Source organism: Salvelinus namaycush, chromosome 8 (assembly GCF_016432855.1).
Source record: "Salvelinus namaycush isolate Seneca chromosome 8, SaNama_1.0, whole genome shotgun sequence".
Lineage (NCBI taxonomy): Eukaryota > Metazoa > Chordata > Actinopteri > Salmoniformes > Salmonidae > Salvelinus > Salvelinus namaycush.
Genome location: NC_052314.1, coordinates 56,099,289 through 56,165,586, shown reverse-complemented (window position 1 = coordinate 56,165,586; position 66,298 = coordinate 56,099,289). Strand labels below are relative to the sequence as shown.

General features: G+C 41.8%; 1 protein-coding gene across 1 annotated transcript; it reads left to right on the top strand.

The window, feature by feature from the left end:
* The first annotated feature begins 6,554 nt into the window (after positions 1 to 6,554).
* mtnr1aa (melatonin receptor 1A a) lies at positions 6,555 to 62,734 on the top strand. The gene is made up of 3 exons (XM_038998848.1): positions 6,555 to 6,607; positions 6,704 to 6,858; positions 61,866 to 62,734. The coding sequence occupies exons 1-3, from the start codon at positions 6,555 to 6,557 to the stop codon at positions 62,732 to 62,734; spliced, it is 1,077 nt and encodes a 358-aa protein (XP_038854776.1).
* The last annotated feature ends 3,564 nt before the right edge of the window (positions 62,735 to 66,298 follow it).

Here is a 66,298-nt window from a genome sequence, read left to right as displayed (position 1 = left end):
ATTGTCCCTAGAATTTCTAAGCAAACAGCTGGAGGCAGGGCTTTCTCCTATAGATCTCCATTTTTATGGAATGGTCTGCCTACCCATGTGAGAGACGCAGACTCGGTCTCAACCTTTAAGTCTTTACTGAAGACTTATCTCTTCAGTAGGTCATATGATTGAGTGTAGTCTGGCCCAGGAGTGTGAAGGTGAACGGAAAGGCTCTGGAGCAACGAACCGCCCTTGCTGTCTCTGCCTGGCCGGTTCCCCTCCACTGGGATTCTCTACCTCTAACCCTATTACAGGGGCTGAGTCACTGGCTTACTGGTGCTCTTTCATGCCGTCCCTAGGAGGGGTGCGTCACTTGAGTGGGTTGAGTTACTGACGTGATCTTCCTGTCTGGGTTGGCGCCCTCCCTTGGTTTGTGCTGTGGTGGAGATCTTTGTGGGCTATACTCGGCCTTGTCTCAGGATTGTAAGTTGGTGGCTGAAGATATCCCTCTAGTGGTGCAGGGGCTGTGCTTTGGCAAAGTGGGTGGGGTTATATCCTTCCTGTTTGGCCCTGTCCGGGGGTATCATCGGATGGGGCCACAGTGTCTCCTGACCCCTCCTGTCTCAGCCTCCAGTATTTATGCTGCAGTAGTTTGTGTCGGGGGGCTAGGGCCAGTTGGTTATATCTGGAGTACTTCTCCTGTCTTATCCAGTGTCCTGTGTGAATTTAAGTATGCTCTCTCTAATTCTCTCCTTCTCTCTTTCTTTCTCTCTCTCGGAGGACCTGAGCCCTAGGACCATACGTCAGGACTACTGGGCATGATGACTCCTTGCTGTCCCCAGTCCACCTGGCCTTGCTGCTGTCCCAGTTTCAACTGTTCTGCCTGCAGTTATGGAACCCCTACCTGTCCCAGACCTGCTGTTTTCAACTCTTAATGATCGGCTATGAAAAGCCAACTGACATTTATTCCTGATTATTATTTGACCATGCTTGTCATTTATGAACATTTTGAACATCTTGGCTCTCTCTAATTCTCTCCTTCTCTCTTTCTTTCTCTCTCTCGGAGGAACTGAGCCCTAGGACCATACGTCAGGACTACCGGGAATGATGACTCCTTGCTGTCCCCAGTCCACCTGGCCTTGCTGCTGTCCCAGTTTCAACTGTTCTGCCTGCGGTTATGGAACCCCTACCTGTCCCAGACCTGCTGTTTTCAACTCTTAATTATCGGCTATGAAAAGCCAACTGACATTTATTCCTGATTATTATTTGACCATGCTTGTCATTTATGAACATTTTGAACATCTTGGCCATGTTCTGTTATAATCTCCACCCGGCACAGCCAGAAGAGGACTGGCCACCCCTCATAGCCTGGTTCCTCTCCAGGTTTCTTCCTAGGTTTTGGCCTTTCTAGGGAGTTTTTCCTAGCCACCGTGCTTCTACACCTGCATTGCTTGCTGTTTGGGGTTTTAGGCTGGGTTTCTGTACAGCACTTCGAGATATTAGCTGATGTACGAAGGGCTATATAAAATAAACTTGATTGATTGATTGATTGTCTGAAATAGTTTGGGGGTGTTTGGGTTTGGTTGGCCAGTATCAGACCCAAAGTGGATGATAGAAATCTCAACAGATCACAGCACTGTGTCAAAGGGTCTCGGAGCTCAGAATCTCTCTCTCTCTCCCCTCCCTACATCTCTCTCTCTCCCCTCCCTACATCTCTCACTCCCTCCCTACATCTCTCACTCCCTCCCTCCCTACATCTCTCACTCCCTCTCTCCCTACATCTCTCACTCCCTCTCTCCCTACATCTCTCACTCCCTCTCTCCCTCCCTCTCTCCCTCCCCTCCATACATCTCTCTCTCTCTCTCCCCTCCATACATCTCTCTCTCTCTCTCCCCTCCATACATCTCTCTCTCTCTCTCTCTCCCCTCCCTACATCTCTCTCTCACTCTCTCTCTCCCCTCCCTACATCTCTCTCTCCCCTCCCTACATCTCTCACTCTCTCTCTCTCTCCCCTCCATACATCTCTCTCTCTCTCCCCTCCATACATCTCTCTCTCTCTCTCCCCTCCATACATCTCTCTCTCTCTCTCTCTCTCCCCTCCCTACATCTCTCTCTCCCCTCCCTACATATCTCTCTCTCTCTCTCTCTCTCTCTCTCTCTCTCTCCCCTCCCTACATATCTCTCTCTCTCCCCTCCCTACATCTCTCTCTCTCTCTCTCCCCTCCCTACACCTCTCTCTCCCCCCTCCCTACATGTCTCTCTCTCTCTTCTCTCTCTCTCCTCCCTACATCTCTCTCTTCTCTCTCTCTCTCTCCCCTCCCTACATCTCTCTCTCTCGCTCTCTCCCCTCCCTACATCTCTCTCTCTCTCTCTCTCTCCCCTCCCTACATCTCTCTCTCTCTCTCCCCCCTCCCTACATCTCTCTCTCTTCTCTCTCCTCCCTACATTTCTCTCTCTCTTCTCTCCCTCTCTCCCCTCCCTACATCTCTCTCTCTCTCCCCTTCCTACATCTCTCTCTCTCCTCTCTCTCTCTCTCTCTCTCTCCCCTCCCTACATCTCTCTCTCTCTCTCTCTCCCCCCTCTCTACATCTCTCTCTCTCTCTCTCTAATCCAAGGGGCTTTATTGGCATGGGAAACACTTTTACATTGCCAAAGCAAGTGAAATGGATAAACAAAAGTTGAATAAACAAACAGTCAACAGTAAATCTCCCTCTCTGTCTCTCTCTTCCTCTCTCTCTCTCTTGTTCTCTCTGTCTGTAGTGTATCATGAGATTAAGCAGTGAAAAATAGAGGTAGGGTTGTAGAGAATCAAAGGACCGTGAATGTAATAAGAAACCTTAGGTGCTGGCTTAAGGCCGGTAGTAACCACTACAGGATGTCTGGTCAGAACAAGGATGAGGCGGATGACCAGGTTAGGGGGAGTTTAATGGAAGAAGATGTCCACATGCACACATCTGAGAACTGACATGAACTATGTGGTGGTTTGGATGCACGCACAATTAAACATCAGACATAGAGGGATTCAGTCTAGAGGAGGAAAAGTTCAGCAGGAGGGAAATGTTTTTGAAGTGCTCATTATGATGGGGAAAGCATGTTTCGGGCCACACAGCGTGCTGGGGTCATAGACTAATTGAAATCGAAGTCCTGGGAATCAAAGCCACTGATAGGCCGAAGGAGATGTGGTGATAAGTGTTTGGCATGACCTTGACCAATAAGATTCTAACAAAAGTGGGGGTCCTCTGAATAGGAGACGAAGCTGCCCGACTAGAACTAACCAGAAGGAATGGCTAGAATCAGCTGACTGAAGCTGGCCGTTTTCACAAGCAGTCGAACCTCTGTCCGCCTTAATGAGTGTGTGACGAAGCCACATCGGAGACATTCAATGAATTACATTGGTCGCATGAGACGTGTGTGTGTGTGCGGGTTTGTGTCTGTATGTATATGTCTGTACGTGTGCATGTGAACGTGCGTGGCTGTGTGTATGTGTGTGCGTTTATCATGCAGGTATAAGACCTCCTCTTTGACTAAAGCCCCAACAGGATGAGAACCCACCCCAAAGTAATCATGATGTTATGTTTGGAGTAACCTTTGACCTCTCTTCAACTTAACTCAAGTCTATTCCTGGTTCACTAACAATTTAGTTTGGATACTATTTTTACTACCACTAATGGACACATTCCAACCTTATGACAGATAGTAATGGGTCTAAGAGTACTTCATATTGGCTTTCAGGGCAATATGTTAACATTTTATGACAAGCTAAAAGCATGGTGGACATACAAAGTAGCCTCATATAGTAGCCTTGCTGGGTCAGACACCGTGTTAGCGTCGCAAAACAGCACGCTATTCCCTTTTGTGCACTTTAGGGCTCTGGTCAAAATTAGTGCACTATATAGGGAATAGGGTGCCATTTGGAAGACAGCCTGTCCCGTCCAACTGAATTACTTGAGTAGTAGCCAATCAATCAATCAAATTGTATCTATATAGCCCTTTGAACAAGGTGTCGAGATGAAGCTGCTGCTATTGTGAACAGGTGGTTTTTGCTAAATAGATGTTATCTCAATTAGACGAACCTGTAACCTCGTACAACCACCCAGAAGTCTTATGAGTTTACTTACTGTTTTGCTACATGAATGACATCTGGCTGGGAGTGGAGGATGTGAGCTTGGTGCCCTCACCGGTTTGGTCGGACCGATCAGCGTCCTTTGATGAACTATGGGGGTGGTTTAGCTGATGACGAACGCGAAGCGCCACTGTTGACAGGCACTATATGGCTTGTGTTCAGTCGGCATTTCTTTGCTCAAGCCAAGGCAGTAAGCAGATAGCTATGTTAGCTAAAATACTTTTACAGCCAGGTCACCGTGATACAAGTCAGTATTCAATGTCCATCCATGTCCAAGGACATCGGAAGATGACGTGGAAACCGGGCCACTAGGGGCAACAGTGAGTGCTGTTAACTTAAATTAGGTTTTGGTTTTGCTAGGGCGTTTTGCTAAGCATCTGCCTCTGATTCCAAAGGTTGCAAGTTCGAATCCGGCGGTAGAAAGTTGTTTTTGAGATTTTGGTTCAAGCCTATCCCAAACCTTAACCCTTACCTTAACCATTCAGAGTTAATGCCTGACTTTAAGATTTTGGGGTTAATGCCTAAACTTAACCCCTAACCTCAAAAATTCTAAGTTAATGCCTGAACTTAACCTTAAACACTTCCAACATTTGACTTCAAAAGTTGTTTGAGAAACATGGATGGAACGTGTAGTTGTCAGACCTAGTTGGTTTATGTCCTGGTACTCAATGTGCCTTTCTCTGCAAAGACAGCAAGTGCTTGTTTTACTTCTGCAAAATGCGGCGCTGTGGCTTCTGTTTTCTGACTGGTTGAAGATGTTCCAATCGCTTTAAAATGGGTTCTTCTGCAACTCCACTCGGGCAAAAAGGCTTCAATGGTATATTTTCCAGCGGTAATCACACTATTTTAAGTAAGTGGTCTGGCTCACAGCAACTGGACTCACTCACTGACACACACACACACACACACACACACACACACACACACACACACACACACACACACACACACACACACACACACACACACACACACACACACACACACACACACACACACACACACACACAGAAGGATAATGTGGAGAGGGAGAGCTGAAGAGGGAAAGAGAGTGAATGAAAGAAGGGGAGAAGGGGAGAGAGAATTAAAGAGAGAGAGAGAACATAGCCCACACAGACCTTTTTAATGCACTGCCTTCATCACAGCAGACCTATTAGTGGGATGTCTCCACATTAAAGTTGCATTCACATGGCAGAGGAGGTTTGGGTGACAACCCCTTAACAGCGCGTGCGTGTGTGTGTGTGTATGGGTTGGTGGGAGTGTAAAGTACCTGCCACACGCTGATATTTGTGTGTGTCTCTGTGTGTGAGTGCTTGCACGTGCGTGTGTGTGGGAATTTGTGCAGAAGGAAGCGATTATAATTGTACTTATAAGTCGCAGGGGCGCAGTTTCCTTTGGGAAAATAAATTCAATTTACCATGTGTTGGTTTTTCAAGTCAGGTCCACTAAATTTCCTCAGCTCAGCTAACAAGCGGTCTCCTCAACCTGTCTCTATAAGTCTGCATATTCCCATATAGTGCACTACTTTTGACCAGATCCCAATGAGCCCTGACCCTGACTAGTGAATAGGGTGCCATTTGAGACACAATGAATGTTTCTATGTTAGAGTTTGTAGTTTATTTTGATATTCTGTAGATACTAATCATGTGGATTACTCTTTACAACACCTGCTGTTGGGACACAGAGAGAGAGCGAGAGAGAGAGAGAGAGAGAGAGAGAGAGAGAGAGAGAGAGAGAGAGAGAGAGAGAGAGAGAGAGAGAGAGCGAGAGCGAGAGAGAGAGAGAGAGAGAGAGAGAGAGAGAGAGAGAGAGAGAGAGATTTACATGACATCTGTACATCTGTCTAAATCTTTCTGTCTCTCCATAATATTAGTAAATAATGTTATATGTTATTTGAATGAATTGTATTTTCTCTATCATAGTAATTGGAATAATTCCAATAATAGATATTAAGCATAATCTTCATGATAATCTTAATAATATCATAGTCTAGTCAACATCCTTATATTGATCTGTTATTAAAAAAGGTGCATGTTATCTGTTTCTTTATTTGTGACTGAATCAACGTGGGAAAGGATTTTAAAAAATATGAACGATTCCTCAAAAAAAGTATCAATGAACGCTTGAATAAATGAACGACGAGTCGCTGGAAGCAAAGCAATAAATGCGAGAGCTTCAAAATACACTTTGAAACGAGTGCCGCCGCGTGCAGTCCGCTGCTTTTCCCTCTTTCGGCCGCTGAGAGGCATCACTAGGCTACCACTTACCCGTCATCCAACCACGACGGGCCCACTGTAATCACACCATGTTAACATGGGAAGGTCTGAAGTTGCCTCTGAATGTCACATACCAACAATGTGATGGGGACACATATAGCCATATAAGTGTAGACGCGGACACACGAGCATTGTGACTAGAAGGAAAAACAGAAGGTTGTCTACGGGATCTTATAACGGGCAATATGGAGAGGAGGAAACCCACGGGAGAATACCACTGCATCCCCGTGTCCAAAATGTAGACGGCATATTATGGGACGGGCGGCACGTTTATTTCGCTAATTGGGAAAGTTACAAAATATACAATGATTATAAATGGGTCTTATCTGAACAGGTCGTCGCTGGACCCGTACGAGGAAGTGTTGAACCGCCCACGGTGGGTTACTACAACTTTGGGGTGCTTCCTGATATTCACTATCGTGGTTGATATTTTGGGCAACCTTTTGGTGATATTCTCTGTCTACCGGAACAAGAAGCTAAGGAATGCAGGTGAGTAATGTATACTATTGTGCATGAGGTCGGAGTAGCCAAAGTATTGTGTTGTGTTTATAAACAAGTTTCAAAGTGTTGTATTTGACACGACATTGTTGTTTTGATACAGTTGAGTCCGAAATATGACATCAATAAAGGACAGGCGTTTGGGTAAAGCTGTATACGCTGTTCGCGCGCAAATGTAGAAATTAACTAAACAAGTAGACTTATTTGTGCAGAATTTGTGATAGGCCTACTACCTACATCGATGAAAATCAATAAAATGCACTGGTCTATCCCAATGAATTTAGTTTGAGCTTAAAGCTAAGGTGAAAGAAATGGTCCGGTGGCATTTGGAGGTAGCTACCCGCGCGTTATAGAGGATGCCGTGCCAATGTTGGTAGCCTGATCGTATACCCTATGATACTATACCCCAGGCAATAACAATAGCTAGAGAGGGTCAATGAAAAATAGACACGCGGAGATAGATTGACACGCGCCGACCGGAGCTACTCAAGAGAAACTATAGGATGGACAGCAGTGTATTTCAGCAGACATGTGCGCCACAGGCTCCACATGCTTAGTTTGGGTTTGCATTTCACATCCTATCAATCATGAAACTAAACTGGGATGTCCGAATGAGAACATCTTCAACTCTCCGTTTTATTTTTCAATGGAAAAATTGGATTAAGTGACGGAACATGCGTCACGTGCGCACTTGGGTTGTATAAATTGGAATCCGAGTGGGGCTGTTGTGTCCAGTCTATTATCACCAGATGGCAGATCGGATATAGAATGTGTTTTATATTATAATGTAGGATAATGTTATATGTTGTACAGTATGGATATTTTAAATGTATTATAGTATTGTACTGTGGCGTGGTTGTTTAATTTATGTTTGGATATTTCATGTCTAAATGATTCTATTCCAAAGTACAGTACTGCTGTAACCCTGTGATAAGAACCTACGACATTCTTGTGTGAGAACGCAATAATATACATATCATAAAAAAATAAAATCTCTTCAGTAATAACATTGTGATTTGATAGGCTACAGATAACATCTGCGCCAGATAGAAGTTAAGCTGTTGAGAAAATACATATTTAGTCCTACATTATTACTGACTGGTGAGTTCTCCAAATACCAAATGGACATGCTTTGTGATCCGGTGCCGCTCTGGCCATTCATAGACAGATTTGAATTTTAGACGAATCCACATTGTACACAGATTTGAGGGTTTATAGTTTACTGGACTGTGTATCTAGATAAATGACACTTTTTTTACCCCCCAAATTACTTTTTTTTCTTTGACGTTTCATGATATTAGTTGCGTTTGATTGACACTGCCTAGACCTAATGTCAAACGCAGAGCATCTTTTAAGTGATTTAAGAAAAATAGATTTGTGCCAGTCATATTAAGTCCTTCCCACTAATGTGAAGAATATGATTATTATTAAGACTTCCTGTAATTCCTCGTCCCACCCCCCTCTCCATCCTGATTTATCATTATAATCACTTCCGTTTGATATAAACATACACAGAATTGCACAATCGCTTTGTCCTGGATTTGAGTCTTTTAATAGTTTACACAGTAAATAGAATTGAACATTCCATCAGGTGCAGAAAAAAATCACATATTTTTTATTTGATATTACAGGTTTGATCACATTTTATGGTGCCCAGTCTGTGACAAAAACTATTCTTATTTAGGGAGCACATCTTTGAGGAGGGGAGGGACGATAAATTTAAGTGCACAGAGTTCAATTGATTTAGCAAGTGCAGTCTCTCTGGGTGCATCTCAATAGTCTGACGTGGCTCCCTCTCCTTCTTCTGCGTCAATAATGGCTGCATCTCAACAGTCTAAAGTGGCGCCCACTCCTTGTCTCATGTCCTTCATTTGCACTGATCTGAAAGTCCTAATGGTAGTCCCGAATTATTAAACTGCTTCACCTGTCCAGTCCAGTCCTTTCACATCAGTGCAGATGAAGGAAAGGAGACAAGTTGAGGAAGCTACTTTAGACTGTTGAGATGAAGCCGTTATTGTCAACTTCACAGTAGTTGGTGTCCTATTTGTCCTTGTACATACTCACCCTAAAATTATTGTTTGATTTGTCAGTTATCTCCTTGCGTTGTCATTATAGTTGCAAATCCTTGCTGCTCTTAAAACAAACTATAAGTTAAGTATCTAAGATGTGCCAAACCAAATGTCTCCAGCTCAGGGCTGGCGCAGCAGTCTAAGGCACTGCATCTCAGTGCAAGAGACATCACTACAGACCCTGGTTCAAATCCAGGCTGAATCCCATCTGGCTATGATTGGGACTCCCCTAGGGAGCGGTGCACAATTGGCCCAGGTTTGGCCGGGGTAGGCTGTCATTGCAAACAAGAGTTTGTTCTTAATAGTTAAATAAAATAAAAATGTGGTTTGTGAGCTAAGTGGCTAACTTGCTAGATCAAGCTTATTGGTTACAGCAGAGACAATTAATCCCCTGCTGCCTAAATGCTTTTTTATTTATTTTATTGTTATGCTTGGAAAGAAATAGGGCCCCTTGTCTGCGCTGCTGGCAATACCGTATACCCCGGTATGGCACAGGAACAGTATGAAGGTATGAAATACCGCCCAACCCTAGTTAGAATATCTGCTTTGAATGAAACCATTTACATTGACATGAATATCCATTCAGTCTTTTGTCAGCTTTCTACACAACAATAATTGGCCCTGTATGATGTCATTAATAATGGACCTATGTGACAGGCTTCAATTGAGCCACGTGAAAAAATGATGTATCTCTCTAACACTGTTTCCACAACAGCGTTTGGCGAATACTAACATCCCTTAAGCAGGCCAGCCACCCAGTTTCCCTGTATCCTTAGTTTTATGCCTTTCGGGAGCGTTTGCAATTTCCCAGCCCTGTTCCCAAAGATGGTGCATGTCCAGCTCAAAGCCCTCACAATTTTCATTCTATTCAAGCCTCCCAAAAAAGGAAAAAACCCTCCATTGGCAAATCGTATGCCTCATGGCGACCATATTGATTGACACTTTTCCTTATTATTTTCTAGGTCTATTGGCATGGAGTTGTCTCACTAGGCTACATAATGTTTGACATGGTTGTTATTTATGGGATGGAATGGAATGCAAGTGCCGGTTCGTTTTGTCAATGTAAATACGGATTATGACTTGACTCCTCGAGCAGTCCGCGAGCTATGGATAAACCGCACACAACCAAAGTCTGTTTGTTGATGCTGACCAAAATGGGGTTTTGTGGTATGGGAAAACTCAGGCATGGGAATAAACAAAAATAACAGAAAGGGTTTGAATTCCATGCAAGTTTCCATTAAATGCATCCCAAATGGCACCCTCTCTATGCAGTGCACTACTTTTGACCAGGGCCCATAAGGAGAATAGCTAGCCATTTGGGACACTGCTCATGCCTATTTTCTCCTCAGCGGATATTTAAGTATTTTGTCAAGTTCAGACAAAGTGCAAAGTCCCATAGCGTTGCTTTGGGACAGACACTCCCGGTTAGGGAGGGACCCAGTGGACTGGCCTGGCGTCAAATGGGCATAAAACAGATTGGTCCAATCGTGGAGTAAGGCTCATTTTCGGCATCCGGGGAACGTGGTAGCCACCACCACCTCTGCCCATGTGGCCTGCCCCTCTGCCAGCGAACGGAATGGCTGTTCCGCAGGAGAGTGTGTGTGTGTGTGTGATTGACTGCACATTGAACTTTAATCTGAAGCACTCTCTCAACCCAGCGATGTTGCATTGTTTTCCAGCCTTTCAGAAGCAGAATGTTGTTTGTGTGCCAAAGTTTTGTACACACGCTACATGCACGCGTGTGTGTCTGTGTGTTTGTAGTACACCAGGCACAACAACAGTGTTTACTTGTCGTGTTGTGTCTGATTGAGGGCAGGTCATTCAATTCAATTCATCATTCAAGTTGTGCCAGACAATACATCTTGGCAACAGAGAACTTGAAGACATGACATGCATGTACAGTGCATTGGGAAAGTATTTAGACCCCTTCACTTTATCCACATTTTCTTACATTACAGCCTTATTCTAAAATGGATGAAAAAAAACGTTTTCCTCATCAATCTACACACAATTACCCATAATGACAATGCGAAAATAGGTTTTTAGAATTTTTGGCAAATGTATTAATAAATAAATAACAGAACTACCTTATTTACAGAAGTATTCAGATACTTTACACAGTTCCATTCTGTTTCAATTGATCATTCTTGAGATAAAAAAACAAACATTATTTAACTAGGCATGTCAGTTAAGAACAAATTCATATTTACAATACCAGCCTTGGAACCGTGGGTTAACTACCTTGTTCAGGGGTAGAACGACAGCTGTTTACCTTATCAGGGACGCGAACTAGCAACCTTTCAGTTACGGACCCAACACTCTAACCACTAGGCTACCTGCCGCCCCATGTGTCTACCTCTAGTAAATTCAAGTGATTGGACATGATTTGGAAAGGCAGACACCTGTCTATATAAGGTCCCAGAGTTGACAGTGCATCTCAGAGCAAAATCCAAGCCATGAGTTTGAAGGAATTGTCCCTAGAGCTCAGAGACAGGATTGTTTTGAGGCATAGATCTGGGGAAGGGCACCAAAACATTTCTGCAGAATTTCAGGTCCCAAATAACACAGGTGCCTCCATCATTCTTAAATGGAAGGTTTGGAACCACCAACACTCTTCCTAGAGCTTGGCAAATTGAGCAATCGGGGGAGAAGGGCCTTGGTCAGGGAGGTGACCAAGAACCCGATGGTCACTCTGACAGAGCTCCAGACTTCCTCTGTGAGATGGGGGAACCTTCCAGAAGGACAACCATCTCTGCAGCACTCCACCAATCAGGCCTTTATGGTAGAGTGGCCAGACGGAAGCCACTCCTCAGTAAAAGGCAAATGACAGCCCTCTACGAATTTGCCAAAATCTCTTGAAGACTCTCGGACCGTGAGAAACAACATTTTCTGGTCTGATGAAACCAAGATTGAACTCTTTTGCCTGAATGCCAAGCGTCACGTCTGGAGAAAACCTGGCACCATCCCTACGCTGAAGCATGGTAGTAGCAGCATCATGCTGTGGGGATGTTTTTCAGGGACTGGCAGACTAGTCAGGATTGAGGGAAAGACGAACAGAGCAAAGTACAGAGAGATCCTTGATGAAAGCATGCTCCAGAGCGCTCAAGACCTCAGACTGGGGTGAATGTTCACTTTCCAACAGGACAATGACCCTAAGCACACAGCCAAGACAATGCAGGAGTGGCTTCGGGACCAGTCTCTGAAAGTCCTTGAGTGGCCCAGCCAGAGCCCGGACTTCAACCAAATCGAACATCTCTGGAGAGACCTGAAAATAAGTGTGGAGCGATGCTCCCCATCCAACCTGACAGAGCTTAAGAGGATCTGCAGAGAAGAATTAGAGAAACTTCCCAAATACAGTTGTGCCAAACTTGTAGCGTCATACCCAAGAAGACTTATGGATGTAATCTCTGCCAAAGGTGCTTCAACAAAGTAATGAGTAAAGGGTCTGAATACTTATGTAAATGTAATATTTCTGTTTTTTTTTAAGAAATTCGGTAAAATGTCCAAAACCTGTTTTGCTTTGTCATTGTGGGGTGTTAAAGTACCAGTCAAAAGTTTGGACACACCTACTCATTCCTTGGTTTTTCTTAATTTTTTACTATTTTCTACATTGTAGAATAATAGTGAAGACATCAGAACTATGAAATAACACACATGGAATCATGTAGTAACCAAAAAAGTGTTAAACAAATCAAAATATATTTTATATTTGACATTCTTCAAAGTAGCCACGCTTTGCCTTGATGACAGCTTTAAACACTCTTGGCATTCTCTCAACCAGATTCATGAGGTAGTCACCTGGAATGCAGGTGTTCCTTGTTAAAAGTTAATTTGTGGAATTTCTTTCCTTCTTAATGCATTTGAGCCAATCAGTTGTGTTGTGACAAGGTAGGGGTGGTGTACAGAAGATAGCCCTATTTGGTAAAAAACCAAGTCCATAATATGGCAGCTCAAATAAGCAAATAGAAACGACAGTCCATCATTACTTTAAGACATGAAGGTCAGTCAATGAGGAAAATTTCAAGAACTTTCAAAGTTTCTTCAAGTGCAGTCGCAAAAACCATCAAGCGCTATGATGAAACTGGCTCTCATGAGGACCGCCACAGGAAAGGAAGACCCAGAGTTAGTTCTGCTGCAGAAGATAAGTTCATTAGAGTTACTAGCCTCAGAAATTGCAGCCCAAATAAATGCCTCACAGAGTTCAAGTAACAGACATGTCTCAACATCAACTGTTCAGAGGAGACCGTGTGAATCTGGCCTTCATGGCCGAATTGCTGCAAACAATCCACTACAAAAGGACACTAATAAGAAGAAGAGACTTGCTTCGGCCAAGAAACACGAGCAATGGACATTAGACCGGTGGAAATCTGTCCTTTGGTCTGGTGAGTCCAAATTTGAGATTTTTTATTCCAACCGCCATGTCTTTGTGAGATGCAGAGTAGTTGAAAGGATAATCTCCGCATGTGTGGTTCCTACCGTGAAGCATGGAAGAGGAGGTGTGATGGTGTGGGGGTGCTTTGCTGGTGACAGTGTCTGTCATTTATTTAGAATTCAAGGCACACTTAGCCAGCATGGCTACCACAGCATTCTGCGGAGATACGCCATCCCATCTGGTTTGAGCTTAGTGGGACTATCATTCGTTTTTCAACAGGACAATGACCGAACACACCTCCAGGGTGTGTAAGGGCTATTTGACAAAGAAGGAGAGTGATGGAGTTCTGGGTCAGATTACCTGGCCTCCACAATCATCCAACCTCAACCCAATTGAGATGGTTTTGGATGAGTTGTACCGCAGAGTGAAGGAAAAGCAGCCAACAAGTGCTCAGCATATGTGGGAACTCCTTCAAGACTGTTGGAAAAGCATTCTAGGTGAAGCTGTTTGATAGAATGCAAAGAGTGTGCAAAGATGTCATCAAGGCAATGGGTGGCTATTTTGAAGAATCTCAAATATAAAATATGATATGTTTAACACTTTTTTGGTTACTACAGTTCCATATCTGTTATTTCATAGTTTTGATGTGTTCACTATTATTCTACAATGTAGAAAATAGTAAAAATGAAGAAAAACCCTTGAATGAGTCCAAACCTTTGACTGGTACTGTATGTGTAGACTGATGAGGAAGAAAAAACTATTTCATCCATTTTATAATAAGGCTGCAACGAAACAACATTTGGATGAAGCCAAAGGGTCTGAACACTTCCCGAATGCACTGCATGTCTATGCTACAGAGTCTGATTATAGAGTCTGGTGTAAAAGCTATATATGGTCTACAAGCCATTCGTATACTATCAAATTCATGTCTTTTCATGTATACACATTACAAGTTTCAATGATTTTTGGGTAACTTCAGATTCAAACTTCCAAGTTCCAAAGTTTGTTTTCGTTTCATTAATGTTATTTTGGATCATCATAGAATCCAAACCCCTCTGCCACTCCAGAGTCTGTTATTGTAGCTCCAAGCAGAATACATGATTTCTAAGCATATAATACGGCATTAAGTGCTTTGCGTATGTCTCCATTTATGACAAGCGTTTACGGCCCCTAAATATCCCACTGGCTTTGTTGCTAAACCTCTTTAACGGAAATTGGTACACAGCACACAGTGACGTCAAATTAGAGAGCTCGGCGAAAAACAAAAGACACATCTTCTTTTTGGAGGGAAATTTATATTTTTAATTGCAATGATTTCCCCCAGCATCCTGTTTGAATTTCATCTAGAGGGAAGCCATTTTAAATCCCAATTAAACTCTGGATCAAACTAGATTGAGGTTTGTATTTTTGGGACTATTCTGTTGTACTAGACACACCGAACCAACATCAACTCTAAAGTATAAAAAAGTGTTTAAAATATTTAGATTAGATTAGATTGTACTTTATTGTGTGTTTACACAGAAATGTGTATTAGGTACAGAATTTGCACTGCGTTCAAAGAGATTCCACAACAAAAGAGAGACATGATACAGTCACAACATCAGACATACAAATTCATGAATTTATTCATGTTTGACACGTCTAGTATTCACTAATCATCTCGATGGTCAATGGACAGCCTAGAATGTTTGAGTGACAGGAAAATACATGGGGTGTTGTGAACATAGCTTGTTGTCCACCTCTCTGACAATCTGCTGCCCAATATCTGTCATTGGAGCGCACCAGACAGAAGAAGAGTCCCATTTTAGACCTGTCTCGTAAAGTCCAAGGTTCCTTTTGCTGGATGCAACGTGGCAAACAAAGTATTACCAGAATGTAGTGCATCGTATTGTATTTACATCACAAGGATTGGAAGGAGTACATGTTGGCACCAGTTCGATTTGTTAGATCTAGTTGCAGCAGTCAACTTCTGTTAGCGTAGTCAAAACAATATCAAAGTTCACGTTCAATAGGCTTGGGCAGTAGAGGGTATACCGGGGTATTTTGAAGTACCAACTGTATGATTTTCAATACCGTAAAAAGAAAATGGGATGCGCCAAATAAATGATCTCCAGCTCATGGCTCCAGCTGTGCATTTGGTTTGCTAACTTGCTAGATAAGTGGCTAGCTTGCAAGGTCAAGTCTCTTGGTTACAGCAGAGACAATCAATCCCCTCCTGAATCAACATCCCTGCTTCCTAAATTAGCTTTGTTCGCCCACCCCACAAAAAAATGTTTACTCCGGTATGTTACAGGAAATGTATGAAGGTATGAAAATCTGGACACTGCCCGACCATAGCACTCAATACCCATCTTTTTTTATTTTTTTTAATTGAACTAGGCAAGTCAGTTAACAAATTCTTATTTTCAATGACGGCCTAGGAACAGTGGGTTAACTGCCTTGTTCAGGGGCAGAACGACAGATTTTTACCTTGTCAGCTCAGTGATTCCAACTAGCAACCTTTCGGTTACCAGCCCATCGCCCTAACCACTAGGCCCATTAAAGGCCCATGCTGTGTAGACTCCCTGCTTGGACAACAAATGGTGCAAAAATGTTTTTGATGTTGGCTGTTGCATCTAATGCAAATCCTAAAGGTGCTCAAACATAGCAGCAACAGTTCCACTCTTTGAAACAATGTAAAGTTTGCATCCGTGAAGTGGGATGAGATCCCCATCCAGGCAGCATCATATCCGACCGTGATTGGGAGTCCCATAGGGTGGCGGACAATTGGCCCAGCGTCGTCCGGGTTTGGCCGGGGTAGGCCGTCATTGTAAATAAGAATTTGTTCTTAACTGTCTTGCCTAGTTATATAAAGGTTCAATTATAAAAATCCAGTGGCCTTGTAGTATCACTAGTTTCCAGAGTTTTCACCTCAGAAAAGTGCGACTGGCGCTTCTTTGAGACCTGCCGGGACCCCATTTTGACTTGGCCCGGTATGCTTCTTCTGTTAGATCAGTGCAGCTATAGGTGATTTGAATGTGGGTAGAGTGCCACACACCAGGTGTCCACTGCCACCGTGTGTGAATTTGAACAGCGGCTGGCTGATATGTTTATTAAGTATTTGAAATCCGCCACCACTGTGAACGCCGCTGCATTTGACATATTGTTACTCAAACACTGTGCTGGCTCGCTTTCTCCTCCGGGTGTAGCGGAGAAGCTATCATTAACTACCTCCTTGAAAACCCTGTTCACATTTCTACAGAGACATTGTAGACACGGTGGTAATATCGACTGTATTGTGTACATGAGGAATCTGTCATGCCCTGACCTTAGAGAGACTTTTTATTTCTCTATTTGGTTAGGTCAGGGTGTGATTTGGGTGGGCATTCTATGTTTTCTGTTTCTTTGTTTTTGGCCGAGTGTGGTTCCCAATCAGAGGCAGCTGTCTATCGTTGTCTCTGATTGTGGATCATACTTAGGCAGACCTTTTCCCACCATTAGGTTGTGGGATCTTGTTTTCTGTTGCATGTCTGTACCTTTCGTTTTCACTTTGGTTATTTTGTTTGAGTGTTTTTTGAAAATAAAAATCATGAACACTTTCCACGCTGCGCTTTGGTCCACTCCTTTCGACGAGAGCCGTAACAGCATCACTCAATGAATACCAGTAATCTGCTTTCTCATTCTCTCTGTAGACATAGTCCCTGTCTTCTTTAGTTGCATAGCTGTCTAATTTGGATATGTGTAACCTTGGTTGATATGCTCAAACGTTTCATGATGTCTGTCAGTTGGAATTTCTACAAAACCATCCGCCAAGAACCAGTCTGTTACCACAGAGTTTGCCTCGCTACACTACACAAAGCACAGCTTGCCTAACAAGGATATTGGTACCGTTCCCTCAGCATAAGAACATGTTTAAAACAGCACCTCAATGCATAAAAACGATAACCAGGAAGTCACATTGCGATCAACATCTTTGTCAATTCTTACCAGTGCTCCTGTTGATATCTGTTGCCGCGGCGACTGACAACACAAGGAGTCAAGCAGTGGCGGGGGGATAGGGCATGTTGTCAGGAGCAAGGAGGATGGTGGGTAAACTCAGGTGACCCAGGTGAGGGCCGCGGGGGTGCATGACCTGGGGGTGCCTTCGCTGTGTGTATGTGTGTTGGTGGCTTCCCTGTGTGTGTGTGTGTGTGTGTGTGTGTGTGTGTGTGTGTGTGTGTGTGTGTGTGTGTGTGTGTGTGTGTGTGTGTGTGTGTGTGTGTGTGTGTGTGTGTGTGTGTGTGTGTGTGTGTTGGCAGCTTCCTATTGTATGCATGTGTGTCTGTGTTGGTGGCTTCGCTAATGTGTGTGTGTTGGTGGCTTCGCTGTGTATGTATGTGTATGTTGGTGGCTTTGCTGTGTGTGTGTGTGTGTCCGAGCTGCATAAATGAATAATTTGTTAGGAAGAAGTGGATTAGAGAGCGAGGCCTGGCTAAGCAACGTTCTCCTTAGTTCTCATCATAACCCACTTAACATCGGCCGTAAATCAGTATCAACATCACCTCCAGTCAACTAGGGCAATAAAAAAGTGAAAGTCGTCAACACTTCTTCAAGTAGGCTTGCCAGTGTGTGTGTGTGTGTGTGTGTGTGTGTGTGTGTGTGTGTGTGTGTGTGTGTGTGTATTTTGTATTTTATTAGGATCCCCATTAGCTGTTGCGAAAGCAGCAGCTACTCTTCCTGGGGTCCACATGAAACATGACATAATAAAGAACATTAATAGACAAGTATTTATAGACAAGAACAGCTATGCATGTGTGTCTATCAAGCCACCTTGGAGCAGTGAGCAAACCTAATGAAAGGTCTGGATTGTGTTGAGGTTGTGTGGTTCATTTATAAGTCTGCTGTTTATCCTCTGTTGTGCTAACTCCCTTTGGGGATGGACGGAGGGGGAGAGAGAGAGAGGTAGAGAGAGACTTTTTGAAAGGGAGGGATACAGAGACATTTCATCTGTTGAATTTGTTCATTGTAGATGAAAATAGAGCACTTTTCTGGGCCCCTATTATTTTGCTGATTCCGTTCCCACTGGGCACAGACGTCAATTCAACGTCTATTCCTTGTTTGTTCAACATAATTTCATTGAAATGACGTGGCAACAACGTTGATTCAACCAGTGTGTGCCCAGTGTGTTGCTATGTATATGGCTCCCGAGTGGCGCAGCTGTCTAAGGCACTGCATCTCAGTGCTAGAGGCGTCACTACAGACCTGGTTTGATTCCAGGCTGTATCACAACCGGCCGTGATTGGGAGTCCCTAGGGCGGCGCACAATTGGTCCAGTGTCAGGGCTTGGCCGGGGTAGGCCGTCATTGTAAATAAGAATTTGTTCTTAACTGACTTGCCTAGTTAAATAAATGAAATATATACAGTTGAAGTCGGAAGTTTGCATACACCTTAGCCAAATACATTTATACTCAGTTTTTTTATTTTTTTATTTTACAATTCCTGACATTTAATCAGAGTAAAAAATCCCTGTTTTAGGGAAATGTCAGAATAATAGTAGAGAGAATGATTTGTTTCAGCTTTTATTTCTTTCATCACATTCCCAGTGGGTCAGAAGTTTACATACACTCAATTAGTATTTGGTAGCATTGCCTTTAAATTGTTTAACTTGGGTCAAACGTTCTGGGTAGCCTTCCACAAGCTTCCCACAAAATAAGTTGGGTTTTAATTTTGGCCCATTCCTCCTGACAGAGCTGGTGTAAATGAGTCAGGTTTGTAGGCCTCCTTGCTGGCACACACTTTTTCAGTTCTGCACACACATGTTCTATAGGATTGAGGTCAGGACTTTGTGATGGCCACTCCAATACCTTGACTTTGTTGTCTTTAAGCCATTTTGCCACAACTTTGGAAGTATGCTTGAAATCATTGTCCATTTGGAAGACCCATTTGTGACCAAGCTTTAACTTCCTGACTGATGTCTTGAGATGTTGCTTCAATATATCCACATAATTATCCTTCCTAATGATGCCATCTATTTTGTGAAGTGCACCAGTCCCTCCTGCAGCAAAGCACCCCCACAACATGATGCTGCCACCCCCGTGCTTCACGGTTGGGATGGTGTTCCTCTGCTTGCAAGCCTCCCCTTTTTTCCCTCCAAACATAACAATGGTCATAATGGCCTAACAGTTCTATTTTTGTTTCTTCAGACCAGAGGACATTTCTCCAAAAAGTACAATCTTTGTCCCCATGTGCAGTTGCAAACCGTAGTCTGGCTTTTTTATGGCGGTTTTGGAGCAGTGGCTTCTTCCTTGCTGAGCAGCCTTTCAGGTTATGTCGATATAGGACTCGTTTCACTGTGGATATAGATACCTTTGTACCTGTTTACTCCAGCATCTTCATAAGGTCCTTTGCTGTTGTTCTGGGATTGATTTGCACTTTTTGCACCAAAGTACGTTCATCTCTAGGAGACAGAATGCGTTTCCTTCCTGAGCGTATGACGGCTGCGTGGTCCCCTGGTGTTTATACTTGCGTACTATTGTTTGTACAGATGAACGCGGTTCCTTCAGGCGTTTGGAAATTGCTCCCAAGGATGAACCAGACTTGTGGAGGTCTACAGTCTTGGCTGATTTCTTTCGATTTCCCCACGATTTCAAGCAAAGAGGCACTGAGTTTGAAGGTAGGCCTTGAAATACATCCACAGGTACACCTCCAATTGACTCAAATGATGTAAATTAGCCTAACAGAAGCTTCTCAAGCCATGACATAGTTTTCTGGAATTTTCCAAACTGTTTAAAGGCTCAGTCAACTTAATGTATGTAAACTTCTGACCCACTGGAATTGTGATACAGTGAATTATAAGTGAAATAATCTGTCTGTAAACAATTGTTGGAAAAATTACTTGTGTCATGCACAAGTAGATGTCCTAACCGACTTTCCAAAACTATAGTTTGTTTACAAGAAATTTGTGGAGTTGTTGAAAAACGAGTTTTAATTACTCCAAACTAAGTGTATGTGAACTTCCAACGTCAACTTTATATACTGTATATATATATATATATATATATATATATATATATATATATATAATGTCTTCAATACTCTCACAAGTACCCTAAAGCTCCTGAGCCCATCCTCTTCTTTATCCCTAACCTTTTCATTTTCTTTATCCCCCACCACTTCCTTCCTCTTCATTATCCCTCACCTCTTCCTTCCTCTTCTTTATCCCCCACCACTTCCTTCCTCTTCATTATCCCTCACCTCTTCCTTCCTCTTCTTTATCCCCCACCACTTCCTTCCTCTTCATTATCCCTCACCTCTTCCTTCCTCTTCTTTATCCCCCACCACTTCCTTCCTCTTCATTATCCCTCACCTCTTCCTTCCTCTTCTTTATCCCCCACCACTTCCTTCCTCTTCATTATCCCTCACCTCTTCCTTCCTCTTCTTTATCCCCCACCACTTCCTTCCTCTTCATTATCCCTCACCTCTTCCTTCCTCTTCTTTATCCCCCACCACTTCCTTCCTCTTCATTATCCCTCACCTCTTCCTTCCTCTTCTTTATCCCCCACCACTTCCTTCCTCTTCATTATCCCTCACCTCTTCCTTCCTCTTCTTTATCCCCCACCACTTCCTTCCTCTTCATTATCCCTCACCTCTTCCTTCCTCTTCTTTATCACCCACCTCTTACTTCCTTCCTCTTCTTTCTCCTGCTTTTCCTCCCTCTTTCCAGGGCTGTATTTAATCATATACAATATTATACAGTGCAAACCTCTTTCTGCTTGAAGTGCACTGGGGATGACGCTATTTGGCGGGCTCAATCAAGTATAACCTAATGCTCGCCCGAGGGGAACCGTGCACAACTTATGCATACGGTAGTGTATGCCGGTTTAGAGTATAAGAGATGTTTTGAACACGCGCACCCACACTTGCGCCATTGTGCAAAATGGTATGCATCATCGGAAAAGTCAACGTTCAGGTTCTGCTACCATTTATGTCAAGCCTTCTACAGGTACGATTTGATAGAGACGTTTGTTAAATTCAACGTATGCACCACACTATACGCACTACAACTACCTCTGACACGCAATGTTGCAAGGCAAACGCAGCGTTCCGTTGGAAATTAATGTACTCCTGGTATGTCTCCCCTCTGATGCGCCTGTCTGTTTTCCCAAAAGAGCTTGGCCGTGATCCACTTATGTTTGATCCCACTCTCTCCCCCATCCCATTAGACTAAGCCAAATATGAGTGGGCTACCTTGCAGGCAAAAGGGGTTGCAATGATGTCATTCTAACATATTTTGTGACATCCTGGGCAGGTTTTATATGCTGATTCTAGAGACCAGAAAACCAGATTACAACCAGGTAAATATTTATTTATCTGTCAACTCCACGACCAGGTAACCAATTTACAACCAGAAAATGTCATACATCGCATGACACATTTTGAATTCTGGTTAAACTCAGGAATCTGAAAAAAAAGGAGACATTACTACATTAACTTTGGAACTAGTGAACCGATGTATCATATAGATGAACGTGAACAAAAGACTCTCCACTCCCCCCCAGTCTTCAGAGTGATTCGCTGATTCACCAAGTACGTCCCAAATGGCACCCTATTCTCTAGTGAACTTCTTTTGACCAGCGCCCATAGGGACTATATAGGGAATAGGGTGCCATTTTGGGACAAACCCATAGTCGATGATAGACACACAGGCACTTGATGATAGACATATAGGCACTTCTTTAATATCCACTGTGAACACCTTGTCCCCTTCAAGCTTAATCTGAACGCTGACCGGCATTTCCTTGTGATTATTACTGTAGATTAGCAGGGTCACCCTGTATCCTCACTACGGCCAGTTACACTTATTACAATCAGATCTCTCAGAAATAAGAGAGAGAGAGGGGGGTAGAGAGGTAGAAAGTCGGAGAGAGTAAGGTAAAGAGAGAGATAAGGAGATAAGGAAAGGTAGAAGAGGGGATGAAGAGAGGTTGAAAAAGAGAGAGAAAGAAGGGGAGAGAAAGAGACAGTGAAGAGAGGGATGGAAGGAAGGAAAACAGCAGGACATATAAGCAGAAAGCAGCAACGGATGACACGATGCGATGAAACGTTACTGTTGTCTTTGTGTGCAGGAGGAGAAGAGCAAGGGAGGAATACAAGACAGGCCAAAATATGAAGACAAAAAAACAAAAGAAAAATTGTATCTAATGCGCCTCTTTATTTTGGGCAAAAGATTTGTTGAAAATGATCAAGTATCACGATGCTCAACGTGTAATTACAGAGACAACACTTTTATCAAATGGGTTTTTGTGCTCAGCAGATTAGAAAGAAAGCCAATTCCACCCCAAGGCAAGATGCATTCCATGTGATAAAACAATTAAATGTGTGTTTTTTCTTCTAGGGCTAGGATCAATTACTGTATCTGGGTTTTTAGCAGCGGTTGGAATCCAAATTATTTTCCAATGATTTTGCTCTGAAAAGAAACATTATTTTGCTTGAGCCACGCTCCTAAAACTTGAGCCATAGAGGACCAGCGAAACCACGTAGCTGTGAACTGCCAAGATAAGCCAATTAGCTTACCCGTCCTCGTCACACGATATGCCAATATTACCCTACACATTTTCAATAGCCATTCCATTGAACTGACCAAGCGCTAATGGCTTGTATTGTTGTGGTTAACAAATGCATCCCAAATGCCACCCTATTCCCAACGTTGTGCACTACTTTTCACCAGGGCCCATAGTAGTGCACTGTGTAGGGAATAGGGTGCCATTTGGGATGTAGGGCATTGTGTCAACGACCACAATTGCACTTCACAGTACTGTATGTGCCACTGTGGTGACAGGGCCATCCATGCGTCAGAGGACATTTGTGTCAGCTTCTCCCATAGGGCAGTATACATTCCCTTATATGGATGGATCTTAGGGACAAGTAAGCACCCCCTCTGACTTCTCCTCCACTGTCATTGTCACATAGTGTGGAACTTTTGACTTGCTATAAACAGCTAGTGGCTCCTAGTAACAGCCTATATTTACAGTAAATGCATTAATGAAGCCTTAATTAATGCATACATGTATTTTTATTTATTTTATTTAACCTTTATTTAACTAGGCAAGTCAGTTAAGAACAAATTCTTATTTACAATGATGGCCTACCGGGGAACAGTGGGTTAACTGCCTTGTTCAGGGGCAAAACAACAGATTTTTACCTTGTCAGCTCTGGGATTCGATCCAGCAACCTTTTGGTTACTGGCACAATACTCTAACCACTAGGCTAACTGCATAATGAATTGCGCTACCTATAGAAAGTGTGTAATAGTAGCAGATTTTGTTGCCAAACTTTCTAAAGATATTTATACCTCCGGTATGTGTACTGTATGTCACAAACTGCACATCTCTTGTATAATTGTATATTTTTTTTTTTGAATTTACAATTGACGTTCAAGCTCAGTCCATTAGAGGATGGGAATACTAACTTTCCATTTGCTAACGCTAATGTGAAAGGGGGTGCAAATTGTTTTCCTTCCAAGCAGTATGCTTTCTTTTAACAGGCCATAAACAAACTCTTTGAAATTGTTCTCTACATGAATTCATCAATTTCATAGACTTTCAAATCCGTTACAATCTCTCTCCTCATGCCTGGCTGCTCAGCCCTTGTCCAGGCCAGCTAGTCTGAGAGCCGCCACCGTCAGGGCCATTTGGGCGCAGTCCCAAAAAATGTGAAAATTATGCAGTAGGAAATAAGATGATCGCGCCCATAAACTACCCTCACATCCGAAACTCGGCCGAGCCGTATTTTCTCAGAGGCCTTGAGCCCGTCAGAAAGCACCTTTGGATGTGTTATGAATCCAAAGGAGTGACTTCCGTGTTAATGTGGTGGTGAAGACAGCCTCAGATTTTTCTAGGATTGATATCACCTGTGGTATTTTAGGGGAAAACATAACATTGATAAGCAGGGCTGCTGAGAGGGTTTGGCGCATTTGGCAGTTGGAAGGTGGGTGGCTGGTGTGTGTGTGTGTGTTTGTCAGAGACTACTCTCTCCACGGTGGAGCGGACGTGGTTCACAGATATTTTCCCTCCGTCAGAAATGGTTTGGCTTCCAATTTGAGCGAGCGGTGCTCAGTATCAAATTCCAAATAAGACTGTAGCACCTTTGCTGTGGTCACCTCATGGATTACCCCACTTTCCATCCTGCTCCTCATAACAGAGAGAGAGAGAGAGAGAGAGAGAGAGAGAGAGAGAGAGAGAGAGAGAGAGAGAGAGAGAGAGAGAGAGAGAGAGAGAGAGAGAGAGAGAGAGAGAGAGAGAGAGAGAGAGAGAGAGAGAGAGAGAGAGAGAGGTTCCGCTATATTGCAACTTTTTTAATTTGTTGCAACAGGGTTTATAGTAGTGATGGGGAAAAATCTGTACAGTTACATGTCAGGATATCATTTTTTTACGCATCGTTTTGACAATATTATATTTTTGCTCTAGTTGGCTGGACCTCCAATTTTCTTTTCAGCACTTTTATTTCCAAAACTCGTTTTCTCATGGCTCTCTCGTCCCACTGCAGCAGACATATGGTGAGTCATATGTTTGAAATAAAATCACAGAATCGAATCGCAAAACATATAGAATCGCAATACATATCATATCAAATGTTATTTGTCACATGCGCCAAATACAACAGGTGTAGACCTTACAGTGAAATGCTTACTTACAAGCCCTTAACCAACAATGCAGTTAAAATACCCTAAAAAAACTAAAATTAAGAAATAAAAGTAACAAATAATTAAAGAGCAGCAGTAAAATAACAATAGCGGGGACGGTAGCAGCAACATTATGTACAAAATAACTTACAAACAATGCGAAAAAAGTAACAAAATAGCACAGTTGCTTAAAAGCCAATAAAACAGCAGCCATCCTCTCTGGCGCCATTGGCACCGAAGTATCGTGATAATATCATACCGTGAGGTCCCTGGCAATTCCCAGCCCTAGTTTATAATATATCTAAACATTACATTGTCATATGCTGTCAACAGTTTCTAATTCCCTGTCCAAACTGTCACAACAATATTAATTTATCCAGTATTTTTGAGGCAGAAGGTGTGGGAATAGAGTGAAATCATTTTGACTTGTAAAAATGTGCTTTTTTTTACATAGAATCCCGGTCATTTACATTGTTGAGTTCTCAAAGTGAGTTTAGAGTTCTACTCCTGGTTATGAAAAATCAAAATCAACACAAATCAAATTTTATTTGTCACAAGCGCCGAATAAAAGAGGTGTAGACCTAACAGTGAGATGCTTACTTACAAGCCCTTAACCAACAATGCAGTTAAAATACCCTAAAAAAACTAAAATTAAGAAATAAAAGTAACAAATAATTAAAGAGCAGCAGTAAAATAACAATATGGAGGCTATATACAGGGGGTACCGGTGCAGAGTCAATGTGCGGGGGCACCGGTTAGTCGAGGTAATTGAGGTAATATGTACTGTACATGTAGGTAGATTTATTAAAGTGACTATGCATAGATAATAACAGAGAGTAGCTGCAGCGTAAATTTGATTAGACGTTCAGGAGTCTTGGGGGTTGGGGGTAGAAGCTGTTTAGACTTGGCGCTCCGGTACCTAGACTTGGCGCCCCGGTACCGCTTGCCATGCGGTAGCAGAGAGAACAGTCTATGACTAGGGTGGCTGGAGTTTTTGACAATTTTTAGGGCCTTCCTCTGACACTGCCTGGTATAGAGGTCCTGGATGGCAGGAAGCTTGGGCCCAGTGATGTACTGGGCCGTATGCACTACCCTCTGTAGTTGCCATACCAGGCAGTGATGCAACCAGTCAGGATGCTCTCAATGGTGCAGCTGTAGAACCTTTTGAAGATCTGAGGACCCATGCCAAATCTTTTCAGTCTCCTGAGGGGGAATAGGTTTTGTCGTGCCTTCTCCACGATTGTCTTGGTGTGCTTGGACCATGTTAGTTTGTTGGTGATGTAGACACCAAGGAACTTGAAGCTCTCAACCTGCTCCACTACAGCCCCGTCAATGAGAATGGGAGAGTGCTCGGTCCTCCTTATCCTGTAGCCCACAATCATCTCCTTTTTCTTGATCACGTTGAGGAAGAGGTTGTTGTCCTGGCAATACACGGCCAGGTGTCTGACCTCTTCCCTATAAGCTGTGTCATCGTTGTCGGTGATCAGGCCTACCACTGTTGTGTCATCGGCAAACTTAATGATGGTGTTTAGAGTCGTGACTGGGCGTGCAGCCATTAGTGAACAGTGAGTACAGGAGGGGACTGAGCACGCACCCCTGAGGGGCCCCCATGTTGAGGATCAGCGTGGTGGATGTGTTGTTATCTACCCTTACCACCTGGGGCGGCCCATAAAGAAGTCCAGGATCCAGTTGCAGAGGAAGGTGTTTAGTCCCAGGGTCCTTAGCTTAGTGATGAGCTTAGAGTGCACTATGGTGTTGAACGCTGAGCTGTAGTCAAGGAATAGCATTCTCACATACAGTGCCTTGCAAAAGTATTCAGCCCCCTTGGCATGTTTCCCATTTTGTTGCATTACAACTTGTAATTTAAATTGATTTTTATTTTATTTTATGTAATGGACATACACATCATTGTCCAAATTGGTGAAATGAAATGGAAAAAATAACTTGTTTCAAAAAAATTCACAAAAATTTAAAATGGAAAAGTGGTGCTTGCATATGTATTCACTCCCTTTGCTATGAAGCCCCTAAATAAGATCTGGTGCAACCAACTACCTTCAGAAGTCACACAATTAGCTCAATAAGTCCACCTGTGTGCAATCTAAGTGTCACATGATCTCGGTATATATAAATACACCTGTTCTGAAAGGCCCCAGAGTATGCAACATCACTAAGCAAGTGGCACCACCAAGCAAGCGGCACCGTGAAGACCAAGGAGCTCTCCAAACAGGTCAGGGACAAAGTTGTGGAGAAGTACAGATCAGGGTTGGGTTATAAAAAGAAAATCCTAAACGTTGAACATCCCACGGAGCACCATTAAATCCATTATTTAAAAAAATGGAGACAATATGGCACCACAACAAACCTGTCAAGAGAGGGCCGCCCACCAAAACTCACAGACCAGGCAAGGAGGGCATTAATCAGAGAGGCAACAAAGAGACCAAAGATAACCCTGAAGGAGCTGTAAAGCTCCACAGCAGAGATTGGAGTATCTGTCCACAGGACCACTTTAAGCCGTACACTCCACAGAGTTGGGCTTTACGGAAGAGTGGCCAGAAAAAAGTCATAAAGGCATGGGGGGGACTCCCCAAACATATAGAAGATTGTACTCTGGTTACATGAGACTAAAATTTAGCTTTTTGACCATCAAGGAAAATGCTGTCTGGCGCAAACCCAACACCTCTCATCACCCTGAGAACACCATCCCCACAGTGAAGCATGGCATGGTGGTGGCAGCATCATGCTGTGGGTATGTTTTTCATCAGCAGGGACTGGGAAACTGGTCAGAATTTAAGGAATGATGGATGGCACTAAATAAAGGGAAATTCTTGAGGGAAACCTGTTTCAGTCTTCAAGAGATTTGAGGTTTACCTTCCAGCAGGGCAATGACCCTAAGCATACTGCTAAAGCAACACTCAAGTGGTTTAAGGGGAAAAATGTATATGTCTTTGAAAGGCCTAGTCAAAGCCCAGACCTGAATCCAATTGAGAATCTTTGGTATGACTTAAAGATTGCTGTACACCAGCGAAACTCCTCCAACTTGAATGAGCTGGAGCAGTTTTGCCTTGAAGAACGGGCAAAAATCCCAGTGGTGTGCCAAGCTTGTAGAGACATACCCCAAGAGACTTGCAGCTGTAATTGCTGCAAAAGGTGGCTCTGCTAAGTATTGACTTTGGGGGGGTGAATAGTTATGCACGCTCAAGTTTTCAGTTTTTTGTCTTATTTCTTGCTTGTTTCAGAAGAAACTATTTTGCATCTTCAAAGTGGTAGGCATGTTGTGTAAATCAAATGATACGATCCCCCCCAAAAAATCAATTTTAATTCCAGGTTGTAAGGCATCAAAATAGGAAAAATGCCAAGGGGGGTGAATACTTTCGCAAGCCACTGTAGGTGTTCCTTTTGTCCAGGTTTGAAAGTGCAGTGTGGAGTGCAATAGAGATAGCATCATCAGTGGATCTGTTGGTGCAGTATGCAAATTGGAGTGGGTCTAGGGTTTCTGGGATAATGGTGTTGATGTGAACTTCCACCAGCCTTTCAAAGTACTTCATGGCTACAGACGAGAGTGCTACGGGTCGTAGTCATTTAGGCAGGCTACCTTAGTGTTCTTGGGCACAGGGACTATGGTGGTCTACTTGAAACATGTTGGTATTACAGACTTAGACAAGGAGAGATTGAAAATGTCAGTGAAGACACTTGCCAGTTGGTCAGCGCATGCTCGGAGTACACGTCCTGGTAATCCGTCTGGCCCTGCGGTCTTGTGAATATTGACCTGTTTAAAGGTCTTACTCACATCGGCTGTGGAGAGCGTGATCACACATTCATCCAGAACAGCTGATGCTCTCATGCATGTTTCAGTGTTACTTGCCTCGAAGCGAGCATAGAAGTTATTTAGCTCGTCTGGTAGGCTCGTGTCACTTCTCTTTCCAGTCTTTTCGGTCCTTTGAAGCAGCAGGTAGTTAGCAGGTTGTCACCGTCAAAAACACCATCATTGGAGAGCAATTCTGAGATATACATTTTGCGCAGACTGAGCTGGCGCTTATGAGGTGAAATAGTACTAGAACTGCCCGCTTCCTCCTTCGTGACCTCTACGAGGTAAAATAGTGCCAAGCAACCAGCATAGCAACAGACGCTTTGGTTCATTACTTAATTTGGTCAGAATTTTGCAAGTTCTAGCAACAGCCCTAGAAGTCATCGAATCCCATTGTGAAGCAGGGGGTGGACACTTTTTGTCAGGGGACACTATTTGGCATGACAGGCCCTGAGTCTAAACCCTTCCCTGTGCAACTGGGTCTTGGACTTCCTGGCGGGCCGACCCCAACTGGTGAAGGTAGGGAATAACGCCTCCGCCACACTGATCCTCAACACGTGGGCCCACAGGGGTGCATGCTCAGTCCCCTCCTGTAGCCCTTGTTCACCCATGACTGTGTGGCAAATCCTCTCCAACTCAATCATCAAGTTTGCTGACGACACAACAGTGGTAGGCCTGATTACCAACAACTATGAGACAGCCTACATGTGAGAGCCCAACACATCAACGGAGGCACACTGAGTGCCCTCCAAGACATCTACAGCACCCGGTGTCACAGGAAGGCCAAGAAGATCATCAAGGACCTCACCACCCCAGCCACGGCCTGTTCACCTCACTACCATCTAAAAGGCAAAGACAGTACAGGTGCATCAAAACCGAGAGACTGATAAACAGCTTCTATCTCCAGGCCTTCAGACTGTTAACAGTCACCAATAGCCGGCCTTCGCCCAGTACAGTGCCCTGAACCTTATTCACTGTTAATAGCCGGCTGCTAAAATTTCTAATAACCTTTTTGAGGAATAGCAACTTTGCTTATCTTTCTTCTTAAGTCTATAGTTAAGGAAAAAATGGCAGTTAAGAAGAAATTTCTTCTTACGGAGGTTTTGTGAATCTAGGCCCTGGACCTGTCTAGGCCCTGGACCTCTATACCAGAGTGTGTAGTTGATTACATGCATCAGGTGTATTGGTACAGTCCTACAGTCCTACAGTACACTGTGGTTCCCCCCAAGACCTTGATTGAAAAGCCCTGCTCATTACTCTAGAATCTGGAGGCACCTTTTGACTTCACACCATGCCATGTGAAGATTCGAAGGGGGTGGCGCTCCATTAGTACAGGATGTTTGTGTGTTCAGCCCAGGCTCAGTTGAGCTGTATCTATAGACTGATAATGACTAATCATCATTTATCTGGTTTAGCTCTCTCTGCACACTCCCAAACTGCAACACCAGTCTCTCCTGGTGGTCCCTTACGAAAATGCACTATAGGATTACTATAAAAGAGTTTTATACAAATATCACTAAAAAACATAGTATTCTTGTTGTAAATTCAGACATACTATAGAATAACTATAGTAATCTTATAGTAAAAATATAGCAATAACTATATCAATATTATAACGATCCTATAAGATTACTATAGAAATATCACAGAAAAACGTTTTCTAAATTCTATAGTATTATTATGGTAATTCGGACATACTATAGAATAACTATAGTGAATCTTAAAGGAATACTATAACATCTTCTTATAGTGATACTATAGCAATAACTAATATTATACACTACTACACCAATATACAAAGATATACTAATGGTATATCTTATGGTAATATTACAGAAATCTTATAGTGATACTACAGCAATAACTATAGTAGACTTTTGAATTTTTTTTGTTCAGTGTACATTAAGAATTTGACAGATACGAGGACATCATATTTGAAAAATTATCAATTTTAATACTTTTTCACTGAGTTAACAAATCAAAAGGTTAGGCTTTAGCCTCCAAGTTACTCCCTTTGAATAAAAAAAGCAGTTTTAAAACTAAACATTGGACTTCTTCAGCAATTTTGACTCATTGTTCAGCTTCAATCAAATTATTTTTAAGACATCCTTCTCCATCTGATTTTGCCTAATTAAAAATGCTGTGGAGAAAAAGAAAAGGGGGTTTTAACAAATTTTCTTTGAGTACAGATAGCCTGCCTAACCCGAAATTAATCAACAGTCTTGGCACAAACTAATAGACCTGATCAGGTTACACACACAAATTCACACTCTTGTTATAAATAAATAATAAAATAATAAAATAAACTACAAAGCCCCCTTTTGGCCATTTACAGTAATAGTAGTTCTGCTGTATTTTGAAGTAAAAGTATTATCTTTCATAATTCTACATGTTATTGTACAGTATTTATAGTAAAAAATGACTAAGCAACTTACTGCAAATGGCAGACACTTTGTTTGGGCACAGCTGTTTCTTTGCCTCCTGGTCCCAGAATGCATTAAAACTTTTTCCTGTCAACGAAGAGACGGCCGTCATCTCTCTGGGAAACAGAACTGTCATGAGCTCAGAAATGCACATTGATGGTTCTTTGCTCAGTCGAGTGATAATGTTTGCCTGGAGTTTAACACCCTCTGCCAGTTCCACCTGTAAGACTTCATAAAACAACTTTAATAAAAGACACAAAAAAATAAGCCAGTTACACATGATTTTGAGCCTTTAGAAGCTGTGGTCAAAATTTGCTCTTTGTACGGTACTGTAATAGTTCTCAACAATGTATTCAAACTATTTAAAAAATTATATCCGAAATCAATACAGTATTTTAATATTAGGATTTGCTCTGACTTCTAGTTTGTGTGCACCTGTTCTAAAAAACCCTTGTCTTGTTAGCGCAATTATCCCCAGTATGTCTTTAATAGGGGTGTGCAGAGTATTCGGACAAAATCATTATTGTTACCGATATTAGCACTTGGCAGAACACAAATATGAATAGAGTATTAACATCATTATCTGTGATTGTAAAAAGTTTCTGAAAAGAAAATTTATCGAGTCGACTCCAAATTTAACAGAACATTGTTTTTGACATTGTCACATCGTCGCCATTGATGATAGATGTAGTCCTATCCCCCAGCACTAGTGGTAACTATACAACTCTTATCTCCTTCTTTCTCTCTCTGTCTCCCTCGCTTTGTCACTCTCCCCTTCTATCCCCCCCTTTCTAAGTACAGTATATTAGATTTGAGTTTTGGACTTAGTCAAGCATATGTTCTCTGCCTACCTCTCAGATTCATGTTTAGATAAATTCTTTGTTCATAAAGTATTATCTTGAAATGTAAACTGTTGTATTGCCTTCTTTAATGTTTTCATCACTCGTGTTAAAGGGGTGGTTCGTCCAAAAATACATTTAATCTCACTAGAACATGTTCCTAGGCATTAGCCTTCACCAGAGACAATTTTTAGGTTGGTTGGATCAGTATTTAGTTTAGCTCATCAGCGAATTCTACTTCTCCCTCTCCCATAGAAACCCCATTTAATATCAATGTATATCATAAACAAAGTACCCTCGAAAGACACCACCGGTGCCTCCAATCACTGCAATAGCCCTTGTAGTTAAAATCTCGATAAGATTACTTTGATAAAATATTTACATAGCCTAATATATCGGTAATTTTTTCATTAAAATCCAGGAATTAATTTTTAATTAATCCGCGCCGAGCCTCGACTTGGGTCAGAGTCAGAATTTACTTACAAATCTTTGAACCAAGAGGAAGAGTATCAACCAGATGACACAAACTGAAGAAAAGTAGGTTGATTTTTGTAACATGTTTTAAAGCAAAACCGATTGTTTTTGGGCAATTCAGTGATGAGACAAACAGTTGTTGCATAAAGTGAGGATAAATACATATAGTTTTTCATACATTCTAGATAAAATTGTAAATGTCGCATTTTGAAATAAAATTGCAGTAGTCTAAATACTGATCCAACTAACCTAAAAACGGTCTCTGGTAAAGGCGAATGCCTAGGTAAATGTTCTAATGAGGTTAAAACCTCTTAGAGCTGAGATCCCGCTAGAGGGATCAATTCAACAATATCCGGTGAAATCGCAGCGCGCCAAATTCAAAATACAAAATCGTAATATTAAATATTCATGAAAATTCAAGTGTCATACATGATTCTTTAGATTAGAATCTTGGTAATCGAACTGTGTTGTCAGAATTCAAAAAGGCTTTACGGAGAAAGCATAGCATTCGATTGTCTGAGGACAGCGCCTCACATTAGCATATTTTCCAAACCAGCACAGGCGTCACGATTTAACAAATAGCGATCAAATAAATCACTTTCTTTTGAAGATCTTCCTCTGTTTGCAATTCCAAGGGTCCCAGCTACACAATGAATGGTTGTTTTGTTCGATAAAGTCCTGCTTTATATCCCAAAAATGCTGTTTAGTGGGCGCAATTGAATTCAATAATCCAGTCCTTCAACATGCATACAAAGGATTCCAAAAAGTTACCAGCAAAGTTCGTCCAAACGAGTCAAACAATGTTTTTTATTAATCCTCAGGTTGTCTAATATCTAAATAAATGATAATATTTCAGACGGAGATCACTATGTTCAATAGCAAAGGAAAAGAACGCGCGCAAAAAGACTACTTTTTCCCTGGCGCTTAACTTGGAACGACAACAAATAGTTCTTTATTTTTCAAAGAAACAAGCCTAAAACCTTGTATAAAGACTGTTGACATCTACTGGAAGCCATAGGAACTGCAATCTGGGAGGCGGAAATTAGATCTTTCAATAGCATTGCATTGGAAGTCATTCTGAGCTCCAAAGGTTTTTTTCCGGATGGATTCTCCTCGGGTTTTCACCTGCTATATCAGTTCTGTTATACTCACAGACATTATTTTAACAGTTTCAGGAACTTCAGAGTGTTTTCTATCCAATTCTACCAATTATATGCATATCCTAGCTTCTGGGCCTGAGTAACAGGTAGTTTACTTTGGGCATGTCAGACAGGCAGAAATTCAGGAAACTAGCCTTACTCGCAGAGGTTAAAAGTATTTTTTCGATGAACCACCCCTTTAAGTAAGTAAATGTATTGGAATTATAAAACCATTTCCTTGACTCAAGTTGTTTGCTTGCTGTACTCCGTTAGATAGTTTTAGTAGTTAACGAGAAATAGTTTTATGAGTATGTTTTGTATAATCTTAAATGGCGCTCTATAATTTAAAACACTTATAAGACACATTATTATTGTACTACAATATGCATTAAACATTTACGTGAAATTAAGCAAAACTGCACATGCATACAGTATTTTTCTGCTTGCTGTATTGTTACAATGTTAATACACCTACTTTTGTATTCAAATTGTGACTAGTTTGCATCCCCGCTTTACAGCTCAAGGTTTCAAGTCACCCTACCATGCTGTCTGGTAGGTTTGTGACGGCTATGTTTTGGAGTGCTGCTTTTGGGGGTTGGAGGAAGGGTGTGGATCCACCAGCCATGATGTCTGGGACACACAGTATGACAGACAGTTAAAGAGATGTAATACAGATTCATTCAACCACCTCCTTACAACTTCTAATCATCCCTCCTACTCTCAATCTCTACTCCTCATATTCTGATCATCAACCGAACAACAATCCATAACACACCATTAGAAACTGTGTTTCCTCTCTTCCTCCCAGCCATGTCTGGGAACACAGGATGACAGACAGAGAAAGTGAATACAGATTCCTTCAACCAACTCCTTCCAACTTCTAATAATCTTTCCTAATCTCAATCTCTACTGCTCATATTCTGGTCATCATGCTTAAACCAAACACACACACACACCCTTTGAAGTTGTGTGTCTCATTCTCTCCCTTTTTAGGTTTTTCACCTCCTGGAGCAAACCTGGCAACTGAAAATATAGAACATAATGTGCTATCATTACACTTGCATGCAATATGCATTCAACTAATAGATTGGTAGACACTTTACAACTGCACCTACTCACAGATACACCTACAAATGAACCTAATCACTGTATCTATGGGTATATACACAACTAAACCTGGACTTGCATGCAGGGTGACAATATTCCGTGGGAGCATCCACAAACAGGAAAGCTTACCTTCAATCATGGAGAGAGATTGTCTGAGTGCTGCATTTTCTTATTTGAAAGTTTGCAGTGGTTACCTGCATTTGCATTTCCTGTTTTGACACTAAGGTGAGGTCCTCACTCTCTGTGTCACTTTGAGGTCTGGCCTGGAAGGACAAAGATTCTTTGTACAACTTACACATTTAGACATGAATAGGGGACATATTTTTTAAAGACAAAATCCACCAATTGACAATATTTGTGGTGTTTTTTAGTCTCAATGATTGGAGGTTTCAGACATAATTATTAACCACAGAACTATTTTTTTAATGTATTTGGTTGTGTTGAGGAGAAATCAGATTTTTATGCACAAAGTGTTATGATAATATTAGTGATTAGTACAGGGTTAAATTCACCTTTAATGCATCAACTTAAATTGCACAACTAATGCTACAAAGTGTAGACTCACATCACTCACCATGATGCATACCCCCCCCCCCCACCCCATAATATCATAAGCTGTGTTTGCAACTTAGCTTACTAGCTAGCTATATATTTTCTTTTCTTTTACCTTTCTTTTACCAGGCAAGTCAGTTAAGAACAAATTATTATTTACAACAATGGCCAGGCAATCAGCCCAGTTAGTATGTGTTAGCTAGCTTTCGTGCTAACCAGAAGCTAGTTAGCTGTTGGATCGGTCTGCCGAACAGCTAACTAGCCAGTGGTTAGCATGCTACCTACACATACTAGTGAACTTAAGTGATATAACTAGCTCCTTAGCTAGCTAATGTTAGCTACATTTGTTGTTATTGTTATAGCCAATGTCTTGGCTGTATTACTTTTGTATAACTAAGTTTAACAATTGATGACATTAACCATATATTGTTCGCTAGCTACGTTATACTGTGTCATTAGCTGGATAGCTAGCTAGATAGCTTACCATCCAGAGCCATGACATAGGCGGGATATCTCTTCCCTGTGTGCTGCCAATAACAATACATTCTTTCAAATTGCCGCATGTCCCATCAAACTCTTCAATATTTTCCACTGGAACAATTTTTGATGTCCCTTCTTCAAAAAATTCCACAAGTGCATACATGTTTGGTGATATTTTGCTTGTGCTGCAAAGTGCAAACTGAGAGTAAACCGTTATTTTCTCTTTGCTCGTGCCTAGTTTTCTAACTTTCACCCATGCGCACAATTTAGTTACGTAGAGCTTGGCGCCTTTTATGCTTTGCCGCAAAGTTTTTTTTATAGCTAACTACGCAATCAGTTTCATTAGCAGTTGACATGATGCAAGCCGTTTTCAACAATTAGCTAATTTGCTTACGCTTGTAAGAAATGCCTCCAGCCTCCATATAAAAAATGGATGCGTGATGGAAACTTCCCTTTTCCTCGACAGACCAGATCAAGCAGAAATATTAAGGTATTGTTGTTGTTATATTGCCTTAGCTAGGTGTGAGCTCTAGAAAACTAGATTTTTTTAAAAATGTAGCTACAACCATAATACTGCTTGGGGTGTTCAATTGCTTATGCTATGCTGTTACTGGTATGTATACACTAACTGTATATCTGCTAGCTAGATACAGTAGCTAGTTAACTTACTACCTAGATGGTACATTGTCAGTGTGTGTGTTCAGTATCTAGTTTCTAGCTAGCTACTTACTAACCTCAATCAACATGGCTCTGATTATTTTGAGCTTAATGACACACACACACACACACACACACACACACACACACACACACACACACACACACACACACACACACACACACACACACACACACACACACACACACACACACACACACACACATTCCGTTTTTTAGCCTCACCCTTGTGAAGTCAGAGTCATGTATTCTAGCTAATATTTTCATTAGATAATGTTCTGTGTTGGTTTTCTCTGTTCATTTTTTAGGACCCCTTGAAACACCCCCCCAATCAACCTGGCTCTGATCATTTAGACTATGATGATGCCCCTGAGATGGTAAGTGTCAGGTGCACAAACACACACACATATTTGTTTTTCTATCCTTGTGGGGACTTGAGACCTAAACTTGACCCAAAAAATCATGTTCCCTAGCCCTAAACGTAACCCTAACCCTTATCCTAACCCTAACTTAACCATACCCTCATCTTAACTCTAACCCTAACCATAACATTTAGGTTATTGAGGTTAAGGCTAAAATTCACCTGGCCCTAATGCCTAACCCTAAACTTAACCCGCAATGCCTAAACCTAATAGTAACCCCAATTCTAACACTATGCACAATTGTACGTTTTTCCCTAAACTTAACCCCCGAGCCAAAAATCGCAATTCCCCTCGTGGGGACTTGCCAAATATCCCCACGGTGTCCAATTTGTCAGGTTTTTGTATACATGTGGGGACATCAGGTACATGTACACATTAATGTGGTACACACACAGACATTCCGTTTCTTAGCCTCACCCTTGTGAAGTCAGCGTTATGTATTCTAGCAAACATTTCAGTTAGATAATGTTCTGTGTTGGTTTTCTCCATGTATTCCTAATTTAGGACCCCTTGACACACCCCAATCAACCTGGCTCTGATCATTTAGACTATGATGATGCCCCTGAGATGGTTAGTGTCAGGTTCACAAACACACACAACTCTCAGGCCTTGGCAATCTGTTCTAACTTTACAGATGTATTATATGTTTCCTTCTGGCTTAAACAAATGTCTAAATATACCTTGCATCTAACTCTTTTCAGAACAAAGAAAGGATTTTACCCTGGGGCATCAGTAACAAAGGAGCAATGCCTTATGGCAATAATCTTTTTTGTTCTGCATCATCACCTGACTGGAACTGCCCTGATAGACCTATTTGCCTTGCTGAATTTGCTTGTCCCCAATTTGGTTCCAACATCTAAATATCTCTTCAAAAAAATGTTGGGTAACCCAGCCCTGACAGCTGTCTCTCATTTCTTTTGGGATGAATGCCAAAATTACTTAGGAAAGCAACCCGTTCCACATTGTGGAACGTCCTTCATCAGAGAAACAAAACGTTATTTTTTTGTCAATACCTTTGAGGAACCTTCTGCGAGATACACTGGAGAACCATGGAATAGATATTTTGAGGAAAACAGTGAAGGAAGAAGAATATGAAATTGAGGATGTCATGGATGGAAAGATGTACCAGACATTACTGAAAGAGAAGAGGCTATCTGCTGATGATTTAACATTAACCTGGAACTGTGATGGAGTACCCGTTTTTAACTCCTCAAATTACTCAGTTTGGCCCCTTCAATTTACCATAAATGAACTTTCTTAAATACATCGGAAAGAACATATGATGGTTGCAGGACTTTGGTTTGGCCCAGAAAACCCCAGAATGGATAACCTTTTAAAACCTTTTATTGATGAATGTTGCGATTTAGCCCAAAACCCATTACTTTGGAGCGATAACAGTGAGATTCTGAAGAGGACAAAGGTCTTCTCCTTGATTTGTTCCTCAGATGCAATTGCCAGGCCAATCCTTCGTTACTGTAAGCAATTCAATAGGGAATATGGTTGTGACTGATGCTTGCACCCCCCTGAAAGTTGTCCCCAAAGGCAGAGGTGTTGACAACCCCTTTACACCATTTTACAGAATGTCAGTGCGAGCAGCATGAAATGAATTATCCTTAAATTGATTGTGTGATCTTTCAATTTGCAGTTGTTGACTGTAAGGTAAGATCCTGACCTTACAGTCAACAACTGCAAATTGAAAGATCACACAATCAATTTAAGGATAATGCATTTCATGCTGCTCGCACTGACATTCTGTAAAATGGTGTAAAGGGGTTATCAACACTGTTTTTGCTTCCATTGTTCAACATTGTGTTTGGTTTTGTGCCTAACTACATGCATTTTGTTCTCCTCGGCATAACTCGACAACTTCTCTCTCTTTGGTTGGACACGTGCAACTGTTTGAATCCATGGTACATAGTTCGACAAATTACAGAATTAGACTCTCGACTGCTAAATCTCAAGCCACCAAAGGAAATCACAAGAATACCGCGATCACTATAAGATGGAAAGCATCTGAGTGTCGTACATTTCTTCTGTTTTATTCAACCACTGTTCCGCCGGGCATCCTTCCGGCTCCATTTCTACAACATTCTTTTCTACATACATTCAGCATGCATATTTTGCTTCAAGGATCTAGTCCTCTTTTTCAAGAAAATTGAAGAATTATATGGACAAGAAAATGTTTCTTTCAATTGTCATCAGCTAATCCACCTTACTGATAGTGTACTGAACTGGGATTCCTCTCTGGGCAACGTCATCTTTTACATTTGAGGGTAACAATGGAAGTTTGAAATCTCTTTTCCATGGGACGCAGTGTGTTCCACAACAAATTTGCCAGCTTTTCCTTCTTTGGCGAAACATTCCCAAACGTCTTAGTGTTTTAGGATTTCACCCAGAGTCAGAGTTCGGTATATTCCTTACAAATCTTGCAGACAGGAGACTGAAAGGAGAAAAAATCTCAGGCTCTCTCAAAACTCTACGAAAATCTGTACCTCTTCATAACTAATTACCGGATCTGTCCCGTCCCAGCCTGTGGAGTCATACGACCGATTCATTTATGAACAGATTGTTTATCACACAACTAACTACAAAATCTCTGAAAAAAGGGATGCTGGGCACAACTGCTGTTCTGTTTCTTTGTTAGACTGAATTGCATTTGTCAAACAAACTGCTGATGTCAACCTATTCCCATTGTTGTGGTTCAACCAGATGTCATTCAAGCTGACAGTTTGTTCATCAACCGCAATCTAAGCATCTCATCAAAAAAAATGTATGTGAAAGTTGAGAGGTCGAGACAAAAAAAACACTTTTTCTTTGGAAGACAAGTGCAAATGTATTTATGTGGATGGCTGGCTTGTCCCTCTGCCAAACACTTATGAGAGAGATTAGTTATGGCTGTTTTATTAGAGAGCTGGTTGATGTTATTGAGCTGATTGACAATGAGAGCTGATTCTCATTTGCAATGGTGACCTGGCCAAAAAAAGCATCAACATACAGTACTTTAATTCAGGTCCGTCCAGTGTGAGGATATGTTAGGGACGTGCAGCTTCCAGTTAGAACGCACGCGTCTAGTTTCACTGGAGCAATAGTTGGCGATCACAGAATGTGTGTTGTATGTCAATGAATCTGTGTGATTCTAATCGTATCACTCATTGATAACTTCTCAGCGACATACATCAGTGATGCAAGGGCCATCGCGTATATATTGTATCGTACATGTGGTTCACGTGTTCAGTGGAATAGATGTTTTTTTAAATACAAATAAATGAACATTAATATTACTGGTCTGTTTTTACCAAGATGCAACATGTTTTTGATGGATTTAATGTATTGAAAGTATCCATCCCAAAAATGCACACTACTTTAAAAGTAACCTGGCTATACCCATGTTGGCATATAAAATAAATATTGGTTGGCTTTCTTTTTTTGCTTGCAGAAAATGTTTTTTCTTGGCTAATTTTCATCACCTCAATTAGAATACTACTACAAACCCGACTGGAACAGCCTATAGGAATGCTTTCAATAACTTCAGGGGAATTCTAACGAAAACAATACAGGAACGCTATTTAAATTCATACAAATATTATAGAGATAGTGTATACTATTTGTACTAACGAAAACATATTGGATATTTTGAGGTTATTGTAAGTTAAAAATACATACTATAGAGACTCCTATAATCATTCTATAGTATTTTCATAGCAAAATAATATATCATAGCATACTATAAGCTAACTATAGGGTATTATACAAAACGTACAGTTTCTTATAGAAATATTACAGAAACACCGTAGTGCTTTTTCGTAAGGGGTATGTGTGTTTGTGAGCGCTTGCGAGCGCGAGCTAGACCGCATGTGTGTGTGAGTAGTTGACTCTTCACATGGGATGATGTCACTGAAAACAAAAGAAAGGGAATATTGAATGCTCCTCAATGATCCATCGCCTCTCCCAAAAACGTTTTCAACATACATCTGTACAATTATGGTCTAGAAACTAAAGCTTTGGTTGTCTTCCTCTCAGGCTTCCATGTCTTCTCCCTGGACCTCTTCAATGTCCACCTCTTGAACATCAGACTCCATAAGGGCTCATCTTCACTGTCACTTTCCAACCTTGTTGAGGATGGCTCGTTGTCAGGCTCAAAAGTCCTGAAATTTGCCCAGATGGCCACCAATTTTTCAATCCTTGTATTGGTCAGCCTGTTGCGTGCTTTGGTGTGTGTGTTCCCAAACAAGGACCAGTTGCGCTCTGAGGCGGCTGATGTTGGTGGGATTTGGAGGATGATGGAGGCAACAGGGGAAGGAGCCTCAGATCCACGAAGTCCCTTCCACCAGGTAGCTGATGATATACAGTGCCTTGCAAATGTATTCATCCCCCTTGGCGTTTTTCCTATTTTGTTGCATTAACAACCTGTAATTTAAAACTTCTTAGGGTTAGGAGTCCCGTCCCGCTAAACATGTATGTACATATAAGTGTCTTATATTGGCTGAAAGCTTAAATTCTTGTTAATCTAACTGCACTGTCCGATTTACAGTAGCTATTACAGCGAAACATGCCATGCGATTGTTTGAGGACGGCGCCGCACATAAAAATATTTTTCCTCCGGCACCGGTTTCATACATTCACAAATAACGATTTAATATTCACTTACTTTTTGGTAATCTTCTTGTGATTTGTCATCCAAAGGGTCCCAGTTATAACATGTAGTGTCATTTTGTTGGATAAAATCCTTCTTTATATCCCTAAAAGTCAGTTTAGTTGGCGCCATCGATTTGAGTAATCCACTCGTTCAACATGCAGAGAAAGGAATCCGAAAAATCTACCCCTAAACTCTATTTCAGCAAGTAAAAATACATGTCTATTTACTCCTCAGATACCCTAAAATGTAATCAAACTATATGATTTCTTACGGAAAGAAGTATGTTCAATAGGAAACCGATTTTAGCAGGTGCCTAATGTCTTCATGGTGCGCGCAAACACAAATTTCCAAGACTGTGTCCTTCTGCTAAACCTGATATTTCTTATTCGTTTTTTAAGTTACAAGCCTGAAACCTTGAACATAGACTGCTGACACCCTGTGGAAGACATATGAATTGCATCGCGGGAGCTAATTTTCAATATGACCTTACTCTTGCATTTCTAAGAGAATGGTCTCTCCAAAAAAAGAACATTCCGGTTAGTTTTTCTTTGGATTTTCTCCTACCATATCTATTGTTATATTCTCTTACATAATTGTATTATTTCTACAAACTTCACATTGTTTTCTTTCCAATGGTACCAATTATATGTATATCCTTGCTTCAGGGCCTGAGCTACATTCAGTTTACTTTGGGCACGTCATTCAGACAGGAAGTGGAGAAAAAGGGGCCTAGCCCTATGGATTTTTATTTGGATTTCATGTAATGGACATACACAAAATAGTCCAAATTGGTGAAGTGAAATTAAAAATATAACTTGTTTCAAAAAATGTACAAAAATTAAAAACAGAAAAGTGGTGTATGCATGTCTGTTCATCCCCTTTGCTATGAAGCCGCTAAATACGAGCTGGTGCAACCAATTACCTTAAACATTTAGTAGTTATGCACGCTCAAGTTTTCTGTTTCTTTGTCTTATTTCTTGCTTGTCTCACAATATTTGTTTTTTACATCTTCAAAGTGGTAGGCATGTTGTGTAAATCAAATGATACAAATCCTCAAAAAATCTATTTTAATTCCAGGTTGTAAGGCAACAAAATAGGAAAATTGCCAAGGGGAGTGAATACTTTTGCATGCTACTGTATGTTGGCACGACTGCCATATTGCATCTCCATCCCAAAGGCCTTGCTTGGAAGTGTACTTCGCCAGACTGCCAAGAACCTTGCCCTCATCCAGGCCAAGGTGGCGAGACACGGTAGTGATGACACCATAGGCCTTGTTGATCTCTGCACCAGACAGGATGCTCTTGCCAGCATACTTGGGGTCCAACATGTACGCTGCAGCGTGTATGGGCTGCAGGCAGAAGTCTTGAGGTCTTGAAGTTTCCGACCCTTTGCAACCCTATGTGTGAGAGAGAGAGTGTGTGTATGTACGCTCATACTCATATGTGTTTGTGTAGATGTGCATAGCCTGTAGTTGTTTATGTGGACTCAGTCGGAGCAGCTAGGGTGGACCAGGTAGGTAGGGAAGGAAAATCAGAGGGCTGCAAAGACAATAAATAAAATAGAAGAGAGAGAAGAGCGAGCTGCTGTTTCTCTGGAACATTCTTCCCAATCCTATTGGTTAAGTTTCTGCCTGCTGGTATGTTTCTAATCATCAGCCAAGAGTTGTCAGTGTTTCCAAACGTTGAACTCTCTAAGACCTGAAGACTTGCGCTATAGGTCCCTGAGGTAAGTGGCCTAAAACAGTGTTGTGGCGTGGAAGGTATTCGTGTCCGAACCCAGTCAGTCAGTCACATTTAGGAGATCAACGAATTGAAAAATTGTCATGGTGCAAAGACAGTTTTTATGTCACCACAATATGTAAAAAAAAACATATATGTTTTTCAAAGTATGAGTCTCTTCTCAATGAACCAGTATGAATGCCTGTAGAATTGTGTTACACATGAAACAAAAACTAGTTGTTAATTGTATGTAGAAAACAGAGGTATTATCAAGGTACTGAGGTGATATGTTTACACGGACTCAGACATTTACTGTACTGATACATACATGTAGAAGGAGACTGTGTGAACCGTGTGGGTGCTCAAAACAACAACACCAGCTGCAGCAGACGGAAAATAAAGACGTATGCATTACCTTTACATGGGTCACTGAGTCTTTTTCTCCTGCACACTTTCTCTCTGTAGACTATGTGTGTGTGTGTGTGTGGGAGGGGGGGATGAAAGTATGTGTGTGAGTCTCTGTGTGCATATATGTCTCTGTCTCCAGTGTGTGTGTATCTGTCTCCAGTGTGTGTGTATGTATCTCTACAGTGTGTTGTATCTCTGTCTCTAGTGTGTGTGTATGTATCTCTCCAGTGTGTGTGTTTGTATCTTTCTCGTGTGTGTGTGTGTGTGTGTGTGTGTATCTCTGTCTCCAGTGTGTGTGTGTGTATCTCTCTCCAGTGTGCGTGTGTGTATCTCTGTCTCCGGTGTGTGTGTGTGTGTGTGTGTGTGTGTGTGTGTGTGTGTGTGTGTGTGTGTGTGTGTGTGTGTGTGCGCGCGTGTGTGTATCTCTCTCCAGTGTGCGTGTGTGTATCTCTGTCTCCTGTGTGTGTGTGTGTGTGTGTGTGTGTGTGCACCCGTGTGTGTGTATCTCTCTCCAGTGTGTGTGTGTGTGTATCTCTGTCTCCAGTGTGTGTGTGTGTGTGTGTATTTCTCTCCAGTGTCCGTGTGTGTATCTCTGTCTCCAGTGTGTGTGTGTGTGTGTGTGTGTGTGTGTGTGTGTGTGTGTGTGTGTGTGTGTGTGTGTGTGTGTGTGTGTGTGCGCGCGTGTGTGTGTATCTCTCTCTCCAGTGTGTGTCTTAGCACTCTTCAATGTTTCACATCTACACATCTGTGTGTGATCCCCCCCAATCCCACAGTAGGCAAGATCTCAATGCAATATAGAAACGGAGAGTGCCATCAAAAGGGCTGCCTTGTTGTGATACATTGTGGGCCTTGGGCTTCCAATTGCAGATGGCGTGCCACCGAATCGGGCAAATGTGTTTAAAAATAGATATGGAACTGATACCAGGAGCCTGGATCCCATAGAATAACCCCACGTTTAGGCCTGGAGCTAATATTTCTCTGTCTCCTGAGAGGCAGCTCTGCAGGGTGGGAGGGGTGTCTTATTAGGGTTGTCACGATACCAGTATCGCGATACTCGGAAGTATCGTGGCAAGGAAACAAAACATTTCTTGAGAAAAACAGTCCTAATGTTTGAAACAAACAGCATTATGTATCACCCAGAGTCAATTTTGTTTATTTTGCAAGCTATAACACCCACAATTTTACATAAAGTCGTTTTTTATAGGATCATTCGTGTTTTATTTTTTTTGCCATGGAGAATCTGGTGCCGTAGTAATGCAATACTGGTATCGTGACAACCCTAGCGATGTGTGGGTGGGGGGTGGGGATGAAGTCTGGTAATTAGAGCTTATCATTCCTGCATGAAGTGTGCGAGAGAAAGAGAGTGTGGGTGTGTGCGTGCGTGTGTTTGTGCACTTGTGTCTATCACTGAGCTTGTGTGTTACTGTGGTGTGTATAGACTTTGTGTGTGCGTGTGCGTGTTAGGGATGTAACAATTCACGGATACACATTGGTCCTGGTTCAGATGTTTAAGAGAAGAGTGCATCAGTCTGCCCGAAACGATCCAAATGAAGCATGCGTTGGTAGGAAAACCGATTGAAACGTTAAGAATCGCCAGTTCACTAATGTTCTTTACTCCTCTATTATTTTATTCCAAAAATCTTCTCTTCCGTTGTGTCTGAATTGATGAAGTCCTCTCCTTCAGTTCAGTAGCCTATCGAACGTTTATGCATGTAACTGTGTACGACTGTCGGATAACAACAGTGCGGGAGACACAGATGCTCGCGCCAACGAGCGGTAAGGCCTATCCTAGCCCAAAGGCCGACAGATGCCGATATTGAGTCGTGTCATTTTACCATCTAAATGCATTGTATGCAGCCGGCAATACATTGGTATCCCGAGTGGACCGGTTCGTACCTAAAACCTTCTCCATCAGACTGCATAGGCTTTGAGTTCCTCCTTAAACTTATTTAATTGCGAAAAGTTGGGGGGGAAAACAGGGGGAATATGCGTACTTTCTTTATGAAACACCATTTTACACCATCATGCTAGAAGTGTCTAAATGCTAATCCTGGATGTTGTGTAAGGAAAGTATGCATATTTCCCCAGTTTTTTCCCCCACCTTATCTCCATCATATAAAGTTACGGAGGAAATCGAAGCCTATGCAGGCTGAATGGAGAATGTTTTAGGTACGGACCGATCCGCCAGGGATACAAATGTATTGCCGGCTGCATATAATGCATTTGAATAGTAAAATGACACAAATCAAAATCGCTGTCTGACAGCCTTTTGGGCTTTTGGTATCCAAAGCTGCATTATATTAATTCTCTAAATACCATGCTCATTTCTAAATATAAATATTGACATAGTACTAGCTCAAAACATTTTCAATCTGCAAAAATGACAAGTTAATCAGTGGGTGATGGTGATTTCAGAAAACAAGTGGTGGGAATAAAAACATACATTTCCCCCGACCCCTAATTTGACAGTGGGGTGGTACATGCTCAATCTGCCCAATGGCTCAGCTCAGGTGCCTACACACACACACACACACACACACACACACACACACACACACACACACACACACACACACACACACACACACACACACACACACACACACACACACACACACACACACACACACACACACACACACACTAACAGAGGGCCACTTAGCTAAGAGAAGTCATCTCAGGCAGATCCAGCTCAGAGAGGCCCAGCTCAGAGAGGCCCAGCTCCTGAGCTCACATCAGCAGCAGATATTCATTTAAAATGGAAAAGGAATGTGTTCATGCAACAAACAAAAAAAATCATTGTATCATATCCAACCGAATCACATCGATTCGCTATCCGAATCAAACTGAATCGCACCGATTCATTTCAAACTAAAACATCGTTCCTGTATCATATCGGATCCCATGCATCTAGATGCGTATTGAATCATTCATGAGAGGAGAGATGCACAACCCTAGAGTGTGTAAGTGCAGTTGTGTTACTACCTGTGTGTGTTGCTATGATTTAATCTGTTTCCGTGTGTGTTTATGTGTGCGTGTGTGTGAGAGAGAGAGAGAGAGAGAGATGCACATAAAGGGAAAGAGAGAGTGTGTGTGTGTGTGTGACAGGGAAAGTGTTTGTGTGTGTGTGTTCTGTCAACCCCAGTGTGTGGCTTATTTATTTTGTGTATTTTTGGGGTCACTCGCCGAGCTGTCAGAAAAGTAATTACAGGAGTGTGAGCTGTCTGGGATGGAGGGAGAGAGTGGTGGGAAGCAGGCGAACGGATGGGATCTACTCACTGTCGGGGAAAATAGGATTCATTTTAATGATGAATTGAAGATAGTGTTTTTTTTTATATAGGGATTAATAAATGTGACGAAATACTCAGAATTACGGATAAGGTATTGGCACGACTTTGATGGTGAACACGTTGCATAAACAGAAAATTGGTGGGCTGGGTGACAGCTTATGCATTGACAGGTCCCTCACTAACCAGGGTGGTGTTCAGTCGGGTACACCGTAGCAAAACGTTTTGAAATGGAAAACAAAAAAATCTGTTTTTCCGATTGGACAGGTTCAGGTAGTGCCTCCCCATTTCGAAACATTTCAAAATGTTGTGTTACCTACTGAACATGACCCAGAAGGCTTGGCTGCTAGTCATCCTATAGGGCCACATTATTCACGTGGGAGGGATAAACGACATGGTTTATCTTTTCATCAAGGGGGGTTGGTTTCATTAGAAAAGACACACGACAGCAAAGTCATAGAATGTCACTGGAAAATGGGAAGATATGAGATTGACATATTATGCAACGCATTCCCATTCAAAGTTTAAGGAGATTAAATTTGAGGTCTTTTAAGTCAGCCGGGGCTAGGTCATCTGCTTAATAAATGGGTGATAAGAATAACAACCATCACGCCAACCAATCAGAATTTAGAGGCTCAGCAGGCAGATGTTAAACCATTGGATAGGCACCGGTTGGCCAACATATTTTCGTCAAAACGCTGAACGAGGACGGTCACTTACAGAAGCAATGGATAAACCACACTCCGGGGTGAAGTTTACCCTAGGTACAGATCTGGGATCAGCTTCCCCTCCCCCAGTCCTAACCTTAACCAATAGTGAGGTTTAGTGAGGCAAAAAAGATCAGCATCCAGGGGCAAATTCAACCTACACCGATAAACAACGTCTTTATTTCTTAAAGGAATATTCATTGTGTATGTTTTACCAGATGTGTATTGGTACTGTGTAGGTGTGTAGTATTCAGCTACTGTAGGCCACAAACTAGACATGGTCATTTTTCAAAAGATCATTGCAAACTCGCAGTATGTCGAGGTGTTTCCATTTGGGAGGAATACAATTAAGAGGTAGGTGTAGGAATAATGTGAGATATTGCAGCCCGGTAAATATATTTTCTTATAGAAGGCTTCAAGGTTTCCATACTAATGAGTTTGGCCAATGTACCAAGCTCATATCAATTTAGTTCAGATTTAAAGGGCACAACATTTCAACTTTAAACCCATCATTTTTTGGAAAATGACCCACTATCCAGTCCATCTTAATATTCTCTTGTAATTATGGGGATATTCAGTACCATGCGAACAAGGGAACACTCACCCTACTGTAATGCACCCCAATCTTCCTCTCCAAAGATAATCATCCTTTTAAAAAATGTACGTTAACCGTATATACCGTTGTAATTAATAACTTTAATCAAGAAAAAAATGATCGAACACCCACACCCTTCCCCCAACCTCCCGCCATTTGTCAAACAGCCAGCATAGTGCTATGCTACCAAAAAGTCTTTGTCTACCTATAGGTAGCATTCTTAATGGGTCGGCCTGTTTATAATTCGAAAGACTGCGAGTAGCTCATCATTAGATGGTGTCTTTATGAGGACTTCAAAAGCTAAAAGGCATAATGGGTTCAATCCATAGAGATAAATAGAGGTCACTACTTGGAAATAACAAATGTTTCCATGGACGTTGCCAATGAGGACTTTCACCATTTTAAAGTAGTCAACTGGGTGGGACTCGTCATGGTTTAAGGAAGGATCACATAATTCTATCGCGATCATCAGGAGGGATCAGCCAATTAATTAGACTCATGAAGAAACATTCCATAACTTCAGGTGGCAGTAAATCGCCAAACTTGACTTTATACCTGTTCAAACAACACACTCCAGGTGGCGGTATTCACCCTTTTAGTTTGTTTACCAACTAATAGAAAATGGAGATGGCCCATAGAGATAGATAGAGGACTCATTTTTGTATCTGAGCCATTATAGCATCTGTGACAGCATGGGCAGCGCCATTGAGGCCATCTCCTTTTTAACATTGGACCAGAGCTAGCTAACTAATGTGAATTCAAAGTGAAATCAGCAAAACATTTCACCGTTGCATTGGATTTAGGTTAAAAGTTGGATGAAAAAAATGGAAAATTCTCTTACATTGATGACAATCAGTTTTCCACGTTGATTCAACGTCATCTGTGCATTTTTTTGGGGTTGGAATGACGTGAAAACAATGTTTATTCAACCAGTTTATATGAGAAGGGAGAAAAAAGGAGGGTAAAACCTCTTCTCCTCTGTATATCATGACGATATGAGTTTTCGCTCCATTTTTCTTAATTAGCGTTTGCATTCCAACACCTAATGGGATTCGACTGCACTATATGGTTTGTTAGCCTGTTAGCCACTTAGTATTCCTTGAGGAAAATCATTGAGAATAGCCCTGGAATCACTTCCAACTAAGACCTCTCTCACGCTCGTATAGGACACAGAGTGCGTATATGCAGACGCTTTGACCGTGGCCTGTAATCCTTGTGCCCTGGCTAAACTTTCAGTCTGTTTCCCCCCTATCTGGGTCACCTCATCAGTTCCCTACTGTGTGGTGCCCAGGCTTGTCTCTCCAAATCAAAACTCACGCACCCACTCAAAACAAATTCACCTGGGGGTCTAATTGGAGGTGGAGGGAAGATGATAATCCCCACACATGCCCTCCCCAAATTTGTGGCACTGTGGCACTGTGTGTTGGCTATGGACAACACTTGGATTCCTGCTGCTAGGCCATCCCTGGCTTGTATCCTTATGTCCCAAAGTTTAAAATCAAAGGGCCCCATTCGAAAATAATGGAGTTGGCCCCTGGGGCTTTCCCAAAGCACCCCGGCAAGCGCCAACACCCCTTTGATACTCCTGAAGTGGTGGCTATCATTACAGTGGACCTCTGGTGGGACACTGAATTCGGCACAGAAAAAGGGTTGATGGGATTGGAACTTAGGACCGATTGGATTGGAACTTAGGCTTTATTTGCAAACCCACAAGGTATGGATCCAGAAATGGACAGCCTGGCGCTTTGACATCCTTTTCTCTAGCGCACAGTCCAGCACAGTGCAACACAGTGCCAGTGTAGGGTCCTAGTTTTGCATTCACAGTGCCCAGGAAGTGGATCAGGGACAGCAGCTATCGTGCATTGGGGGCTTTCTGTCTGTCCAAGTGGTTCTGTGAATATATTTTTCTCTTTCTACTATATCTGATGGTGGATCTCTGGTGAGCAGCTGAGTTAAGGTGCAGTGGTGCCCGGGGCTACAACAAGCCGTAACCCACATGGTTCACCCAACCCACACCCCCCTCAGGGCCTTAAGTACAGTAGCCCATACACAACAGGCCAGGGCCCCATGTGAAGAAAGTAGTGCTGAGCGATTAACCAAAATGTTGTTTTTTTCTTAGTCTTTTTAACAAATCATTGACCGACATCGGTTCAATGATTTGAATTCTTAATGTGCACATTGCACAGTTTCTCTAGAAATAAATCAGACCAGCATGAACTGTGCGATGTAGTAGGGAGTTGTAGTTTCCAACAGGCGAATATTCTACATAGTTTAGTGCATAAAACATGGTAATTAACTACAATGATCATAATCCATTGCACATCTACTTGTCCGGTCTGAGGGGATTAGAGAGCAGCTGTTGCTTCGGGAGGCGTCTCTACCTGAAAATAAATGTTCCAAGTGACTGATAGCTGATATTCAGCAGTCATAAAAGTATGTCTTATTTACTTTGAAGAACTGCAAAATAGTAATTTTGTCAGACAACATACTGTATGCAGTCGCTCTATAGAAATTCGTTGACTTGGAATGAAATAATTAAGTAAAATAAAACACATGTATGATACACAACATCTGAAATATATATTTTTAAAGTAAAGTAATGTGAATTAAATGATGGTTAATAAGTGATCAGCAGTAATGAACAGTCACTACCATCATGGGACTTTTATTCATAATTTTATTCTGTGTTGTTACAGTATTCAACCCAAATAATCGAAACTGGAAACCGTGATTGTTTTTTGAATAATCGACCAGAAACTTAACCAACCTAGAAAAGCACTAATCGCTCAGAACTAGAAGCAAGATGAGTGTTTGGGAAAATTACGCAGCTAATGTGTTATTGTGTAGCAGTCAGTGACTGTACATGCTAACAGCTAGCTAGCCTAAAACACAGCTTTTCAGATCCTCGTGTTGGACCGAATCGTAGTTTCTTGGTCATAATGACACATTGAAGATGTTATCTGGGTTTTTTAAACCTGCAGGTCGGTGCCACATCTAGAACGGTGACGCAAACAGCCTTTGTCACTCAGTTCAGGTATGAACAAATTCGATACGATACCTTAACTAGCGCCCCGTTCACAGGTTTGATGTTTTCCGTCAATGTTTTTGGAGAAGTTGCAATTAACATTGGAGACAGCGAAACTTCACAAATGAAAGATGGCTTTATCGAAGTGACAACATGACAGTGAACAACTCCGCCTTGGGGGGTTCTGTCTGGCTCCACGACCAACATGGCTGGTCCTGTCATCTCGCTTCATGCCACCAGCCGTGTGGGCCGTGTTGACATCCATTGTGACAACACCCATGGTGTTTTGTCATTGCGGCTCCCTCAGCTTCCCGAGGAGAGACAGTGAGTGCGCCGGACAGGTACATGCACAGCGCATGGTCCTCAAAGCCGCGACACGCGATGGTCTAGCGGTCCGTAAAAATTGACTAGCAGCCCGGCAAATTGAGAATGAGACCGTGAACTAGGGAGGATGAGCAACTTTGGGGGATTTTCTTTGTGGCATGTTCTGTGAGTAGGTGGGATGTGGGGTTCATGTCTATCTGAGTACTGTTAAACCACAGAGCTATCACATCCTAGGATTCGTCTTATTGTGCCGAACACTAAGATAAATAAATAGGGAATTGGAAGAACTTGACAATTGTTTTCCGGTTTCCATGAATATAACAGTGAAAGTCCGTTCCTGAGGTCTTCAAGAGCCCATACAAGTAGTTTGTCGCAGTTAGACAAATGTCAATGTGCACAGAACTAAAAACTCACCCTTGTCTGAAGAGTTCTGTCTGAATACAGACACAGGGAAGCACCCTGACCTGACAGTCTGTATGCAAGGCCAAAAGCTGCACTGAGAGAAAAAGAGACAGAATCCCAGAAGATGGAACAAGTCAAAAGCACTTTGCGAAATGTCAAGAGTTAGGTAAGTGCCTTGAAATACCTGTGGTAATGTGAATCTCTTCTGTCTGCAGTTGGGTTCTTTCTTCTCTCCTCTGGCACTAGTCCGCCTCGTATGATAGCTTTGACTCCTGTGATTTATTAACTGGTGACAATGACAGTTCACGTGGGGCAGCTTACTGCAGAATCAGCTTTTACTTATACTGTTTCGAATTGTAGGTTTTGTTTTGTCTGGTTAGTCTTTTGTAGTCGTCTTGTGTATTCCATTGTTGCTTTGCATTGTTTCGGCTTTTGCTTTATTATGTCTGCTTGTGAGAATTGGTCGAATGCCAGATGTTTACATATGACATTTAGGATAACATATTGCGTTTATATTAGAGGTCGACCGATTAACCGACTAATTTGGGCCGATTTCAAGTTTTCATAACAATCGGTAATCGGTATTTTTGGACAACGATTATGGTCGATTACATTGCACTCCACGATGAGACTGCATGGCAGGCTGACTACCTGTTACGCGAGTGCAGCAAGGAGCCAAGGTAAGTTGCTAGCTAGCATTAAACTTATCTTATAAAAAACAATCAATATTAACATAATCACTAGTTAACTACACATGGTAGCTTGTCCTGCGTTGCATATAATCAATGCGGTGCCTGTTAATTTATCATCGAATCACAGCCTACTTCGCCAAACGGGTGATGATTTAACAAGCGCATTCGCAAAAAAAGCACTGTCGTTGCACCAATGTGTACCTAACCATAAACATCAATGCCTTTCTTAAAATCAATAGACAAGTATATATTTTTAAACCTGGATATTTAGTTAATATTGTATTACTAGGGAAATTGTGTCACTTCTCTTGCGTTCGGTGCAAGCAGAGTCAGGGTATATGCAGCAGTTTGGGCTGCCTGGCTCGTGGGGAACTGTGTGAAGACCAATTCTTCCTAACAAAGACATAACATTGAAGGTTGTGCAATGTAACAGCAATATTTAGACTTAGGGATGCAACCCGTTAGATAAAATACGGAACGGTTCCGTATTTCACTGAAAGAATAAACATTTTGTTTTCAAAATGATAGTTTCCGGATTTGACCATATTAATGACCTAAGGCTCGTATTTCTGTGTGTTCTTATATTATAATTAAGTCTATGATTTGATATTTGATAGAGCAGTCTGACTGAGCGGTGGTAGGCAGCAGCAGGCTCGTAAGCATTCATTCAAACAGCACTTTCCTGCATTTGCCAGCAGCTCTTCGCTGTGCTTCAAGCATTGCACTGTTTATGACCTCAAGCCTATCAACTCCCGAGATTAGGCTGGCAATACTATAGTGCCTATAAGAACATCCAATAGTGAAAGGTATATGAAATACAAATGACATAGAGAGTAATAGTCCTATAATTCCTACAATAACTACAACCTAAAACTTCTTACCTGTGAATATTGAAGACTCATGTTAAAAGGAACCTCCAGCGTTCATATGTTCTCATGTTCTCATGTTCTGAGCAAGGAACTTAAACGTTAGCTTTTTTGCATGGCAAATATTGCCCTTTTACTTTCTTCTCCAACACTTTGTTTTTGCATTGTTTAAACCAAATTGAACATGTTTCATTATTTATTTGAGACTAAATTGATTTTAGTGATGTATTATATTAAGTTAAAATAAAAGTGTTCATTCAGTATTGTTGTAATTGTCATTATTACAAATATATATATAAAAATCAGCCGATTAATCGGCATCGGCTTTTTGCCCCCCCAACAATCGGTATCGGTATCGGCGTTGAAAAATCATAATCAGTCGACCTCTAGTTTATATGTTATGCAAGGTGGTGATGCTTTAGTCTGTGTTGATTGTAATTGCAGAATCTGCCTATGCCCAGAGAGCGAGAGAGCGAGAGACAGAATAAACCAGGCAGGCAAGCCCAAATCTACCAAATTATTCTGACTGGTTAAGGCAAGGTTTAAAGTTTGGGATAAGGTTAAACCTGAAAAAAGGTAAAAGGGATTGAACCTGTGATGCTCGGAGCCATGTGCCTACTAGATGGTAATACGTGCTGACATTGCCTCTAGTGGATGGTATTGAAGGCAGCTCCTGACGTCCTGGGGACCTGAATAGAATATTGAAGTAATATCTGGTGTGATCTCGCTGATACTCTACACTGCTTGCATTAACAGATTGTTTCAGCATGCTTTCCAAATGCTGGCCATTTTCCCTTCTAAGCCGTTTGTTTTATGGTCCGCTCTTGAAATAGCCTTAGTAGAGAGGAGAGAACAGATTAACTCTGGAGAGGCATGCCTCATCATCCATGCCTGTCACCAGCCCTCATTCATAAACACTATATCTGCAAATCCAATAATGTCACGAGGGACATCGCTCATGTTTCTCTCCTATCTCGCCCCCCCCCTCTCTCTCTCTCTCTCTCTCTCTATCTCCCCCTCTCTCTCTCTCTCTCTCTCTCTGTCCCTTTTGCTCTCTCTCTCTCTTTCTCTCTCTCTTCTATGAAGGACCCAGATTACAGTGAGTGCCATAGAGATACGACACACTCATTTTCTTTTTTTTGTTTGGGTCCACTTTCGTCTCAGTACAGTAGCTCCATCTCACTGTTATGTGTTTGACTCTGATCTGTCACATTGGTGCTGTGAGGGAGTTGGAGCCATCGTAATCCAATTTGATCTTTGTTGTGCTGGTGGCAGCGGTGGGATATTTTCGGTGAATTCCAACTAGCTCTTGCTAAATGCCCATCTGTGACACATGCCAATTCTGTAACACCATCATTGACTTAATAAGCCAGTGTTTCCACATTGCTTTTGTGAAAGAAACACTTGAATTATTAAACATTTTATCGATGCCGAAGTACAGAAGGTGAACGTTAAATGTGAAGTTACAATTCATGAATGTCAGATATGCATTCTTCAACGTCTATTTCTATGGGCACAAGCACTGTTCATGACACAAACTGTTCACAACCCTCTTGTTTTTCAGATTCAATGCTTATTTCCTGAAATTGTATACATGCTCGCTGCAAACATATACATTTTGCCATAGGGTGGAGGATTTATGTGCGGTTTTAAAGCTAATTCCCTGCTATTTATGTATTATGTGGTTTCGTCTGATATCTGAGTGACTCAAACTTTACAACAAAATCAAAACACTAGATGCCATGGGCTAGTTAATCAACTGGGCATTTCTGCCAAGTTATGAATTGCTCTCTCTACAATGACTGACTGAACAAGAGGAAAACCTCTGATGCACTACCCAATTTTGAAATTACACCTTGTGCATTTCACTATTACAACATTCAAGTGTACTGTAAGTTGAAAGTTCCTCTTTCATTTGTTCATCTCCCCTAGTTTGGGAACCACTGGCATACATTATCATAGATTACTTTATAACAGCTAGCTAGCCTATGCATAGTAATCTGTCAGGAGCAATAGAGTTAGGGCCCTTGGGACCTTCTCCCACTTGCTGACACTTCGACCTTGGTGCCTCGCTGACCCTCAAGTTGTGGAGTTTACACTTTGACCCTAGGCGTTGAAATTCACACCTCATTAGCGGAGCATAACCGTGAGGCTACAGTTGGCCGGCGCCGACGTGCTTGGACTCACTCTGACTCGCTCTACCTGCTGTCCTTCAAAAAGGGAATGCTGCTCGAGGTATTCAAGGTATCTTATCCATGCTGCTCCATTGAAAAAATGTATCTCCACTGCCTGCCACAGAAAAAGACCAGAGGGTATTCCCTCATGCCTAAATCCTTATCAAAGTTGGTGGCAAGTGAAAGAAAAATGAAAATTTTGGGCTGGGCTGTATATCCCCTTAAGCCAAATTAATACTTTGAGTGGTGTGTCAATCACCGGGTCTAGCCTCCACGGTGACAAGAGCCAATAGAAGCCAGGCCTCAGGGTACTTGAAAGCCAGCCGAGCTGGCTGTAGGGCTCTGTCTCACAACCTTGTCAAGGTCTAGGCTCTGTATGAACACTCCAAGCAGCTCAAATAGTCTAAACCCTGGCCCCAGCTTTGCTTTAGCGAGACTCACGTTTAGGGGTAGTGCATTCTTGGTCTTAGAGGGCTTAAAGACAAACTCCTCGACCCTTGCTGTCTCCACCCTTAACCTGTTTGGGCTGCAGGGGGCGTATTGAGTAGCCAGATAAAAGGTGCCCATTTCAAACGGTCTCGTACTCAATTCTTGCTCGTACAATATGCATATTATTATTACTATTGGATAGAAAACACTCTCTAGTTTCTAAAACCGTTTGAATTATTTCTCTGAGTGAAACAGAAGTCATTCTGCAGCACACTTCCTGACCAGGAAGTGGAATGTCTGAAACCGAGGCTCTCTTCTACTCCCTGCCTATACATGGGCATGATACGTAAGAGTCTACGTGCACTTCATACACCTTCCCCTGGGTGTCAAGAGGCGGTGAGAGAAGAAATTTAGTGTTTATCTTGGTCTGAGGTGGAATAAAAGCTCTTTGTATGACGTGACCGTCCATTTTCTGTTTTCTGGAGTGCACGAAAGGGACATGGATTTGCCTTCTGTTTAGCTGTCGTTATGGACGACTAATATCTCCGGCTATGATTTTATTTGATACATGTGACCATATCATCGTAAAGTATGTTTTTTCAATATAGTTTCATCAGATTATTGAAAATTTTTCGGGAGTTTTGCCGTGTTCCGTTCTCTTCCGTTTGTTGACTTGGAGAGCTTTGTGCCACTTGGCAAGTGTGCGTGCTAAATCGAGAGGGAAAATGAACGTTCTGAATCCAAACAACGACTGTTCTTGACAAAGGACACCTTGTCCAACATTCTGACGGAAGATCACCAAAAGTAAGAAACATTTTATGATGCTAATTCATATATCTGTCGTGCATGTGAATTAGTCGTGGGCGCCCAACTTTGGGGTACTCAGCTATACCGAAGCTGGATGTCGTAATGAAGTTATTTTTTTGAATTCTAACACTGCGATTTCATTAAGAACTAATGGATCTATCATTTCCTATACAACATGTATTTTTTACTTATGTTTATGAATAGCTATTTGGTCAGAATATGTGTCAGAAAACGTGTCAGAAAAATATCGTTGCTGTTTAGACGTTGTGGGAAAAAGATGCTACGTTAGCACAATGTGTAACCACTGATTTCAGCTCTAAATATGCACATTTTCGAACAAAACATAAGTGTATGTATAACCTGATGTTATAGGACTGTCATCTGATGAAGAAAATCAAGGTTAGTCAAAAATTATATATCTTTTGCTTGTTTGTTACGATCGCTAACTTTTGCTAATGGGAAATTGCTTGTGTTTTTGGCTATTGTGGTACGCTAATATAACGCTCTATTGTGTTTTCGCTGTAAAACACTTGATAAATCGGAAATATTGTCTGGAATCACAAGATGCCTGTCTTTCAATTGCTGTACACTATGTATTTTTCAGAAATGTTTTATGATGAGTAATTAGGTATTTGACGTTGGTGTCTGTAAATATTATGGCTGCTTTCGGTGCAATTTCTGATTGTAGCTGCAATGTAAACTATGATTTATACCTGAAATATGCACATTTTTCTAACAAAACATATGCTATACAATAAATATGTTATCAGACTGTCATCTGATGAAGTTGTTTCTTGGTTAGTGGCTATTTATATCTTTATTTGGACGAATTTGTGATAGCTACTGATGGAGTAAAAAACTGGTGGAGTAAAAAAGTGGTGTCTTTTGCTAACGTGGTTAGCTAATAGATTTACATATTGTGTCTTCCCTGTAAAACATTTTAAAAATCGGACATGTTGGCTGGATTCACAAGATGTGTACCTTTCATATGCTGTATTGGACTTGTTAATGTGTGAAAGTTAAATATTTAAAAAATATATATTTTGAATTTCGCGCCCTGCACTTTGAGCTGGCTGTTGTCATAAGTGTACCGACGTCGGGCTGCAGCCATAAGAAGTTAAGCTCTCACCCCATAGCTTGAGAAACATCTCTTTGTTTTAGCCGCCAGACCTTTTGTTAAGTCTCCTCGTCCAGCTACAATAGCAGGTGCACAAGGCAGGTGCACATGACAATAGCAGGTGCACATAATCCTCTTACAGAGGGCTCCTCGATGACAGATCCAGGAGGACTAAGCTTAATTTATTGCAGGAAAGGTCTTCGGCCATGAAAGAATTTCTGGTATGCTACGAGGGAGAGGGGAGACAGAAAGAGCGGGAAGGCACCGGGCAGACCTGGGTTTTGTTGTGCTTGCGTGTCTGTGCCACCGGCGTCCCGGAGAGAGTGACACATTTCCCAGAAGCGTCTGGGGACTGATCTGTTTGATAGATCGTAGCTGGAAGTCAAGGAGTGATGGGTGTGAAAAGACGATACTTCAGCGCTACTGCAATGTTGCTGAGTCATTGTAGCGATGTTGTAGAAGCGTAGTGCTATGCTGCCTTTATGTTTAGCTCACGTCTGACACAAGAGGACCTCCTCACTAACAGGACCAGGTTAACGACACACATACAGTACTGTAGGTATTGTAGGTGAAAGCTGTTAACTGCCTGATTGAGTAAATTCAATCTTTGCCTTTACGCATACAATTTCACTCTTCAGAAGATCCGCCGGGCAGACGCGGGGAAAAACACAGACTTTGCATAATTAAAGCAAACTTTGGAACTAACTAGCGTGTGTGTGTGTGTGTGTTTGTGCGTGTGCGAGCCTAAGCGTGGTCCTGTCAGAATATAATGAGAGATTTGTTCTTGTCCTCCTTCTCTGTGTGAAGTGGCATGTCATGCAGTCACTTCACTTGAAAGACGGGCTGTATAGCCCTTTCCTGCAGTCAATGACCAAAAGCCCCCTCTTTTGCCTAATCTGTGGAATGTTATTATTATTTTTCATAATTTCATAATTAATAAAGATTATAAAAAATAAACATATGATATTTCTATGTCAAATGGTTTTGTTATATTTCAATCTTCTGTGATGTATATAAAATGTAATATTGGGATGAAAATTCAAAATTGAAAACATTACTGTATATCTGCCATGGTATGGGTGTCTTCTTTTTTGTTGTTTCTGCCCATAACCATGTGTGTGAGGTGTATACTTGTGTTTCAAAGTAGATTTGTTTAAGACTACCAAGAAACAGTCTGTGATCCTGATCCAATTAACTATGTTTAATTATTATGTGATTAAATAAATCATGTAACAATTAACTCATTAGCAATCTTGGGGCACCATGGAAAAAGTTTGTTTAATGAGTTATTGTTTCACGAGTTAACTCAATAATATATTGTTATATATCGTTATCATACCATCATCCATTAATCATATTACCTTGTATCAGTCTCATTCTGAACGTCGTTGACTTCAAATCCGCACAAACCCTAATCTAAGTTATGATTATTCAGGGTACAGCTGGAACCAATTTACACACCGGCAGCAACCCGGCATGTTTTGGTCTAATGTAAATTTCGTTAGCGGTCCTTTTATGCACTCGCCTTGGAGGGTGGATACATCACGTTGCCACAATGTCTGTGCTCACGTGGGCGTAGTTACTGACTTGGCAAAGTTTCTTAGGAAAAACAATTATCTCATTTAGAAGATTAAAATCACATTTCATCTTCTCACAAATAGTTTCATATTTAATCATATAAGTTCCACAACATTTAGATGTAAATCTAATTACTGGGACATATACATTGGTAGAGTTACTGTTATTTAGTTATACCGTCCTTAATGATATCACAAAACAACATCTGATTTGACATGATTATTGTTTGGAGCCCCTCGTGACTGCATCACAACGTAAATGAAGGTTGGGTTGGTTTCAAATTTTCAATCCTGTCCACATGCCCACAGCTGGCAGCACACAAGTAATTATGAATTCAGAGTGCAGATGCACGCCAAGGATGGAAGACAAAGCGAAACACCACACTTGCCGTTTCAATGAAAGTTAATTAACTAAGTAGACCAGACCCAGCTGCTATTACACTGGTGTCTATGGGAGACACACCCAATTAAACTTCTCATGGGCAGGTGGGACGGTAGGGTCCCACCTGGCCAAAATCCGGTAAAATTGCAGAGCGCGGAATTCAAACTACAGTATTATAAATATTTAACTTTCATAAAATCACAATAATACATCAAAATAAAGCTTAACTTCTTGTTAATCCAGCCGCGGTGTCAGATTTCAAAAAGGCTTTACGGCTAAAGCAAACCGTGCGATTATCTGAGGACAGCACCCCGCATACAAACACATGAAAAACATATTTCAACCAGGCAGGTGCGACATGAAAGTCAGAAATAGCGATATAAAAAATGCCTTACTTTTGATGATCTTCTTCTGTTGGCACTCCAAAAGGTCCCAGTTACATCACAAATGGTCCTTTTGTTCGATAATGTTCTTTATATCCATAAAAATTCAGTTTAGCTGGCGCGCTTCAGTCAATAATCCACCCAGTTTGCCCCCATCAAAATGCATACAAAATTAATCCCAAACATTACTAATACACTTTTCCAAACAAGTCAAACAACGTTTTTAATCAAACTTAGGTACCCTTATAAGTAAATAAACGATAAAATGTAAGACGGAGAATCGCTATTGTCTTTACCGGAGAAAAATACCAAAGACCGCGCTCACTTCCACGCGCTTGGAAACACTACGGCCAAAATGGGAGCCACCTAGAAAAACGACAATTTCTCCCTAGTTTTTCCAAAAACCAGCCTGAAACTCTTTCTAAAGACTGTTGACATCTAGTGGAAGCCCTAGGAACTGCAATCTGGGAGGACTTGGCATTATAATTAAAGTGATAGCCATTGAAAATAGAGGTAGGCTGTTTTTTTTGGGGGGGGGGGGGGGGGGGGGTTTGTCCTCACGGTTTCGTCTGCCATATCAGTTCTGTTATACTCACAGACATAATCTTAACAGTTTTAGAAACGTTAGTGTGTTTTCTATCCAAATCTACCAATTATATGCATATCCTAGCTTCTGGGCCTGAGTAACAGGCAGTTTACTTTGGGCACGCTTTTCATCCAGATGTCAAAATACTGCCCCCTACCCAAGAGAGGGTAAGTAGACCGGAACATAATACATTTTTATCAAAAGCTAACGGCCTGAATGAACTATTTTCAGTTATCCACCATCTTTGCTGCACGCGACCCAATCGTAATGTCTGTGGTAAATTTGGGTTGACTATGGATATCCATATGGGGCTAGTTAGAGACCATCAGTAAATTACACAATGTACATGGGAGAATATGCTAAAATTTCAATAGCTCCAAATGTCAATGATTAAAAACCTAAAAACAACTATACATTGTAGACATTCATTTACAAATAAACTAAAAGGTGTGCAAGATGAAAATATTGTCTCGTTTACATTGTGTAATTGATTGACGGTCCCTAACTAAGAAACAAACAAAGAAACACACACACACACACACTGACATACACACACTGACATACACACTTACATACACACTTACACAAGCATATGCAGATTCAAAGGCATTGTTTTTCTCTCACCATTAGCACCTAGTTGTCAAAGTAGTAGCCTTGAAGCAGATTACTGTGTTGTGAAGTATGCAAAATGGTATATGTAAATAAATTAGTCAAGCCTCGCTGGCTGAAAGAACGGAAACACAATTACCTGTCCGTCCATTCAGCCGCTTATTCAGTGACATTAACATAGTGTTTGTCTTGATGACTTTGATTGTGCTCATTGTGATAGGATAGAATAGTTTTTAATTGCCATGTTCTTTGTTCTCTCTCTCTCTCTATCTCTAGGCAACATCTTTGTGGTGAGCCTGGCTGTGGCCGACCTGGTGGTGGCCATCTACCCCTACCCTCTGGTCCTCACCTCCATCTTCCACAAAGGCTGGAACCTGGGCTATGTCCACTGCCAGATCAGCGGTTTTCTCATGGGAGTCAGCGTCATCGGCTCCATCTTCAACATCACCGGCATTGCCATCAACCGCTACTGTTATATATGTCACAGCCTTAAGTACGACAAGCTGTACAGCGACAAGAACTCAGTGTGTTACGTCCTACTCATCTGGGCGTTGACCATTGTGGCCATCGTGCCGAATCTCTTCGTGGGTTCGTTGCAGTATGACCCTAGGGTGTATTCGTGTACGTTCGAGCAGTCGGCGAGTTCGGCGTACACCATCGCCGTGGTCTTCTTCCACTTCATCCTACCGATCATGATCGTCACTTACTGCTACCTGAGGATCTGGATCCTGGTCATTCAGGTTAGGCGACGTGTCAAACCGGACAATAGACCGAAACTGACGCCACACGACGTGAGGAACTTCGTGACTATGTTCGTGGTGTTTGTGCTGTTCGCCGTGTGCTGGGCGCCGCTCAACTTCATCGGGCTGGCGGTGGCCATCAACCCAGAGGTTGTGGTGCCTCTCATCCCTGAGTGGCTCTTCGTGGCGAGCTACTTCATGGCCTACTTCAACAGCTGCCTTAATGCCATCGTATACGGGGTGCTCAACCAGAACTTCCGGCGCGAGTACAAGCGCATTGTGGTGTCAGTCTGCACGGCGCGAATCTTCTTCCACGGCAGCTCCAACGACGCGGCCGAGCGGCTCAAGAGCAAGCCGTCGCCGCTCATCACCAACAACAACCAGGTCAAGGTGGAGTTGGTGTGAGAGGACCAGCTGGTCCCAGTGCGCTCCCTACCCCTCCCCCATGGCGCAAACCCATCAATGTCTATACATCTGTAAGGTGGAAGGAAGCAATATGGCGGAAGCTCAAGCTGCCCCATTTCGCTTCTTGTACCTATCCAGTACACTGCAGATCTACAAACATTGGAGGAGTTAAGGAGCCCAGGGGAAGGGGTAGGGAGCGATTTGGGACCGGGTGATACTAACACACACGCATGGACAAAGGGGGAGGGAGGCTTAAGGGAACCAACGTGACAGAAAATAGTAAAATTACTTTAAAAAATACAAGTGAAAGGACAACAATTACCAAATACAAAACAGTTCCACTTTCTGAACCGTCCGTGATCTGTGCTATCTTCACCTCTATACAGTCAAAGCGAAACGGGGAAAATGTAGCTTTGTCTTTTGCGAAAAGCACTTTTGTTAGTTTTTTTGGTACTTAAAAAGTGATAATGTACTTTTGTTTTCATGTTTACAGTGATGATAACAGTGACTCTATGTATGACATATTGTATGTTTTTATTTTATATGAAGTATATGTTATATAGATGTACGAGAATATATATCAGGTTCATTTCACCAACATCAATAATCCAATGAAAGAAAATGACTAGGGTTGCAAAATTCCTGGAACTTCTCAAAAATTCACAGGTTTTTCAGAAATCCCAGTTGGAATATTCCCAGAATCAGGAGGAAATAAGTAGCAATCAAGATTTATAGAAAACCTGCATTTTGCAAACCTACAAATGACAAATATATCATACCGTGAAAGCCAGAAAAATTCTGCAATGTCTGGTCACAAACATTACCAAAAGTGTTTTTTAAAGATTTTACCAATGTTAATGATCATTTTTGTTGGGTTGTGACACTGTAACACTCCTTCCTTTGGAGGAGGAAGCAATATGTTTGGATTGCTGCTGTGTCACGATGCCCTGCAAAACTGTTCCCATCATTCGGTGGAATATGTTTGTAAGTATGGGATTTCTTTCTTTCTCACTCACTTCTCATTCTCTAAGAGACATCTTTCTCTCTCTCTCTTTCTCTATCTCTGTGAGCTCTTTGTATGCATGGATCTGAAGAATCGTTCATATGCAAAATAAAGGATCAGATGCAGATGTGTGCACCTATTTCAGTACAGCACAACAAAACACAAGCACACACATATTGCAGTCCGGTTTGTTCACATTTTTGGGGAAAATTCATGCATGTTATATCGATACGTAATGAAATATACTTAGCAAAGACATTTGGGTAAAATGGATTACCTTGCTATTAGCCAGTAGATTTTCACCGCTCAGCAGTTTCCTTAGGACTTATTTGAAGAAAGCCTTTGTCCAACGGCACTCGCTAAGACAAATACACTTTCAAACCCACTGATTACACTTTAATTGCCATTAGCAAACAAACCAATCTGTCTCAGGCTGGGGCCGTATCGATGTGCAACGTTAATTGATGTCCCCCAACTTGGCTGAGGTCCTGGCTCCACAACCCTATTTTTTGGCCCAGAAACCAGAGATCAACAGTGACGGCGGCGCTACAAATCTGCCCAGGTAATTTGTGATTCGACCTGGCCCATGCTAAGGCTCAATCACTAACCGTAGCTGTAAACCAACTAGATATCTATCTTAGCTGGAATTAAAAAATAATTATGGTAAAATGGACTATATCAGTTTGGATTCCAGGCTACTAGAAACCAGGACTGAAAGAAGACTGTATTCGTTATCTCTCATGGCAAAAGTAAATTTGTTTACCACTGTTAATGATATAGTTTGATAGCTTTCAGGTATTCTAGTTCTAACAAACCAGATTTTCTATCAAACATTTGAATACACTTCCTGGGCCCAGTACTCTGTAGCAACTAGCTGGAAACAGTGTTTGATTTGGGATGAAAGAAGTGCAGGAGCTGTCTTTTTCCAATGCGCTCTATTAGACTAGTTCACCAATTCACAAATGCTATCAAGCTATAGAGACCTCTGATTATTCACAGTTAAGGGTTCATACACATTTTTCATGACGTCGCCATTACTTTTAACCACATTTCCATGACTTATTATAGCCTTCATTAAAAAGTAAAGCATTATTGACACTGGAAAGCTGCTGTGTCTGATCCCATGTAGGTCTACCATCTCCTGCCATTGTTCCCTTGATCAAGGCACTTAAACCCTCCACAAAGTAGAACTGCACTGTTAGTCACATGCTGTCAATATGTGGTCAACCCTCCATCTGGAGAGCTCGCTTTTGGCTTTTGATCCAGCCCTGAAACACCCGAGGCTGCTTAGCAAGGTCATGTTGAGCACCTGATGTTTAGGCTACAATTTGGTTAGACCAGGGCTGGAACAAAAGCCTGCACACCCAGTAGCTATCCTGGCGGATGGTTGCCACCCTTGATATAAAATATTGCAACATTACAATCAAATACTTTTGTCTTTATAAAATGATTCCCTCATTCAATGAATCAGAGATCAAATGGAAAAGGCAGGTTACTTTCAAAGCAAAGTATCTAACTAGACATGTTTATATATCAGTCTCAAATATTTGTGTTTGAGGGGAGATCTGCACAGCAAGGTATTTGTCAATTAGGCTACTCTTAGAATATTTTTAACGCTGTCGCAATTACATGGCTACTGTTCAATAGAGGGGAATCCCAGCATTCCAACGATGCCGATTTATTAAGGCTATCTACAGTGCCGGTGGAAAGGCAACAATGACATTAATGTTTAGTTAGCGATTGTTAACTAGAGAGATAACTACTACAAGTTATGTTTTGAATTGGCTATCTAGTTAGTCTGTTGTCTGTCATTATTTTATACCTGCCGCTAAAATGTTGCGCTCTCTCTCCTGGGGCAACGGGCCATTCGCACTAGCACACACAGGCACACACTGAACGGTCATTATGATAATGGATGATATGTCAATTTGTTGTGATAATATTTAAAAGTGTGCCTTCATGAATTACATGAACAAAAATGATTAAACTAATTTCCATGACTTTTCGTGACCTTACAAACCCTCGTTGGCAACTTGGAACAGCGCCTCATGTGCATTCAGGCTGGTGCAATTTCAGTCTGTGTCACGTCCTGACCATAGTGCTTATGTGTTTTGCTTGTTTTAGTGTTGGTCAGGACGTGAGCTGGGTGGGCATTCTATGTTGTGTGTCTAGTTTGTCTGTTTCTGTGTTCAGCCTAATATGGTTCTCAATCAGAGGCAGCTGTCAATCGTTGTCCCTGATTGAGAATCATATATAGGTGGCTTGTTTTGTGTTGGGGATTGTGGGTGTTTGTCTTCTGTCTTTGTGTTCTGCACCAGATAGGACTGTTTCGGTTTTCACATTTCTTGTTTTGTTGTTTGTAGTGTTCTAATATATTCGTTATTAAATCATGTTGTACACTAGCCGCGCTGCGTTTTGGTCCTCTCCTTCATCCCAGGAAGAAAACCGTTACAGTCTGTGCAATCTCGAACATCCTGCTGTCACGCACAGATTTACAGACTAGCAGCAAATAAACTTGAATAAAGTGGATTCGTGAAATGAATGCCCACTTTCAGTTGCTA

Coding starts and splice junctions, on each gene's coding strand:
- mtnr1aa (XM_038998848.1), top strand. CDS start 6,555: ATGGAGAGGAGGAAACCCACGGGAGAATACCACTGCATCCCCGTGTCC. Junction 6,608..6,703: donor TGCATCCCCGTGTCCAAAAT/GTAGACGGCATA, acceptor TTATCTGAACAG/GTCGTCGCTGGACCCGTACG. Junction 6,859..61,865: donor CAAGAAGCTAAGGAATGCAG/GTGAGTAATGTA, acceptor CTCTATCTCTAG/GCAACATCTTTGTGGTGAGC.